The 70,303-nt window shown below is 40.9% G+C and overlaps 1 protein-coding gene across 1 annotated transcript; it reads left to right on the forward strand.

Annotated features, from left to right (window-relative positions):
* Positions 1-24,788: 24,788 nt before the first annotated feature.
* LOC111220191 (carbohydrate sulfotransferase 15-like) lies at positions 24,789-58,511 on the forward strand. The gene is made up of 8 exons (XM_022743194.1): positions 24,789-25,018; positions 43,737-44,327; positions 46,721-47,060; positions 50,911-51,054; positions 54,227-54,383; positions 55,474-55,630; positions 57,065-57,212; positions 57,985-58,511. Exons 2-8 carry the CDS (start codon positions 43,887-43,889, stop codon positions 58,182-58,184), a joined length of 1,587 nt encoding a protein of 528 aa, XP_022598915.1. The 5' UTR covers positions 24,789-25,018; positions 43,737-43,886; the 3' UTR covers positions 58,185-58,511.
* The last annotated feature ends 11,792 nt before the right edge of the window (positions 58,512-70,303 follow it).

Here is a 70,303-nt window from a genome sequence, read left to right on the forward strand (position 1 = left end):
AGTTGAATTTGCATATAAATCTGCTGCCAGAAACTATCCAGCTAAGGATATCACAGTTGTAAGCTCTTAAAACTGTTTTTCAAAGTTACTTCAGGAACATAAATTTCAATAGGTATCAAATTGTATTAGATTAAAAATACGAAGATACAACAGCTATTATGGTGGAAGGATGTTACACATTACAATACTTCCAACACAGTTCTGCATTTTTTTTTTTCCAACATCATGCTGAAACAATGCTAATTAGGACTTAGTGACTAATTCCCACAAAATCTGTTTTGTAAAGGCTTATTTTTCCCCAGCAGCTGTGAACACCTCTCCTCATAAACTTGCAGATTCATTCACACAACAAAATAAAAATGTTAATCACTAGATTTTAAAAGCATACAGCAGTTTTTGGAATTTACTCGCCCCATTTCACAACATTGGTATAACAATTTCATTGTGATTTATTGTTGAGAATATTATTGTGAATGTGCATGAAATCTGAATAGCGTGGATTTAAGAACAAGCTTACTATTGTGTCTCACAAAGCTCACTTTCAAGCTGGTACGCTGGATGTGAACACATGCCAAGAGCCGGGGAAAAAAAACACACAAGAGCAAAATGGCCCAACAGTGGATATCCTTCTTTCTTCTTTCTGCCTCTCCTCTTGTCCATCCATTAATAGTGAATTCATTGGTTGCCAAGTCTGGGCCCAGAGTCCAGATAGATGACGGGTAATGTTATCCACCTTGACATTTCCCCAGTTAAATGTAATCTCTGGAATTTAAGCTACATTTCTTCAGACACACTGGCTCTCCAGCAATCCGGTTTTTCTCCTCTTTTGTATTGATTTAATACAGAGTCAAGATTGGTAAATCCAGGGATAGAGGAGGGAAACGCACCATTACTGAAGCAAGGCTTTCTAGAACATGCTTTCACCGTGTTAGGCCGGGATTTCTGGTGACAGAACATAAATGGGCTGCATTTTCCCACCTCACCTCTACATAATATTTGAAATAGTGAGAGAGAAGCTGAATGATAGAGGAAGGATGGGGTCAGTGGTGGTGAGTGAACATCATTGTCCGCTATGATGAGTGGTACAAATGGACAGACAACAATGACTAGGGTTCTTGGCATTCACTCGTTTCACATCTGGCCTTGTAAACACGGAAGAGTTGTATCAGTCAAAGCGAAAGCCAATGTTTTTGTGAAGCTGTGAAGAAGAGAACTCCTGTTGGACTGATGCCTATCTCTTCTTTTTAACCCAAAATAACACGGGAATAGAAGAAATACTCTTTCCAAGTAGTACAAAGAACTTGTCAACGTCCTTGGAGGGAGAGAGAAAAGGGGAAAAGGCCTGCCCGACGCTCTCGTGTGCGCAGCCAGCCGGCCTAAGTCATTAGCGGCAACAATCCATCCCCTCGGTGTGTGCTGTGTGACCTGATATGTCGGGAGGCAGGGGGGGGGGGGGGGGGCGTGGAGGACCCCAGCTCTTTGTTAGGATGTGAAAGATGGACAATGCGACTACTGTGTGCTGAGAGCAGGAGCCATGCCGCTGCTAGTTCAATAAGACTGCCAAAGCTTGTCACAATTATGCCTCTCTTTTGTCATAGTATTTCTTTTTGTACAATTTTCCCCCGCCTCCCTCTTCTCCTTCGTTGCCTCACACAATCTCTTTGTCTTTTTTAAATCTCACCTTCCACAGTGATGATCTCTCCCAGCACCGCTTCTCCACCATGGACCTGATGTCCTGCGGTAATCCACTGGGGACGGTAAACAATTCAATCATCCCGCAGTAAATTGCTAATATTGTTTTTACATTGAAGGGCAAGACACTGCTCGGGAAGTTGGTGGTGTGATTCTTAATGTAAAACTGGTCAAGTCATTTCTCTAATAAAGTGTTAAATCTGAAATGTGGACTTCAGTCAGACTCAAAAATGAGACTTGAGACTTGAAAGCAAAAACATTCAAGTCTTTCAAGAGTTGGGCTTATCTCAATTGACTTCAAAACAACTTGGACTTGATTTGGACTAGACTTGGACTTGTTGTGAATGATTTGCCTTTTGACTTAGATCTGTCTCCATTGTTGAGGTTTGGCTTGGGTTTGTCTTGAAAGTTGAACTAATCTCAAAAGATTAAAGACTTGAGTGTTTAAAATGACTTGAGATTCAACTTGAACTTGTAAAATCTAACTTGACACTTGACTCGGACGTGTCTAAAATGGTAAGATGTGGCTTGGTATTGTCTCAAGAAGTGACATGGACCTCTCTTGAAAGATCTGATACTTGACTTGGACTCGTTTGGAACAACTTGAGACTTGACTTGTTTCAAATGTCTTGAGAGCCAACTTGGACTTTTCAGTCTCCAATGACTTGAGACCGGACTTAGTTACTTTGTCTCAAATGACTTGACACTACTTACAACTTGCTGTGACAGACCTGAGAGACTTGACTTGGACTTGTCTCACATGATTTAAGACTTTACGAAGACTTGTCTTAAATGACTTGAGGCTTGACTTGGACTTACCTTGAACATTAAAACTAACTCTGGGCCTCAGGATATGCAGGTTGTGTACATCTTGGTAGTAGTTGGCCTGTGGATTTTTTATAGTACTTCACACAGTCACAATTCTCTGCTAAGATCTACTGATAACTTGGACTTGTCTCAAATGATTTGAGACTTAATTTAGACTTTTCTTACTTTGATTTGCCCCAACAGATTTAGAAACAGCGCTGGGCCACGGTGTATTCAGGCTGCAGCCATCTTGATCGTGGCGTGCCTGTGGATTTATTTACTTCACACACAGCCGTGATTCTCTGAAGAGAGCTGCTAACAAGAGAAAAAAACGTGGAATAACATGTACAGTGTATAAAACAAGGTAGTGGTGCTTGTGCTTTCAGATGCGCTTGATGTGCTAATGAAAAAAAAAGGATGCATAAAATGCTTCACATAAATGTAGAAGCAGCCAGCTGTGGAATATGGCAGCCTTTAAAGTGGAGAGGGTATTTTTTATTGAACAAAGCCAGGACGAGCGCTGAGGAAAGCGGGCGGCGGCTTCGTTTTACTTCAAGAAACTTTTAGGAACAGCCCTTGAGCCTCATATTCAGCGCACTATAAAATGTGAATAGCTCTCGGAAAGAGGTACCGTGGGAAGGAAGATGAGAATTGATATGAGAAAGTCACGTGTGTGTATATGGGTGTGTGTTTGAGCAAGATGGAGACGGAGAGCGAGTCTAATGAAGGAAGTGAGATCAATGACTTGTATATCTCTCGCTTGCAATCTAAAAAAATAAGGCACATTTAATTGAGTTAGTGTAATGAAATGCTGTTGCAATATGCAGCATATTGATTTTATGCTTCTGTATTCAGCCGGAGTGGGTGTTTGTTCCACATAAAAAACAATAGTGAGAAAACAAAGACAAAACTGCCAGATCTCACAAAGACGGGGCAGATGTGAATGGAGTTGTTGTCTTTGTGAATCTGCTTTGTCATCGCTGAGCACCATTTGAATAAAGCTGCAGGAAAATAGATGGTTTGTCTGGTGAGAAAGATTAAAAGAACAAGAGTATGAATGAGGGGGTTTCATTTATATTATATACACTATTGACCATTGACTGATACAGCTGTGTCACGAGACATTTACTCAGTGTAACTTTTTTTTTTTTTTTTGCTCTGCCGTGCTAAAGGAAGTCGCGTTGCCTTCCAGACGCCTCAGGACATGAATACTTTATTTAGTTCGACCCCAAACACTGACATTATTTATAAAGGCAGCCATCATCAGCCGTGAAGTGAACCCTGTCTGCCTGCACCGAGCAGCTGACCTCCAACAGTCGTCTTTGTGTTTCAAAGTGAAGCTCTTTGTGGGTTAATACAGCACGGATTCAATCAACGCATTAGTATTCTTTTTTTTAATTTGTTACGGGGTTTCAATTTATTTAATTGCACCTCCTGTGGTGGTTAATGATTTGCAAGATGTACATTTTCCCATCATCCCCAGCTGTGTTAATAAGTCCCGTTTCTTTGTGCTATTTGTTTCCCTCAGCAGTTTGATGAAGATCTCACTTCCTCTTTCCAGACCGTCTTTGTAACGCCATTGTGTGGTTGATGGAGCTGCTAAAGAGACAGTGTCTGGCCAGAGTGATGAGACGAGACAAGGGCGATGACTTGCCGCAGTCAGACTCACCTGCAGCCACTGGCAAACTCAGAGTGTGTATGTGTGTGTGTGTGTGTGTGTGACTCATGTGTGTCTAGCTCAGTGTGATGGAAACCTCAGGTGCTCTCTTTCATCTTAATCCTCACAATTTCTGTGGAGAACAATTACAGTCCGTCAGCCATAGCCAAATAATTTACTTCAGTTGCAGTCAATAAGTGTTTGGACATTCACTCTTTTTGCGTTGAGTCATTGCTGGACTCTGGCACATTGGATTTTGAGTGAAAATATTAAAAACGAGTGCAAAATGTCACCTGCATATCCAAGGTGATTACATGCATAATGCGTGAGCGGTGTTAATGCTAACGCTGGCTATGTAGCAATAGCTAAACTTACAAATAGCTCCTTTAAGTTGGGGTTAAAATAAAGTGTTAGCAAAATAAGGAATGTGCTCATGTTAAAAACAACAAACATCTGCTGATTATCAGATATTTAAAACTCTCCATATTAAATTAGATCAATCAAATTTCAATTTGGTACAGGCTGAAAGAAAGTATCACTCATTTTTAGAAGATGTGATTAAAAGATGAAACTGAAGATCAGATCTCTGAGGTGAATTCCACAGCTGGTGTAATTGTTTTATTATAAATCTAATATGCAGGAGTACAAAGCCAAAAACAATGGAAAATGTGTGACCGTCCAAATTCTTATGGACTGCACTGTATGTGTAAAGTAGGTCAGCAGAAATGAAAAGTGGAGCTGGGGAGGATGGTTGGTGCGAAGTGATGAATAGAAGAGAGTTCAGCTCGGTATGAGTCATCATGGGTGGTGAGGTGGTAGGCAAACAACCTTCCTGTGTCAATAATGAAGGAGTGACTCTGTGAAGAGGGGAGCCATCGCGAGGCCAACTGCGAATTATCAAGTCACAGCAGCTCACAAATGAAACGGAAAATTTAAATACGCTATCACCTTTAGAGCGGTGGGAGCGACACTCTCAGAGGTAACGACGAATTCCAGTTAATTTCCACAACTTGAATGCAACACACACACACACATTCACACACACACAAACAGCACAAAAGCATCTGGCTCACACCTCCTTACTGACTTTAGGTCGTTAAGGTGCCACAGTAGCTTTCAGTGGAAACAGCCCACCGGGGTTGAATGCCTTTCCTAATGAGCCTCTGCACCACTGTCAGCACCACAGTACATGTTTGATGGCAAAACATTGTAATGCATTATTCTGTTCAAGTGAGAAAACAACAAGAAGTGTGGAGGGGAAAAAAAAAAAAAAAAAAAAAACCCAGGACACACTGTCAGGCCCTGCAAATCCAGAGCATGAATAAAACATGAGCAGGGGAACGGGGAGGTGTCTCTCCCTGGACTTTTTAGAAACTGTAGCAGGCAGTGGGTGATAATGCACAATGGGAGAGCTTTATGAACAGTTCATTTTCGCTCTGCAGGTATTCTGCTATACATGCAGACTCATGGCTACGTTCACACAGGAGTGTGGAGTCTTGACTCTCAATATGGAATAATGAGAGATTTTGTGACTGCCCTGCCTTTTGTGCATGTTATTATTAAATTTAATTTTCTTGCCATGAGTGATTGGAGCATACATGAGACCTCTATTTTCTGAGATTTCTATATTTATGTTTTTCTCTATGCTTTCCCCTCTGGTTTCAATAAGCACAGCTCCGCTTTTCAGTGTTAAACTGCTAATAAATAATACCTAAGGTGCCCCCCCACAACTTTAACTTTGAGTGTTGCTTATTTAGTTATGAATATTTAATGTTCTAGACAAATACGTATGTAAAACACGTTTTCCAGGGCTTTAAAATCTGACCTTGCGCTTGCATTTTCCATTTTCATTCCATGAAATATAAATCTGCTTCCACATTGTCTGTACGTGCATTATGACTTGATCGTGTCCAGACTGTGGAATTTTAGCAACTATCCTCATTCACAATAAGCAAAATCAGATTTTTGTGTGCAACCAGATGTGTGATTTAATCTCCTCTCCCCATAATGAATATCATCAGATGATGGGAACCACAATAACATGATGAAATATTAAAGTGTAACCGTAGCCCATGGGTACTTTCCTGACTGTCTAGCTCCGTGAAGGTGCCACGATTCTATCTGCAATTTTCCTCCAGCCCCGTGAAATCTGTGAGAAGTTTGCTTTTCCACTCAGCTCGCCTGCACCTTGGTGACAGGGCTAGCCAGAGTTTACATCCATGAGAGGCCCTGGGTTTTCATATTACAACATCAGAAATTCCTGCGGGCTTGTTGCACAGTGCTCTGACTGTTCAGAGCGCCTGCCAAGTCCATAGTAACAGACAAACCTATATTTAGCCGTGTTTATGGGCTGTTGGAAAGCGCTTAAAATAGTTTGGAGGGAGACACTTCTATAATGCTGCCCCACAGGGGTCCATCAGGCTTGTGAATATCAAAACCTGCATAAACACAGCTCTTATTGTGCCATGACTGAGTCTTGGCACTTGAACATGGACATGATTGTTTACCTATTTGTCTGTGGCAGTTGTGAAGAAGTCCAAATGCTAAATTGAAAAGTCTCTAAAACCTCATTGAATCATTTACTCCATACTGGTTGCCAAACAGGATTTTTCCTACTTTGCTGGTAGATACAGGAGCTTTTTAGTTCGTGGTTACAGGCTCAACATGAGCCAAAACACTGTGGACTTTTAATGCAGCCTTTGCACAGGTCCTCTTATCTAACAGGTTCAACTCTCCAAACGTGTCCAAAGAGAAGCCTGCAGCTTTTACAGGAAACAATGACTGACAGTCCTCAACATGAAAGGTTTAAACCCCTAGTCAGTTTGAGGCAAGAGGTTCACAAGCAGAGGAACATCAAAACTCCAGAGTCTCCAGTCTGAGGTGCACTCACATATACCAACACACACGCATACACACACACACACACACACACACACACACACACACACACACACACAGTTCAGATAGATGTCAACCACCTTTCTACATTTTAGATGAGACTTGCACAATCAAAGGCTCAAAGGGAATTACAACATCGCGGGTCGCACCTTCAACAACGTACATTTCTCCTGAAATTTTAACTCTCGCATTTGCAACACCTCGACAACTAACTCTCTGGGGCTTCTTTCAAAACTTGGCATCAGAACGAAACAACAACATGCTATTGTCCCCATCACTTTCCTGGGTGATCCTAAGTATATGTTTACTGCCTGTCGTGAAGGAATCCGTCTAATGAAGCATTACGTGCACTGTTGTGCAAACAAAACCTCATACGCAAAAGACAGTGGAGCTGGCGAGCAAGTGAGCGACGAACCCCAGATCAGACCGCAAAGACAATTGCTGTTTAAGCGCGGAGAGGAATGTGAAGATTGCTGGAAGCTGAGTTAATGATGTGGCATCAGCAGATAAACTGGTGGTTTGAGTCAATAACAGAAATTCCCACTATTGTAAACAGAGGAGCATATCAAGACTATATTTAGACTGAATTCCATAGAGCCTGTTTTGATTATGCCATCTCTTTGCTGATATTACGGATAGATATCACAGCCAGATTTTCCACTGGAGGACAGAAAAATGTAATCAATCCATCCATGTGCTGGCAATTTTCTTGACAATCCACTGCAGTCCACTGATCCACGCCTAAACAGAAAGTCTCTCTCAGTCTAAGCATGGAGTCTGTAGGAGTAGATCTTGGGCTGCAAAACACCCGCTTCATACACGCTGTACTAACCTTTAACCGGCTGCAAAATCCACAACTGGTAAACATCGAAAATTCAGCCTGAAAATTGTTTTTCCACCTGCAGAAAATCACAAGGAGCTGGAAATTCAGGCTCGTGCAGATATATTGGGAGCAGAAAGGTGGAATGGTTTTTTGGGACTGCAATGGGCTCAGAGTCTCATGTCGGTCCGGGCTCCGTGACCCTTGCGTGTGATGGTGTGAGGGGACTTTTCAGACAGCGCCTAATATCTAGCCAGCTGGAACCAGTTCCCAGAGTGTTCCTGGCTTGTTCACTGTGCTATTGACAGTGAAGCCAGCGCCCTGATTGCCTCCCTCCCTCCCTCCATCTACCTCTTTGGACCTGAATAGCTGCTCCCGTGAAGCAGCGAGATGCTGATTATGTTGAGCAACACGTGCTGGGAGAGCACCAATTACCCTGATGTGCCTTTTCATGTTTGCACATTGTTGAGCAGCACAACGGCTGGAGTCCCAGGTGTACACAGCAGCACACGAGAGGCAGCGCCAGTGACAGCAGAGGTGACTTTCTGTGAACGGATGACAAGGAAAGATGGAGGGCACAGTCATGGCGGGCGCAGGAAACATCATGAATATGAATATATGTAGAGTATATCCCAGTGAAATAGGTTTCAGCCAACTGCTATTAACCCTTCTCTGAGTCAGGGTAACAATGAAGTGGAAAAAAAACACCTTTATTTTCCCAATTATAACATAATTTTTAGCAATTAATGATAATTTTCATTATTGTTTAATTTATTCTAATCATGTTTGATTAATTGATTAATCGTTTAGTGTATAAGATGTGAAAAATGCCCATGACAGCCCAAGATGACATTGGCAGACTTGTAAGAGGCACATTAAAAAAAAAGAATTCTAAAAATGATCGCAGCTATGCCGGATATCTTGAATTTTAGTTCATAGCATAGGCTGGCTAATCCAAAAATGGGCAAAGAGGTGGCGTGTGCCGGTTTAATAACTGTGGCAAGCATACAGTCCCGTTAACACAGCTCAGTGTCTGGGCGTTTTGCTCAAAGGCTAACCCAAGGCTAATTCATTTGCTGGCTAACTAGCTAGTGAGTGGGCTACGCTAACAAAGACAGGGATGGAGAGTGCAGACAGATACTTTCTAATTAGTGCTAACATACAGCATGAGGCTTGGGTCAGGTTCGGATAGAAATGCTCTACAATCTCTAGCTCCAAAATGCTGGATCCTACATTTCCCACAATGCAACTCAGCAGTATTGTTTGTTAGATTTCCCATGTATGACAAGTAGACTGAACTTAATTTGTAAAAACTGAAGTAGTGCCCCTTTAATATACAACAAAATAGTTAAACTACAAAAAAAAAAAAAAACAACAACCTGCAGCTAATTTTCACCCCACCACCTTTCAATCACGGGGGTTAAAAATCTGGCCTAAAGAGCAAATTTCATCTTCGCACATTAGCATCAACCCCACATCCCAATCCCTCGCTCAACTTCCACAAATTGACTGAGATTTGAAGTGGCTGCAATAAATAGATGACCCGGTGTCAACTCTGTACCACCATCCTGACCTCTGAGGTACTCTGTGCTGTTAATAGTCTCATTGGCACAGAGCTGATGCAGCGTCTCACATTCCCCATAACAGCAGAAGAAAAAGAAGAGGATATATGCAAAGGGGAGCAAATAGCTACATTTAAATTCAGCTTTGGTAGGCTGTAATTTTTTTTTTTTTTGCAGCTGTATGCTAAGCTGCAGGATAACTGCATTCCATTTTGTGCATTAAATCCTTTAGTATCCATTTCAGAAAATCAGCAAACTGTAGTGCTTTTATACAGCTTTTTATAATGAATACATGAAAGTACAAGTAGCTACTGAATGCTGATGTTTACATTAGGACGAATGAAAAGTAGTCTGCCGCACGTTTATCCGTGTTAAAGTCCTTTAATACTACAAGATTAGGCTGACTCACAGAAAGCATTTGTGCAGTTACCGGGGTAATAATATTCTCATTTGGTAGATTCAACAAGCAGAGCACACATACAGTACTGTACGTTGTGATTTGTTATTGTCTGCACCAGGCACAGGTTCAATCAAATAGTTCAGGTGCTCAGTAGGTGAAGCAGGTCCACAGTGCCAGTTTTACTTTGGGTTATAAAGGCACTTATTTGCTTCTAGGCTTGTTTGGAAAAAAATATCAATTTAATTTTTCGAGGGTTGCTGGAGGTGGTAGCAGCCATAAAGCTTGGCGATGCTTCCCACAGGGATCCAGCCCATAATGCCTCTATCTAACCTCCCGGGCTGAAAAACAATCATGTGTGAGCTGAAGGTCTCTCTGTGCATCTGCCTCCAATAATAGCGCCCGTCGGCTAGAGGCGTGTGAGTGGCGGCCATGTTGGAGAGCTTTACAGGAGCACGCTTTGTCCAGGAAGGGGTCGAAAACAGTCGAGCAGCGCCGCAAGCTCAGGCAGAACTATAATACCAAACAAAAGAAGAAGACCACAACAATAATATTGCAGCAGAAGATGTACTGATGTATGTGTGGACGGGAGCAACACAGATAGAACCGATCAGTAACCATTAAAATGCTTCAAATTTAAGTGAATAAAACAAAAAAAGAAAAAGAAGAAATTAAATGTGAATCAGTGTTTGTTTCACAAAATACTTTTAAAGCAGCAGCGAATACACTGTGTCCTTGTCACTTGTTCTCACCATCACCACCAGTTACCATGTGTTGTACTGTTTTTCAAAAAGGCTACTGTACGTGATGAAGCCAAAGATTCATTTTCCACGATACAGTTCCTCCTAAAAAGTCGTTGCAGGTTTAAGGGAGTATTCAAAAAGGCACGACGACATTACATAATTAATCAGGATCAAGTAACTCCAGCACATCCAACCATTTCATCGCTGCGTTTTGTTTTAAATGGTTTGCACTTGTACGGCGCTTTTCTAGTCTTATTGACCACTCGAAGCAATGGTCAATGGAAGCCACATTCACCCATTCATACAGGGCTTTTCCCTACACATATAGCTCTTTTCAACCATACACACACTCTCACACACTGATGTATCACGACCCATATGTCTTGCCCAAGGTTGGACAAACTGAAGACAAACTGGAGGAGCTGGGAATTGAACCACCGACCTTTCGAATTGTGGACGACCTGTTCTATCTACATTTTCTGATAGCTGTGCGCCCACCGGTGTTTTTAAATCAGCTGATGTTGTGATAAAGAGGGGGCGGGTGACATGCAATAAAGTCTGAATTCAAACCAGGGAGTTTGCAGTCATGCACACCTCTGAGGCCTCTGCTCTTTTTTTTTTTTTTATTCCTTATTTTTTTGGGGGGCTTTCAGTTGGAGTGGTGGCCTGTGACAGTGAATGGCAGTGTGATCCGAATGCTTTGTCCACAAAAGAAGAAGCTGAGGCAGGCACCACAATGTCAAGGGGTATTTGAAAAATGTTCCTATAAGCCTTTATTGAATTTTCTTTTATCTTCTTTTTTTTTTTTGATATGGCCATTTTCCACCTCAGCCAAGAAAAAAAAAAAAAAAGTTTCTTTCAAATTTCTACAAAGGTTTTTTTTTTTCCGTTCACAAATTGAAAATATGTATTAAAGCAGGTGAATGGAAATGCACCTGCAGTCTTCTGCACTAGCCCTTTTAGAACAGGAGAGCATGCTGGCTGTGTCTTTGCTGTTTACCTACTGAATACAGATTGGAAAGTTTTGAGCATGATTGGGGCATGAATGCAGTAAGAATGTAATAAAATATTTCTCACCAGGTTACCTTTTGAGATTCGACGCTGAAACCTCTCGAATGAAAATATGGGAGTCGAGGAGAATCTTCTAGTGTTCATTAAAGGTGCGCCGCAACATCTGTTGAATGTGAAATAAGCGCTTGAGCTACTGACTGAGCCTCTCTGCTTCTTCAAGAAAAAGAAAAAAAAACAAAAAAAACAATGCTATGAGTAAATTTAGGCTGCACCATTAATCAAAGGAATTGGTTTGATTAAAGATTTCAGGCCGGGAGAATGAGGCTGATAGATGATCACTCTTTCAGGGTGCGAGAGCAGCAATCCCTTGTGTGATACTTAGCTATAAATGGAATAGACAAACACAAGGGATTAACCACAATTAAGGATGCATCCTCATGAATATTCATGAACGGAGGTTGCAAGTGTAACAGAATCTGGCTCTTTATCAGCCTTATGCAGATACCTACCTGAGGCTTTTTAGGGACTTCAGAAGCCTCTTTTGATCCTCTCTGGTATCTCCTTAGCCAGTTTATCTATCCTCAGACTTTGACTTTGACTTTGAGATTCCTGTGGCAGATTATTTTATATAAATCATGTCTGCACTCTTGAACCTACTTTAAGTGCTTGCACGCCCCAGGTAACGCATGTACAATCCTTACCAGACTTATTTACGTATTTACTTGTTTTAAAAGCGTGTAGCCTCATGGGAAATAACAGGTACCGGCAGGAAGAAGCTGATATCTGCCTCCATCTTATCTTGCACCAACATCCTGTGCATGTGTAACAGTTTTACCAAGCGCGCGGCGTCGGCACAGTTTCACTCAGAACATGATGAGAGGCAAAAAGTGTCCATATTTTCAAACGCTGTGCAGATGTTTTCCACCAGCAAGCCAGGCAGGAGGAGACAAACGTGCTAACTTTATTCATAAACAAGCAAGTCTGTCGATCCTGCAATTTGTCTCCTCCTCAAAGTGCTTCCTTAGTTGCATCCAACGACTTTGTTTTTTAGAAATTCACAAGTGCGTGAGGGTTGCCACTACAGCTGCAAAACACAACACTGACCTTTTCTAGGATGAATTTACCAGGAAACTCTGTGTGGATGTTCTGAGACACGCCAACGAAACTTGGCGACCTGAAAGGGCATCAGCGCCGACCAGAAAGCGCTTTCCAGTGGAATGTGGCCTTCATACTTTCCACATTAAAAGATACATGAGCACAGAGAATGTTCAAACTCACATCTTCTTATAATTGAATTTGCACTGACGGGCAGGAGAGCCTCTCACATGTCTGTACGCAGACATGTTTCCATTAACAAACCATAACAGGCCACAGTTGATCGATCACACCCCAAAAAGAGATGTGATGTAGGTGTCATACTGAGTGTAACTATACACCGTTGCTGCACCAACAGCTATACATTTATCTAAACAGACTTGTCTTGTACCAATACTCTCCACTGACCCCTGTTTTCTTCTGCAAAATGTAGCATACAACTCCTGTAGTCTGTGTATAATGTGACTTTCCGTGTCCCTGCTCGTCTTTTGAGACTGCACTTGCAGGTTCAGTAGTGTCCCCCGTCTACCTGTAAACAAAAAATGAATCATTTCCCAGCAGGAGCTATACGATAAGGATAAGAATCTCCGACAGATCAACTGCTAAGCATGCAGCGGAAATGAAATGTAAACCAGCTCTGCGTCATAAACAGCAGAGAACAAAGAGGGTGACGGCACTGAGGCGGGACACGTTACAGATGTGGTTTCAGTTCCGAGAGCGATTCATCAGATTTGATTCAAGCAGTATCAGCAGAAGAGTAATCTCCCCACTTAAAAAGCACTGAACCGCTGACAAACAGGCTTTTAATGTGCATGTATATGTAAACTGAGTCACTCTTGCATGGAAAATGTGGGGCAGTTTGGGCCCACTCTGTCTGTGTTGTGGGACACAGAGCTGAGCCCCACTTTGAACTTTATGCCCCAGTTTCTCACAGCGGGACACAGCAGGCATCTTCCCACTGTTTCCCCCATGAAAGCGGCTCGGACCGGCCATTATCCGCCAATAAAGCCTTTGGCTACGCTGTATGGTGGCCAAAGCCCTGGGGGATGAGATAAGTCGTGAGGGCGAATTTGGCTCTCAAAGCTGTAAATCTTTTTTACATGCCCTCCTCCCGGCTCATGTTGGAGACTGTTGCTGTCGGAGCTAATTGGTAGAGAGGACTCTCCAAGCTCACAGCTATGAAAGGGAAAATGAGCGTTGGAAGCCGATTGGCTTTGCCTGCACATAAGGGAGTCCGGAAAATGACAAAGAGTTGAAACAAGGGTGGAGACATTAAAGAGAAGGACTTATAACAGGGGTGTAGCAACATATTGCGACGCCAAAATGTGTTGATGTGCATTGTGCAGCAGAGAAATGGATCTGAATATTAAAGCAATAGTTCAATTTTTGGGAAATAGGCCTTTTCTCCTTTCTGAGACTGATCGAAACCATATTTCTGATCAAAGTAAGAGCTGAAAAATGAGTCCAGCAGCAGAATTTGTGTAAATAAAGCAATGTTTAAGATGAATACATTATTCAACTGCTGCCTGAAAATGGTGACAGGCTCATAGTCTTAGAATATGTAGCTGTCCTTTCCCCAGAAATGTAAAATCAGTCCGTGCAATGACATTGATTTTAACAGAAAAACTCCACATGAAAAACTACTGTGAAAAAAAAAGAAAAGAAAAGAAAAGCGAATGTTTGGCACAATGTAGAGCTCAGGAGGAAAACTACACTTTGTTTTTATTCCAACTTTGTCAGAAGTATCATGATAATTGTGTGTCATACCAAAATCTTAACACCCAAAAGTTAAGATAGAGAGATGATGGCAAAAAAATATGAATCAGAGCAGGAAGTGTGCAAGAACCCGTGTTTTGGAAACAGCAGCTTGGAGGGGAATAATGACCCTGGACATGTGCCCATGTCTGTTTCAGTCAGCAGACTGTGTGCTGCTGCTGTGAGCGCTGCTGCTACAACACCTGAATGAGTGTGAAACAGCAAGCTATCACAATAATGCTCAAGAGAGACGAGGTATGTGTGTGTGTGTGTGTGTGTGTGTGGTGTGTGGTGTGTGGTGAGTGTGTGTGCAGATTTGTGGTTGCCCATTGCTTGCCCTTACTTGAAATAAGCCAACACGTCAGAATGAAACAAGACAAGCTGTTTTTGATGATGAGGAGCCCAAGTAACCCTCTTTGGCAGCTTCTAATTTGAGCTGTTTTTAATTATCATCCCCAGGGGAGTCACATCTGTCTGAGAGGTCATTGTCTCAGACTTTACTTCAGGTGGGATTTTTCGTTTTGACCCAAACAAATGGGAACTAAACAGACATGGTGCATGAGGATTAGTCAATCAAAAATTAAAAAAAAAAAAAGAAAAAAGAAAAAAACTGCTCAAAATCTTCAACAGTTAAACTTTTAAGACAATAATTAAGAAGAAAAAAAGCAATTTTCCCATTTCCCCTGTTTTATATCAGTGGGAATTGAATATCTTTGGGGTTTTTAACTGTTGCTTGAACAAAAATAGCATTTGAAGACGTCACCTTGGTTTCTGGGCACTTGTTATAGGAATTTCCAACTATTTTCTGACATTTTAAAGACTGGATAATTATTCAATTAATTGTAAAATTGTCAGAAGAGGGATCATAAATGAAAATGATCATTACTCGCAGCCCAATCTTAACTCCTCAGTGTGGTCAGTAGTGTCCTGCCTGACCAGCATTTTCCATTCTACAGGTGAAAGTGAGCACAATATGTATTCCAGCCAGTTTTTTGTTATGAATACTCTGTGTCTACTTTCCATTTCCTTCCCCTCTTTTTTTTTTTTCTTAACTCTTGCCTGATCCTCCCATCCCTCCCTCCTGCTCGATATACTCTTTCAGTTGTGAATGAATGGGACTCAGTGTTAATGGAGGATGTGAAGTCACCCCCTTGGCAAGGGAACACAGGTTGGCACCTGGATGGAGCAGCTGTCTCGCTGTCTGTGACTGACAGATTGCAGCTTGGGAACCCGGACAGGCAGCCACACAGCCAGGCAGACAGCGTCCTGGATACAGGCCATTCAATTAATCTCCACCACCATCAGCCTCACAGCCATTTTGACTCAGCCGCTGCTCCGGTGCAGATTTACTCACCTGTGTTCCCACTCCAGACCAGTGGAGTGGAGCCCAGTTGGACAATATCCCCCTTTTTCCATTTCGACAACCGAGGAGAATCACAGACATGCTTCCAAATCGTTCAACAATTCAGCTTGAATGTTGAATTAAACACAGAACTGTTTGTCTCTTTAATGTAATAGATCGGCATTTGATCAGCTTCATAACTTAGGTCCAGCACGATGTATTTCTGCTGTAATTTGATCAGTTAATCTGTTGCACAGAGGTTGTTTTGGCTCTTGTGTGGATACGAACGGCTGTATTTTCTCGAATCCTTAACCTCAGGACTCTTTCTTCCATTCAGCTCAGAATCTAAAGTTACAGCGCACGTCTCCATGAATGAATTACTGTCTGTCAACCTGCTGATCCAAGTCACTTTTCATTTGTCTTGGCATTGACTCAAATACTGAATTTGGATGATGAAGTGTGTTTGGGTTTGAGCTCAATTTTAGAGAGCTGAAACGATGCATCGATAAGTAGAATGAAAATCCATCAACAGTTGTTTTTTTTTTTTTGAAATGGATGATTTAAGAAATTCATTAAGTATGCTAATGTAAGGCTAAACATTTGCATGGTTCAACCTCTCTAATGTGAGGATTTGCTTATCACTGCAAAGTGAGAATCTTTTTATTGCTACTGAAAACAAGCACTAAGCACAGCTCTAGAACGTTTTAATCAGCTCTTCTCTGCAATTATATTGTGATGCAAATAATCAGATATATTCAGTTTTGTTTAACAAGAGAAAATGTGTAAAAGTTTTGCACCAGTTGTTGAGCACTACTGTCCCTTTATGAACAACCTAAGCTTGTCCAATGTTATGCGCTGCTGTGCACAATGGAATCGGCACCTGCTCTCACTTTACTCATCATAGCTCTACTTTAGAGACATAATAGGCTCATAAGTACACACAGTAATGGAACTTATGTTCATGCTCAATCTGCATCTCACATTTCCTTGGAAAATTCATGGGCTTTATGACCTCATCCTCTTTGAAAATCTCTCGTGATCACAGAGCTAGAAAAAAAAAAAAAAAAAATCCAATTTAGGTTCCTCACGCACGCAGGCCGTGAGGTTTCAATGAAATGGCTGCTGTTAGTCACTCTGCTGGGCTATCTCTCCGTGCGCTGAACCCCAGGCATCCCGCAGTAATGTTAACCCGTCAGAACCATCTTAATTTCTCCATGGTCAAGTGTAGAGGCGAGCAGTTGTAAATTATGATGCAAGGTGCAAATCTTCTGCGTTATATACCAATTATCTACGTTTGATCTGTGGCCCGGAACAGCGATGAGGCCTTGAGGCTGTGAAATCAGCTTTAATCACACTTATTTGCATGGAAATGGATATTGATTGGCGGGAATGACCACACGGCTATGCCACGGCTGTGCCCACTGAAAAACATTTCTCATTCACTCCTTACTCTGTGCTCGCATTGAAATGAACAATCACAAGATGAAGACGTGATTTTGAAGCAAAAAAAAAAAAAAAAAACGCACAACAAAGTGTGAGGGTTTTCCGAGCATGAATTCCACCAGCAGGATATAGGGGTATGCAAAAGGTGGGAACATCAAAACCGGATACACTATCAAACTGTTTTCATATGAAGCAGAGGAAATGTGAACCCCCGCGGTGCACACCCTGAAACACTGAGCACAAGATTTGAAGTGAGCTGAATGAAAAATAACATGTGCATCCACGCTCTGGCACACAGCAATGTAGTGCAAAATTCACAACTCGGCATCACTTCAAAAAGCCTCTATGTGGTCTCCCTCACTTCAAACATAAACATCGCAAAAATATTCTCCTCGAGCCGCGACTGCGCCGTCTGAACCGGCAGCACCGGGTTGCTGTTGCCTGTCAAACAAGTAAAGAAATATGCTAAACCGGTGGCAGAGAACAATACCAGATTTGACTGACAGGTTTTCATTACTCTGTAATAATTACTTCATCGCGACCCTCTTAGAGTCTACAGTTTATTTATATGACCGTGCCATTTAAAAATCTCATTAAAGCCGAGCAAATTATATGTTCTTCTATTTACCTCCAGCCATCTTTCAGTTCATGTTTTGTGTCTCGGTTGCTATTTGAATTCCTTTGTCGCCTCATTAAAATCTTCAGTCCCAAACCAATGAGGGTTTTTTTTTCTTGGCATCATGTTTAAAATTTTCCTCAGGAACACATGGAGTGCTAGAGGAAGAATTTCTTATCCACTAATGCAGTGTTTATTTCCAATTATATGGAAATGTAAACATCTCCTGTGAAAGCATGTTTCTCTAATACATCCCAGCAATTACCTGCAGAATTGATATTGGCAAATATTATCATTGTATAAAAGGAAGAGCTCTGATGCTGATTATTATAGGATATGACAACAATGCATTTATATTTATATATGAAACTGTTAGCAGAAAATAAGTGTATTTGTAACCACAGAAACAGCCAAGGAGCATTGTATATGCAGCCAGAGCCTTTCAAAAAATATCTGGGCTGTGAAAGCCAGGAAAACGTGACATTATCAGTGCTAAGTTATACATTCAGTCAGCATCGCCCCATCCCTCCAGCTCTCGTACCAACTATCTGTGTTATCTGTACTTTGGAAACTCTAACGTGCCTTTTTCTTTCAGAGCAAAACCAGACAATTAAAGTCTTGAAAGAAGAGTGAACTCAAGGTTAAGACGCTGACAATTAGACTGCTTCTATTCAGTGAACTCCTGAAGCCTGTAAAGTACATCAGTCTGTATGGACACATGAATGAACAGGCCTCCAGTTTTCACCTTCAAAGCCTTTTCATCATTTCACTTTTAAGCAGAGACACACATTCAGAGTGAGGATCATTTTTGGCCCGATGTTTGTTTTTGAAAGTTGTGTGTGGGTGTGTATAAGACACTGAAAAATAAGGATGCTGTGGCTTTGGTCTTCAACTGATGATTACTTCCTTTAGTGATTAATCCAACAATTATTAGTTTGACTTATCGTTTACTTTATAAAATGTCATAATATATAAAGGTCACAATGTCCCAAATGACCAAAACCCTAAGATATTCAATAACAACATAGAAAAGCAGAAAATCCTCCCATTTTAGGAGCTAGAACCGACAAATATTTGGCTTTTTATTTTATTTTTCAAAATTGTTGTTGATCAATATTCTGCATCAATTGATCTGACGATTATTTTCTTGATTAATCAATTATACGTTAAAATGTTTATAAAATAGTGCGAAGAAAATGCCAAATAAAACTTCATGGCCCATAGGCTTTTCCAACCAACCTTAAGACATTCAATTTACTATCATATGACAAAGAAAGACAGCAAAACAAATCCCTGGAACCAGAGAATATTTAGCACTTTTGTTTCATAATAATGGCTGACTAATTTTCTTACAATCAAGTAATTGATTAATCCACTAATATTCCACGTTCTGTTACATTATATTGTGTTACATACCCTTAGGGAGAGTGTATATTTGTGTATGTCTGGAAACTGTATATGTACTGTTATTAGAAAATGGGTGTTGACCCTGCTTAGTAAACTGATGTATGGCATCCTGTCTAGCACTGCAGGATTAGGCTGTACTGGCTCTCTCCAGAGACAGGACCTCTTCGAAAAACAGAAATAACAACACAACTTTTCCACAAGCAGCAGCTACAAACAGAAAACAGGCCCACATAAATCAAACGCGCATTTCAAGGAGAAAGCAGTTCTGTTTCCCCTCCAATGACTATTGGAGCTCAGCTAAGTCGACATGTGATGTGGTTTATTGATTCTATTGAGTATTGCAACAGAAATATCAAATTTTTCCCATTCATCCACTGATGTGAAAAGAGCAGCCGCTAAACGCACACAGAGAGGTATTACGAAGATGATGGAGTGTGTCAGCTTCGATCGAAAGTCCCCGTTTGCTGAAGTGCTGAGGCAGCACTGTTCTCTGTGCAGTCAGGTACTGATGCCTCCCTCCGATTGTTGAGTCAAATATCTTAAAGCAGATTATAGCAGATTAACACACGCACTAATGTTTTCCCTTTTGATCCAGGCTAAGCACACATCAGCTTTAGTCATCTGAACTTAGAGGAACCCCTGTGCCCTAAGAAAAACATTAACTGATGGTGATAAATTTAGCCTGCTCTGTGTCAGACCATAGGGGGATTTTGCATTATTTATTCATATGATGTTGGTTCATATCAAACCCGACTTGAAAAAATGATGAGTTTATTTAAGAACTCTGTAATGTCGTGTCTCTTCCACCAGATCTGAGAATTTTATTCTTGTCAGATGAAAACTTCCAAATAGTTGGCTTCAGGGATTTTTGTACCAAGTTAACCTTTTAGGGTGGAGATAATTTAACAGCCCTCAGGTTTAAAACCACATAATGGATAAGGCTGCTGATATTCTATGTGCTTCTTACGGTCTACAAACCACAATGAACTGATCGTACCAACAAGTACTGTCTGCCAGAAAGTACATTTATATACTGCCAATTTGTTTTGAATGTAATCCAGTACAGCACCTGCTATGTTTTTGTACTGCATTCAAGCCGTATGAAGGTGGTGAGTGTGCACGGTGGGCATATAATGTGCACAGCTGAGTTAAGCCAACTAAAGTAGTTTTGTTAAAGAAGTACTATTGGACAGTTTAATAAAGGATCAAAACTGATGCAGCAGAACCAGAGCTTCCATGCATTCCTTCTTGGCAACCTCATTACCTACAATGTGACCTGACCACTGAGAGTTTGGTTAGAGATTCGAGTGTATTGTGCTAGTAGCTGCTAATGAATCCTCAAACTGCTCGGTTCAAAGCAGAGATGAGGAGCAGGCTACAGAGGTCTGGAGTTTTTTTCATTTTCAAACTTTTAGTCTCCAGCAAGCCCCAAGGAACGGTGTTGGGTTGTGAAGCACTGTTGGTGTAGTGGCCGCATGGGGTAACTACAGCTTCCACGTTCAACGTGTGATGCGTGTTGGCCAAAAAAAGTATTTTTTTTCCATTGTACAATCGTTGAAGATTGAGCAGCTGTAAAAACAACAAGTACATTTTTCTGAGCGTCACAAATGCAACAAAATTACTATGGTGCCTAAACAAAATCAATGAAAACGATAATCATGTTATAGCTGCTACTAGAAGGTATTATACAGCAAGAGTGAATTATTGTAGGGAAGCAAAATTCAATACGTTCGTCCACCTTCAGTAGGAGTTGATGGGGTTTAGCCTGAGTGCCAATGAAAGGATAGAGAAGTCAAAAAGTACTGGGAGAGTCAAAATGCAATGATAGTTTTGTCTTTTCCATGAGATTTATTGACAGTTAGAGAGACATAGAATGACGCTAGCATTATCCTTTAAATGCAAGTTAGATTCAACATCAAGATATTGTTTTAAGACTGTTTTAAGGCTGAAGCTGTTACATTAAGGTTTGCATTTGGTTAAGATGCTATGTCTAATTAGGGGCAGAGTCAAAGAAATTAAATATCCATAATTTGTGAGACTATTGTCTCTCATCATATAACTTTAGACTAGTAACAATAACATTCTATAATATATAGAACATATACCAACATATGTTGGACTTTCTGTAGCAGTCTACATTTTTCAAGATAAATCTTGTTAGCCATTTTTCAGCGGTAATTTTTTAAATGTTGTCAGTTAAGGTGAATGCGGACATTTTTTTTTATTTATTTCTGAAAATGCATTCCATCGTCTTTGTTCAGTCCTTATTTTGGTGTTGAATAGCTTGTACAAATATCATTAGGGTCAGACTATAATCACTGTTCAGCCTTGACACACACAACATGGAATGAAAGAGATCAGCAATGCCCAAGCTGGAAAGAACCACACGGCAGCAGCTGCCTCTGGGAGCTCAAACCAGACTTAACAAAACACATTTGCAAGGACATAAATAAAGACATTTCATCCCATTTCAATGGAAGCAGTGAATCATTTAGGCATGAGGTCAGCATTTACTCTTTCCTTAGAAATCCCCAACATGATTTTAATCAGACATCCTTTCCACCCCCTCTCACTAACAGGCCTGTGTAAAAGCTATTCTTTCTAATCTCATTCGACTGACCTGCTGGGTTCCTTGCAACATTTTAAACTCTTCCCATTATGCAGAAAACAAAAAAACCTCAAAGAAAGAACACAGTGGTGCTGTTCATAAAAATACTCCCTAACAGAGAAACTGTGGGGGGTCTTGTTCTTCTCAGAGACTCTTTGCTGTTTTTATTTCTAGTGATGTAAATTGGGATGGATACAGTTTCCTCCTTTCAATCCAGGTGAGATGGAGACTAAAATATCACAAATCCTGGGATGGATGTTAACCTCACAGACACAAATGAGTTATTACAGGGAATCAGCCTGACACTACAGAGTCATTTTAGACTCAACTACAAAATAAAAAGCTTTTCAATTTGATTCGTTTTAGCTCCAATTTCAAGGACATGCTAAACCTTGGACAACCTAACTTCAAAGACTATTTTGTGGTTCTTTGATCAAATTTGGAGGCTTAAAAATCCAGTAGTGTAGAGGGAAACTGCTACCCTATGAATTTGATTTGCCGGCCACCAATACTATGGAGTGATGACACTGATCTGACACTGCAAAATGTTTGTGCACTTTGATCTTTGGCATGCGTTTTTTGAGAAAGCAATGCTGGAACGTGTGTGACAAGACAAGCAATTGAACGCCAGAGTCGAACTGAATTACCTGAGGTTCTGGTCCAAATATCTGATAAGTTGGTTCTCTGGAATTGGCTTGAAGGTGAAAAAGGGAAAAAAAAAAAAAAAAAAAAAAAAAAAAAACTTACACAAGGGTCTCAGGGACAAGCACACACAGACTTTCGCCTTCCTAATGTGTGTGAATGAAACACACAAAACAAACTCGCGTATGCAATTTTCTGAGCTCAGAACACACAGAGATAGAACAAACAAGAACAGCGACTTTTTCGAATTTGTTTCCTCGTCAGTTATTTCCACTGGGCCTTGAAAGAGACGGAGGCTGAGACAGGCTGTTGCTTAGAGGCATGTCTGACTGCAGACACGGGGCATGCTGCAGGCGGGGTGACTCATATGCTCTGGATGACTTGCTGAAGAGACCACCAGCCATTACACAAATCACCTCATCACCATCATCATCAGCGTTGCCTCCATCAAAAGCAAACGGTCTTAGTAGTTGGCCGCAAAAAAAATTCATATTGTGAGAAGATGAAATTCTTGAAAATCTATAACCTCCCTCGGGCTATTTGTTTATTGCAATGAACCAGAGGGGATATAGTGGCAACAACGGATGATGGAGGCTAGCATGTGGAAAACAGCAACTTAATGAGAGCCATTCATTCATGATGATGATGACAACGACTGACTCGGCGACAGCAGTAACAGATTCGTGGTGCCATCACCGAAACATGGCATGAGACAAAATATTTCCCATCCACCTCTCGCAGACAGAATTGCGGCTTCACCACAGTCAAACTTTGATTGGTGTAGCTGCTGAGTGGATGTGTCAGGATGAATCATCTCCCACATCTCCAGTCCACATGCATCTATCTCCCCGCTGGACCTCATCAAGCAAGAGTTGAAGTGGGGGTGGGGGTGGGGGTTGATGTCTGTCTGTTGCTGAAACACCAATGGATAAACACACACATTCTCAAATGAATGTGAGATTATTGACCTGTGCTGTGCCAGGTAATTGCTGTGCATTCGGGTTTTATTTCTTTGTCTGGGAGGCAAGTGCCTTGGTATGGTCTAAAATCTGTAATATTGAGCTCCAGCAGTTTTACTGTAAGATACCAGCAGCTCACTGCAAAGTTAAAGCAGAGCAGAGAAACCCTAACAAACATATAGGCACAATATGGCCCCCTATAAATCCTTCTTTGCCAGTGAGCAGCAGCTGTCTAGCTGTCTCAGTGGTTTCTGTCCCTTCCCCCACTGTTACCCCCCTCCTCTAACCAACCCCTCTCTATACGCTGTGAGAAAAAAAGCTCCACAATAATCCAATGATGGTCCACTAGAGACTTGGGCAATAGAAGGTTTATGATGTTCTTGTATTTACTTAGTTCCTACAGAGATCTATATTGCCTCTGGTGCAGGAGTTGATGTTGAGATCAGTAAATACTGAGCTGAAAGGGTCAGTACACCCAAATTAGAAAAGACATATTTTCTTATATAAAGTAGGCATGGTGTTAGCTCTAGTTGATTTAAACGAGTTTTTTGTCCTCAAAGTACAATGGACATGATGAATGGAGCTTCTGTGGTGCTCATAGCCTTGACAAATGACATGAAAAGAGAGGTTGGCATTACTTTATGTTTTTCTTATGGTCAACAAATCTTATGAAAAGACCAAAACCAAAAAATGCGTTAGTCTGGCTCAGAATTCTTTCCGACCTCTCCAGTCTGTCTGGATCCCCTGGATGAATCCCATAAAAACAACCATCAATGTGTTCATCACTGAGTTACTTTCCTACCCTGACTGTGGCTCTCATCCAGCCCCCGAGCCCACTGCTTTCTACTGAGCATGTAAATCTTAATATCCTGTTTGATTGAAAATAAAGCTAAATAATCTGGTAAACAGCCATAAATGAAATTCCATTCATCTCCATTGTATTTAGGGTGGAGTCAGAAATCTGAAACGGATATCTAAAAACCTGAACAAATAAAACTAGAACTAAATGCTTGACTGGATACCATTAATATAAATATGTTTTTGTTTTGTTTTTTTGTTTTTTTTGGGGGGGGGGGGTGTTTGAGTGAACTGACCCATTAAATGCGTTTATTCCCATTACATTACACTATATAGCCTTTAGTTGATGTAGTTTTCCTGTTAGTATAGAGACTATAGAGGCTCACAGTGCTTGTTAGATGCTCCCTCCCCTTTTGCTCCCATTCACCCCTCACCCTTACCACTCCACCAGCAGAGAGAGAGGGGGGGGGGGGGGGGTGGCGAGAGAGAGAGAGAGAGAGAGAGAGAGAGAGAGACTGACTGACTCCCACCGTTCACATCGGGAAGACAGAGAGAAGCAGTAGCTGTCACTGCGCAGAGAGTCTACAACTTGTTCACATGTAACCATCGGCGGAGGAGAGAAAACTAATAATAGTAATTACACGGACTTACAAATGCCATTAATCCCGTGACCGGTGACCGGAATGGAAACATACGAGCCGGCTATGAGAAGTTGTTTGATCCGGGTGGTCGTGTGAGCGCTGCCGGTTCCAAGAAGAAACTCATGGTGTGTGTGTGTGTGTTTTTTTATTTGTATCATTATTATTTCACACAGTGTGATTTTCTCCACGCTGGTTGGCCGCGTGCATGTTTGATTTCTGTGAGTGCATTCATTTCATTTCCTGTTTTTTTGTGTTGATGTTGTTGTTGCGAAATGTTATTGCCTGCGCCTGTCTGCTCCGTGTGGCTTGAAGTTCATGTCCTCGGTTTTTCAGGCTGCATGGTTGGGTGTCTTTGGAGCGACTGGGTGCAGAAATGGAAAAGTTTTTTTTTTTGGGTGATTTGACTATGTGTGTGTGTGTGTGTGTGTGTGTGTGTGTGTGTGTGTGTGTGTGTGTGTGTGTGTGTGTGTGTGTGTGTGTGTGTGCGCGCCCTGTATAAAAGCGGGAGACGTCGCCAATATAACGGGTTCCTTTCAGCGGAGAGGCTCCCGCTGCCCGTAGAGAATGAATGGGTCACTATGTATTCTAATCTAACTCCAGAGTTGACTCAGTTTTCTTCGGTTTTTAAGTGGGAGAGCTGCTGCTGCTGCTGCCGCTGCTTGTAGAATGAACAGCACGTTGACTTGCAAGTCGTGGAGCTATAACGGGGAGATTAATAATCAAATCAATCAATATCGGAAAAATCCAATCAGTTCTTTAAGGGATTACATTTATTCTAAAATATCCAGAATCTGATATTTTTCGGGGCCTTTTCTTTGTGACTGTGCAGGAATATCTGGCTTCCATTCATGAGATGCGTTGTTAGGGCTCTCCAGCCGTGAGAGCCAAAACAAAAGGATTTCCTGCTGACCAATAGGAGCGCAGGAAGCCTCAGGAGGGATGGAGTGGTCCTCTCTTCTTTGTCCTACCTGAGACACACAGACTGCTGCCAGGCAAATAGGAGACTGACTGAGAATATTGGCCAAATAGATACAAGTGTCATTTTATTTTTTATTTTTCTCTTCTTTGGCTGAAATCCACACACACACACGCACGCACACACCTCATAGTTCCTATTCAGATATAATGAAGAGTAGTGTGTTCAGGATCTGTCGAGCCATTAAAGCACCTGCCACTTAAACTTCTCACAGTGCACTTCACACCACAACATCCTTCACCGACTCCCAGCACTTAACAAACCAGGGCCCAGGTGCATTTGAATGCATCTCAAGGCGTTACCATCTACATCTACGCTGTTGCAATATGGATTCATGCGAGAGCTGATAAGTTCTTTGTTAATTGTTGAGACATGCCCTCAGGCTGCATCCCATCACTTTAACGTCGCCCCCCCCCCTTCCCCTCTACACTTTCAAGTTGAATAAGTTAATGTGCAGAGTAATACAAGGGGTTTTTAATTACTGCACTTGAGCTTTTCAATTAAGCACATGGTTGCTGCTTGCCAGCACACTCGCCATAAGGGTTTCAAACAGAGAAGTGAACTTGATCTGGGGGAAAAAAGCGTGATGAAAATGCAGAAGTGGTTGGAATTTGTACCAGAGCAGCAGCGCTGGATTAGTTAATCGATTAGTGGAAGTCAATCAACAATGTAAATGTCTCCCATAAATGTACATATTCACTGTGTCCGGCTTCTCAAGAGCGAGGGTTTGCTGCTTTTCTCTGATGTAATTTAATATAAACTGAATATTTTGGGGGTTTTAACTGGATAAAAAATTTTGACGAAGCCACTAGCAGGTGCTTAAAGTTTAAGCGCATTTTTCATAGTGATACACATATAATGTTTACATGGACTTAGACATGTACTCGGTGTGTGCGTGCCATGTTACAGCGTGTAGCTATTTGCTCGCAAGTTGACACAGGGTGTGTGGGAAGCTGAGACGTAGGTGTCGTAAATGTGGTGGGGATCCTCTTGCACCGTACTATATTATTATGCAGCGAGTGGGATGGGATGATTGGAATGATTTAAATGCCACGACTGGGTGTAGTGTGCACGGCCTCTCGCACAGCAAGCCGTTGTGTTTGAGCTCATTTTTATCTCCCCCACCACGGATTTCTGTGGAGTGACTGAAGCACTTTGATGAATTACTCTGTCCGAGATAAGTTGAGCTATAATATTTCTGGCTGATTGTTGTTGATGTAGATGCAGCGCTATAACTTGGGTCTTTGTAGCAGCTTGATGAAGTATTCATTTAAAGGGACTTAAAGGAAAATAAACAATGAATCACACTGCCACACACTGTCAAATCTCCATGTGAAGCAGGGGCTTTGTGCAACACAAAAGAGAGCGGGCGAAAAGAGACAGAACTATGAATGAATCATGTTTTATGTCATAACTTCTTCTATCAGTTATGAAAAAGAAAGATGTTCCAAGTTTTTCAAAAAAGACTTTGATTACATGTAAATGTGATCACAGCAGGAAGTGCAGCTTTTAGGAGACAATTTCCATCATTGGTTTTCATTAGCGATTCCAGTGATAATGCTTTGCTCAGTAATAGACCAGCTGTAGACTCTTAATTATTGCAATACAGAAAAAGAGGGGGATGTCTTTGTTATTGAAATCTTTGTTGGAGAGTTCTCGAGGGAAGGGTATTCAGTTTAAATGCCCTTTTTAAAGCCACTTCATCATGAAAACTGGGGAGAATTTGGCAGCAAACACACACTGAACTGTTGCCCTTTTCAGATTCATGGATTTAAAGTCATTAGACACTGACAGTGATAAAATGTATCCTCAAGTTTGGGCAAGATGAACCCACAGACAGGATAAGTGGGAGTTCAAATGTAACAAATGTTTTTTTTGTTTTTTTTTTGGAGGGGAGGGAGCCTTCTGGGAATTAGCTGGCATTATTTGACCATCTTGTTCCCATGTTGTTACAGGATGTCTTTATGTAGTTTGCAAAACATGCACAGAGCATCTTGTGCAGCAGAGCAGCTTTTATTAGCAGAGACACTTGTGGTCCAAATGAAGACTTTCATGCGAGTTGTTCTGCATTTAATGTCACACAGATTTAACACATTGGTGCTCTTGTTTATTCACACACAAAAAAGGAGAATGCCGTCTTTATTGCCGTCCATAAATCTTAGGAAACGTGCTCATTTGCATCTAGATTCATATTCGGTCATGGCCCGGGCTGTGTTATGCTTCATCAAAATTAACTAGAAATCAGAAGCAATGATAAACATTGCGCTGCATGACCTGACTCGCTGCCAACTTCCTTTTGCTCCACATTTGCTTAATTTGTTTTTTTGTGGGAACACAAGCTTGTCTGGGACATTTTGCACCAGACAGGGCAACTAACTGTCCCAGAGCCTCAGTGTCCCCCCCCCCCCCCCCGCAAAAAAAAAACAAAACAAAAAAAACTCTGACCAGTCCTTTAGATATCCTGCGCTCCTTCATTTTCCCAGTGACTCACACATTCTGGCCTTGCTCTGATAACTCTGACACCTTTTTTTTTTTTTTTTTTTTCATTGTTTGGGTTACATCTCCTTTTTCAGCCTGAGAGCCTGAAGCAGCGCTCTGTGTTTCTCAAATGAAGCATTTGACCTCTCTTTTAGGGGTCCTTTATTTTAGTCACTGTTGCAGGAAGCTCAGTGTCAAATGTTCACCAGGGGCCACTGCGTGCAGCTCGACAGGGCTCCTCTGGGGCACAAGGCTCGCAGACTGTCCATATGGACCATCAGCCTATATGAACGCAGACAACATAAACACAAAACAAGGTCAGCTGAGAGTTTCAGAAAATGATGTCCTCTTTTGATTTTGTGGCTACCCTCAGAATGGGCCGCTCCCTTTCTTTTATCCACCACATGTTGGTCCTAAAACAAACAACACGCTTTCATAGATTGCACTTGATGGCATTGAGCAACCCTGTTAGTATTTGCGTGTTTTGAGAATTGACCTCACTGGGTCAGATCGTCACCATAGTCCCTCAATGCTTAAAGATTATTGGTTAGTACTGAAACAATTAGTCAAATTATCAACATGTATGTGAGGATTTGCTGTTATTCTCCATTTTATATCACTTTAAATTGCATCCTTTTAGGTTTTAGGGAAATTAATCGAAAAGTGTCAAAACCTCACACCGACTCAATCTCGCTCACGACGACTAATTGTTTTTTTTACTTTCTCCAATGCGTGTGTTCATGAACGGTCCCCTAACTACCTCGTGTTCAGTCACACATCTCCACCCCGTCCAACTAACGTTCACTCAAAGTGAAATTGGCGATATGGATGACACGAAAGCAAAAACTGAACCTCAGGCTACGTTCACGCTAAGACATTTTAGTTTTAAAACGCATCACTTTTGGAAAAGATGACGCAGACACCTTTATCAGTCATGATTATCAGACAGTGGTCACTATCCATGTTGCACTCACCAAAGGTAACGCCACCAATTTGCTTAATCCCTTGGAACACAATCACTACAATTTCCGAATATGAAGAGTTCATAGCTCAAAAAAGAAAAAGAAAAAAAGAGAGAGATAGATAAGCGCCAGAGTAATCGCTCATTAACGGTAATCGAGCTAAAAGTTAGAAACAATCATGACATTGATTTGAAGTCATTTTTAACTGTGAGACAAAACAAACAATTGAAGATGTCATATTGGACTCTGGGAACGTTTTTCATTATTTTTTTGACATTCCAAAGAATAGTTAATTTGGGGGGGGGGGGGACAAATTATAGAAAAATTAATAATTATTGGTTAGAGTGCTGTTATTTGAGGGTTATCATTGATGGTTAATGTGAAGACTTCCACATCGTGAACCAACTATAGTGGATATGTACATATCTCATCAGTATGCAGTTAGTGTGTTTACATCATCAATAACAAACCGGCCTGTCAGATGCTGTTTGGTTTTGTGTCTATTTAAATAGTAAAGTCTTTGGCTATTCAGTAGCCTATCCAGAAGATGTCAACTCTTTAAAGATGCCATCTTTGGCGTCACGCTTGTCATCAGTAACCCTTTGTTGTGTGAATGTTTCATAGACAGAGTGACATTTTTGTGAGCTTACATCCAAATGATGCCAGTTTTAGACTGAATGAACAGCACAGAAGGCAGTATCCAGCTGCGCTCAAGTGTAGGAGCCGGACGTTGAAAATAATGGTGCATGCAGGGTCCCAGTGATGGATCGATCCCTCAATGAAGTTATGTTATGTATCGCTGATGAAGGTAGTGGATCACAGCGGGCAGGATTTATGTGGCTGTGGAGGAGCAACCACTCCAGAAGATGCTGTCTGTCTGAAGCAGCGGTCTGACGCTATTCGTCATCGTGACTGATGAGCTTCCAGTGATTAAGCTAACATGCTGACAGGCATTAATCTGTTTTATCTCGTGAATGACTCGCATGGTTTTCTTCTTCAATGTTACTGGCTCTAGTAAACAACGGGAAGAATCATTTTAACAGCACGCAGTGCATTGAGAAACATGAGACATGAATTAAGTTACACATAAGAATCTGCGTGTAAATCCATACCACACAGGCTATATGAAGCATTTCTCAAGGACACTTTGCTCCAATAACATGAGATCCTGTGTGTAATAGGGCCATGATCCTAGGACTTTGCGATGCTGAGTTAGAATATAAATCTGGCATCCTGGAGATGCTGTGTGCATCTGCCAAGTTGGGGGTCACTGCTTGTATTAATGACGCATGGGAAACTAAACTGGCTTTTATTTCCCTCACCATCTGTACCCAGTTGTGCCATATAGATGGGAGTCTGGCGAGCGAGGACAGCCCCCTTATGCAGCTACTAGTTTGATTTATGGGACTGTGTGGTATGGGGATAATCTTATGCAGAGAAAATTGTATGTTTGCAAATTTGTTAATATCTCTATTTACTATGAGCTGCTTGGTTTAAGCCAGAGGTTTTCAAACAGCAAGGCATCCCTGCCCAGGGCGCTGAGGAAGAACTGCAATGTGTAGCAGGGGCGAAGGGAGAGATGTAAGGTAAAGAGATGCAGCGTGAGGTGAAAGGCAATTAAGGTACTTTAAAACCCTTAGCGCCCAATTTCGACAAATTTGCATCAACATTCATACTTCTGAGTCATATCTCAGTGAAATTTTAAAACATACAGACATGTTATGCATATTTTTAGATCCAGTAGGACTGGTTCTTTCTGAGTATCATTATCTCTGATGTCCATTGCAAATTAACTTCAATAAATCTGCTGAGAAAACAGAGATAAAAACAAGAAAAAAAAAGAAAAAGAAAACACATTTTCTTCAATATCAAAGTCATCTAGTGATAGTCGTCTGTACAGGAGCTCCTAATAGTTAATTCAGCAAACTTTAATGGTGCCAATTTGCCAAGATGTAAACAACTATCTTAATTTTGTCTGAAGGGGGCCCACAAGAAAACCCACTCAGGGATGAGTTTGGGAAAGATGGTTGGGCGTACAGAGCGTAATCCCGCCTCCTACCAACAGTCCACATTGGTGTCCTTCAACCATGACCACAATCGCTCTCTAACCATGAGTAGTTTTAGATGACGCTCCTACGGCTCAGTTTTGTAATGATAGTTTTGGAAGAGACTGAGAAACAACTGTTTTCATTGTTTTGACATGAAAACATGTTGGTAAATGAGGGGCATTTATGACCCAAATGATTTTTTTCTGAAAAGAAAGAAATAATTGAGCAGCACGTCGCCGGGTTCGACTCCCGACCGACCGGGCCATTTAATGCATGTCACTCCCTTCACTCTCTCTCCCCGGGTTCCCTGTCGTCTTCTCTGCTACTGTCAAATAAGGACACCAAATGAAAAAAAGGAAGGAAGGGAAGGAAGCCCTATTTGTAGTCAAATCTGGTACTAAAGTGAAAGCAGGCAGAAGAATTTGGTTATTCTGTATTACTGGAAAATTTACACACATGACTTTTAAAATCTATATTTACCCCACCACTGGGTCATGGATGCTTTCATGTGTTGTCATGGAATCCCTTAGTTAAGGCTTATTATTTTAGGTTAGGTTAGCAGAAAGACCCAGTATTAGTGGTTGTGTGTGTGTGTGTGTGTGTGTGTGTGTGTGTGTGTGTGTGTGACTCCAGTATCTGTCTTCCAGATGTCACTCTAATAGGTTTTAGCACAGACCTGCGGGGACCTCAACAATGTACAGCATTGCAGAGAGGGGTGTTCATTTTCCAATTACCTCCGGCAACTCTTTTTAGATGAGCGACTGTGAAACCTTTCAATACCACAGCCATTCCTCTGTACTGTACTGTCTGTGTTTTTTTTTTTTTTTGAATGACCTAAAAACCATTGAGATTGTTCATGATAATTTCACACAGCTGACCGCTTTTCTGTCTCATCACTGAACCGCAGTGAAGTTAGATTCCTATTTACACCATCTTCCAAGTAATGTCACTTGAATGTGTGGTTAAGGTTGTGATTAACAGTGCAAGCAGCAGCAGCAGCAGCAGCGGCCCTGGGGCTCATTTAACCCAAGAGCTCCGGTAAACAACAAACTCGCATGCACTTGCCACCTAGCCGTACGTCTGTCTGAGTTCAAAGGTCAACATCGAGTTCCGCTTACCAGACATCCTTGAAATGTCAAGCAGAAGCGTCAGACGCACCTGCGGGACTGTTTACATTTTTCAGGCTTTTTTTTTTTTTTTTTTTTTTGGCAGTGGAGAGACACACTCCAACCTGGCTGGGGTCACTAGGAATTTGTACAAATGTTATTTTCATCACTGCAGCTATCATTTTGTGGGATTATCCCTGCCAAGTTAATTTGGAGCTGGAGTTTTATATCTGTGCAGGCAGCCGCTGCCAGTATGAACCTTTTGGCGAACTACAGAATTTTTTACACACACTGCAAGACAGATGTGCTGCTGTAGTTAGAACACCTCTACCTCCACCTCCATTTATCAAGATGTGGCTAAGCAGGTAGAATTGTGATTAAACTGTTTTTTTGGGTTTTTTTTTTTTTTGTGCTATCTACTTCCAGAGCATACTGAACAGGACAGATGCATTATTCTGATTTATGCTAAACCTGACTCTCAAATTACAGTGCAAGTGATCCCTCTGTGAAAGAGCTGGAACATATTGGCAACCTTAAAAATGAAGATACTGTGCAATTAATAGTATTAAAAGGACACCTCTTTATTCTCACCCTTAATTTTCCTGCCTGTCTCTTAAGCCTGAAGAATATGTGCAAGCCTTCATTATTGTGGAGTCACATAATGTAGCAGGGAGAAGATAAAGCACAGCGTCTTATAAGTTGAAAATCCACAGGCCAAGTTAATATTATGGATCCACTGGGATGCCCTTGAGTAGCCTCCCTAAAACTGCCTGCATCAGGCCCGCTCTCCAGCGGCAGAGCAGTGAGCCAACCTGCTCGGTAATAGCAGAACGTTTTGTTAATTCACACGTTTTCTCTGCAGTCAAAGGCCAACACTCAATCCGTGCATATATCCCTTATCTGGCAGGAGGCTCGGCGCAGTTAAGAGATAAAGCTCTGAGTGTTAACTAGGTGTGAAATGCTACGGCAAAGGATTACTACACGTCTCCTGGAGAACCTCACGAAAGCGCGGAATTAGAGGCAAAACAGGAAGCTGTTCTGAAAACATCACAGCCCGGGGGTGCTTCTACTCCTCTCCATCACACATGCAGAAGTCACAGATGGAAAAGCAGAGTCTTTAATAATTTGACTGACTTTTTTCAGTTAGCTGAGTGGAGGCTGGACCTTGATGGGTGCCAACTGTATACAAGTTGTATCTGCAGAGAAAAAAAAAAAGTTTTTCTATATGTGTTACTTCAGGAATCCTCACAACTGCAGGATTTGAGAAAGACTAGTTTTTTTTTAGTCGCTACTCTGGTGTTCTTTCAGCTTTAAGTAAGCAAGTTTATTTGATGTAAGTTGAAAAACAGCAGCTCAACTGTAAAGAAAGTTTCTGTCAAGCCTCATTTGATTTAACAAATGAGCTCCTCTTAGTTTCCATATTTGGCCATCCAGTCCTTAGGGAGTTCAGATTATGAGTCAAGGGTACCATCACCATCTTCATCTGCCTACTGAGCAACTACCGGAGGTTATAAAACACATGTATCCACTGAGAACAATGAATTACAAGCAACACGACACATCCCAAGTGTCTCTTTCATTCTGTAGTGATAATTGAAAGACTAATAACACCTCTACGCATCACTCAGTCTTTGTGTTAACCTAAAGGAGTGGTGATATGTAGTACAGAACTTTATATAATCACACATTCGGCTGCTAACAAGCTGAAAAGTGTTTGCTAATTAGGCTTAAGTGTGATAGATGTAAAACAATTAAGTCATGATTGAATTAAATTCTCCAAGCTGGAGCCACTGAAGAATCAGTCACAACTGAGTATAATTTCAATTCTATGTCTTTAAAGCCTTTTCATATCCATTTAGTTACAACCACTAAAATTCTGAGGAGATTATGAGATGGCCAACAGGATAGATAAAGAGTTCTGCTTAACAAAATTAGTTTTTTTTTGTTTTTTTTCTCTCCAATTTTTGTGTTTGTCTTGTGGCTTACTGGGTAATTTCACCTCTTCTTGCAACTAAAAACTATCCAAATCAATCTGTGGTAGAACAGATTCCAGCCTGAAGGCACATGCAGTCTGAGATGAGAGGTTGCAAGTCGACATAACCTCATTTAAGGGGTCAGAGGTGAGGCTGCAGCTAAAGCTCATTTTTATTAAGGGTTAATCTATCAAGTATTGTCTCCATAAATATAAACATCAGCCTGCTAACATGCTAATGTATAATATTTGCAGGTATTTGTCCAGAAACCAAATTTAAAGTTGGACCTGGTGATGACACTAGATTTCATGGGAATCCATTTAGTAGCTGTCCAGATATTTCATCCAAAGCCACAAATGTCAATCTATGTCAGTTTGATTTACCGACTGGGAACCATAAATGTTTGTACAAAATTTCACGGCAATTCATCCAGTAATTCTTGATATATTTCAGCCTGGACCAAAGTGGTGGCCAGACAGACAAACTCTCCCATCCCTAGAGCTATGCTGCTAGCATGGCTAAAAATTACTTAAACGAATAATTAGTTACCAAAAATAGACAATTATTTTTCTGTCCAAGAGACTAATTGTTTCAGTTCTAGTCAGGAACCAAAAAGGCTGGGAACCGCTGCCTGACGTACCCAATATTTTCACCCAGTAATGTCTTACACTCATACGCTTGTTGAACATTTTTGGCCACTCAAACATTTTATGTTCACAGTTAATCCCTTCTGTTGGTAACATACATCCTGAGCACTCTGATATTTGTTTTGAATTTCACAACTTTACTGGCTCTCATGATAGTCCCATTGAGTGTTTACCAAAACATCTACTGTATTTATATGTTGCACAGATGTGCCATAAAGTCAGATTTTAGTAGCGGTTTACCGACTTGGAAGCGATTCCAGAGCATAGCAGCAGTGTTTACAGATGTGTCCAACAAATGTCAACGGCGTCAATGGGCAACAACACATGGATGGAAAAATACCCTACGACTACAATATTGTCTTCAATGTACACATAGTCTTAAAACTTTTTCTGTGTTATGGTTTTCCCCTAAATTTTCTGTGAGCCGATTTGGATCGTGGCCATTTCTGCTGCTCCGTGGGCTCAGAGGCATTCCACTGGAAACAGTTAACATTCCCATTGGATTAATTACCAACTGCTTTTCCCCCAGGTCTGTCTGCGTCTTGTCAAAATGGAAGATTAACAGTAGATTGAACTTTGGTCTACATGTAGAGAGCCTGCCTGTCACGTCTCGTAAAGAGAGCGAGGAGGCGAGCAGGAGCAGGTGTTGGTGTTAGACAAATGAAGACGTGTTTGTCTGAAGAAAGAAGGTCAGATTAGGTAAAGGGACGACTTGTAGCATCAGCAGTGGTTTTCAGTGTTGTCTCCAGCGTGTCTCTCTTATTCTTATTATTATTATTACTACACCAGTAAAAAAAAAAAAAAAAAGTAGCTATTTAAAAGGTTGACACTTGCCCTTTTATAGTTTCAGTCTTTATGGCAAGCCTTGTTTTTTTTTTTTTTTAATCAACCTTCCTGAAAAACAGATATGTTGCAGAGTTGCTAATATGCTTGATATAAATGTTAAAGGCTGCAATTGTGCAATTGCCACCCACATTATTGGCGATTTAGAACACGATGGACCTCAAGGGGATTGAGAAACCGACTGGCACATCTTCCGCAAATCCCCAAAACATCCGATCCTCCTACACAACACTGAGTGGTGTTTCACAACTTCTCATCCACTTTGCAGTTTCTTTTTTTCCCTGACAGATTACAATAAGTTTCCTCTGTCAGTCAGCATTCTGAAACTCTGTCTTTGTCATGTCTTATATTTCAACCTACATCCCAAACCCACTCCCAAAGAATGATTCATATTTCACTAACAAAGAACATCTAGAGACGGCAACATCCGCCGACATAAAACGCCAGACAAAAGATAAAATAGAGGAACTGAGTTAAAGTGACTGGAGGAACACTGTTAGAAAGATCTTACACCAAAAAAAAAAAAAAAAGTCTCCAACTGGAACAGGAAGAGCATAGAAATACACACAAGGATGATTTGAATTCATCGGGGTATAAATTTTCTAAAGTTAAATAATAAGTTACACACACATCACATTTAAGTTCACCCTGATAAATTATTCATTGCAAGCTGATCTGCGAACACAGCACTGTTTTGCATATGCACCTCAAATATGAAGCCATTTCATTCACACAAGATATGCTTGATTGTTTATTGTGTTAAAAGATGCAGCTCTTCAGAAAAAAAAAATTGCCATCGTTTATTCATAATTTCATGTAAAGTAGGCTCCTATTAAAGAGGAGATAGATGACCTCTCACCTTTCCTCATATCTCTGAATAAAATTTTTCGGTCCCAATTTAGCCTCATTGTGTGCGTTCTCTGCAGAGACCAGAACACACCATGCTCTTCACAACATATCCATTTACACAATCAATTATTTAAATGGCAGCCATTGTTTTTCTGCACTTTTTAATGACACCATCATAAGCACTTATCCACCTCAGAAAGAGCCCAGGCTGTGGGAGGCTGCCAGCGAAATTAAAATAATGAATAAAAGATAAGATAGAAGAAAGTGCTGAACTGGGAATCTGCCTAAGATCCCAGCTGAGCAGCAGTTATGAATCCAGGGCAGAGGTCACGTTTCTCACCCTCTCCTCTGCAGTGAGAGTGTCTGAGGGCTGTGTTGATAATTTGACCCGGCGGCTCCTTGATAGGGTCACGGTCAGTTCCTGGTCTCTCTGGTCCCCTTGGGGGGGGGGGCCTGCTGCCCGACTTCCTGGAGATTAGATTCTGATCTTTTGGTCAACAGTGTGTGTGATCTGGGGGAATGTGATGGATGTCTTCTCCCTGGGTAATATGATCCATGAATCCACTCTGGGTCACAGTGAATACTGATCTTCTATTTCTTGCTTGTGTTACATGGTTGTGATTTACATTATTGGATTGGGCTGCGGCCCCTGGGGGGGTTAGAGGAGGAAGTGACATATTTGACAGGTCGTATGGCTCCTGCTTGCTCTATTATCAGTGGGCTTTGTTGTACATTGTAGAGATGTAGCACAATGCAATCCTATTTCCAGATGTTTCTCTTGTACTCCCAAGCCACTGTAAGGATTAATTTCACGCTTCGGTAGCTTGCTTTAGATCTCGCTTCATTTACTCCCACCAATGATGCTTCATCTAATTGACTTCATTTATTTACATAGATACTCCATAGTTAACGTTCATAATTTGTTTATCATGTATTTATTATCAGTATTTACTTTGATGATTAAAATGGGATTTCAATAAGTCAATAACCTGGTTGAAAATCAGGTTAACACTCCAGCAAACACACCAACTTTTTCCAATGTACTCTGCTGTTGTGTAGTAAACTACCGGAGGAGTGTGCGGTGTGAAATCAGACCACTTTAAGAGTTTGTTTGGTTGTGCGCTAAACTGAAACGCTTGCTGCTTCTCTTGTTGCATTTCTGACAAAGTAGCTGCTTATAGAGTGTTTGCCGTAGTGTAAAAACCACACTTGCTGTTACCACGGTAACCACAGGTGTCAGCAAATAAATCAGGACTAAAAGGCTATAACTTTTAACTCCAGTTAAAAAAACTATATGCTCTTAAAGAATAAGTGAATAATTAAGGTAAGCTCTGGTTCCTGTAAGATCCCCAGGGAAATTTAAATAGCCTTGATACTGGAGGAGGCAGTGTCAGTGTGTTCAGTAGCTATACTTCTCTAGCCCTCTTCGACAAATCATGGGGTTGCTTCAGTGTCACATGTCGGGCTGAGTCTCACAGTTGTTATCACCCTTGCAGTGGCCTCATGCTGAACTTTAATTATTGTGAGTGGCCTGGTGGAAAAATATTTTTCTCCAGCTGACGCAGCGATGACACCCCCTTTGTTCTTCCCGCTGACTGCCTCTGCCCCAACAGTACTTCCTGTGTTGTTACTGGACTTCAACCACAATCCACTTCCCGGCTCCTGGAGATGTTCAGAGGTCAGGGGATGAGCAGATGGTTTCTCAGAAGTGAACATACAGTAAATATGTGTTTACAGCCCTTAAGCCAATTCTGTCTTTTACAGACAGCTCATCAGTCATTTGTGTTGGGAAAAAAAAAAAAAAAAAAAAAAAAAACATATTGTGAAACTGGCTGAGTCTGCAGGAAGTGCTGAGATTCTGCTAACAATCTGAACTGAGTCTTTTTTTTTTTCGCTTATTTGCTTTTGAGAATCCGTGAGTGGTCCTGAAGGGGAAATGGCTTGACAATGTTTTGTGGATGGGGCTTATTCCTTAATGACAAACCAATTCTTCAGTGTGGCAGTGGATGGTTGAAATCAGTTTGAGAGAGTAGGTCGAGAGCACTCCTGGGTAGCTGCACACAAAGACTCTGTGGACAGAATGTGCTGTTCTATTCTCAAGGTCTCCCAAGTCTCTTCATCGCAGGGTTTTCAGTCCACTCCCTCATTTCGTGCTCATGTTTTATATTCCCCCACTCCGTGAATGAAGCAAAAGTACCTGGCTTGTTTGCTTTGTCTCTTTCCTCCAGCTCTGTGGTTGTGAAGGAAAGCTAGCAGCAGATTGCTGTTTATGCTGTGCACCTTCCATGTGCTCATCTGTTTTTTTTTTTGTTTTTTTTTACTACTGTCACAGATAACAGAGTCTGCAGGTGAATTCTATTTCTGGCTGCATAGGGAGGCAACGATATTATATGACTTTACATGCACAGTGACTCAGAGATAATCACTTGTTTACATTGCATTCTTGTTTATCAGTCAGTACTACATTACCCCACTCTGTGCCTCATGCTTATACTGGATAGTGCACATCCAGAGAGTATGAATATGCTTCCTTTTTTTTTTTTTGTCCAATGACATCTTGATCTCCTTCTTCCATCACCCACACATCACTGATTTAACTCAGGATTATAATTGGTATCAAGTAGAGAAGTAGAGAGAATTTAACCATATTTCTATTGGCTCTTCATGGTAATATGGATAAGGATTGCTTGAGCTTATCGACTCGCCTCATATAGCATTCTACTGTGTCCCAGTCTCCAACACAACCTCTGATCTGCCTGTGGCACCTGTAGATAGGTGAAGCTTAAGCTTTCATGCAAGGTACACAGCACTGGATAATGAGAGATGCTCTGACGTTTAGGAAGACCTCCCTCCTCTGGTTCTCTGAGGGCAGACACATATACTGAGGCAAATTGTCTTACAGAGTGTCTTCAAGAGTTTCCAGCACTATTTTTCAAAGAGAAAACAAGCAGGAAACTGCGGACTTCCACTGTAAATGGGTTAGGGTTATGCCCAGTAGAAAAAAAAAGGTCTTTTAATCTTCTCCAACAGTCGAAGATGAAGACAACAACACAGGGAGGTCTGTGAGGATAACCAAGATATTTTAACTATTTTATGTGATATGGAGAAGCGTGTTCTCTGTAGCCTGAGAGAGAGTTGGCTCTTTTGCTTTGAATCAAAACAAAAAGGGGCATTTCAGGGGACCATCAGCAGGCAATGCAATTAATTTCCTCCATTTGAAATACCAAAGAGCCGAGGAAGTAGGACATTGTGCTCTCCACCGCACAGACTCCCTCTACAGCCAGGTATAATAATCATTCACCGATGTCGTTTGAGGAATGAATGATTAAAAGGGCTGTGGAGGGTTTTTGTCATTCCTATTTTGCGAGAGCGTTTATTATGGAATATGACCACAGTTGATGGACAGTATAGGAAAAACAGAACAATACTTCTACCCAGTGTCACCACTTGGCCCCTTTTTGTCGTCAATCAATCAATGCCAAAGAAAACACACTTTCATATTCACAGTGTGAGAAAAGCTGTAATGTAACCAGTTTGAAATTTGATTTACAACAGCAAATAGCTTAATATTGGTTAACAACAATGGATTGCAACTGGTGTTTCTATTAAGTACAACAAAAGATAATCTGTCCATCTACACTGCGGCTTTTCAGACAAATAAATCAATCACTCTGCACAGGCAGCCGTAAACACAAAGAAGAGAATTGTTAAGCGAAGAAGAAAAGGTACAGAAGAGAACAACAATTAGCTGCCAGTGTGTGAGGCTGGATTGCTTTTTTTCAGAGCAGAGATGGACAGCTAGGAGCGGAGTAGACAGCACACTTGAGAAAAAAAAAAAAAAAAAAAAAAAAAAAAAAAAAATCTGCTTGATGGCCTGTTTCACCGATTTATCTCTGAATGACAGGGTAAACAGTTTCCTCCTGTTAAAAAGGTTTTTCCTGGCCACTGTCACCAAGTGCTCGCCCGTGTGGGAATGTTGACTTGACTTTTAGCTAGCTCCATCAGTCTGCCTTCATGTTTGTTTAGCTCTGAAGATACATTTCATTGCGCAAGTTCCTGTTACGATCCCAAATCCCTGGAATCATCACACGGATATCAACACCAAGTGTGTGGTCCCGCATCTTGGCCGAATCGTCTGTTGAGCGCGATCTTATGATTTAACTATTCAAAATTGGTTAAAACTTATATCTGTGGTCTCCTACGTTTTTAAAAAAAATCGGTTAAAATCTGAAAATCTTCTAGTGTGCATCAAACCGAACTGTTAACCAAATACTCCTAAAAACATTTCAACATTTAGAGGATCTTAATCAAAAACAACTTTGACGAGCAGAACATAAAAACTCAGATATGGATATTCAATAAAATTCAGAATTGTCTAATGGTAATACAAATGCTTCTGCTAATATTAAAAGTAAAAAGACAAAAAGGACAATATGCCTGAGGAGGAGATACACTTGCCAAAGGGATTTTTATAACAACCTGGCAACACGAATGTTTAGCACTCACTGCTGATCTAAAACCATGTTGGATGTGTGGGAATGAATGTGGTAAACATCCTTCTTCAGAGAGGAAAATGTTCAGATCCACATGTCAGCTGAAACGGTGGATGATGCAACCTTGAGTCCTCTTTGTCCATTGCCCGGCAGCCATATTTCTGTTCGAGTTAAGCTATTTCATCATGTTTGATGGACAGGAGCAACGTATTTGCTTTATGAATAGAGCAGGCCTGTCAAGCTGCCAGTCGCCCACTGCTTCACTTAGCTGACTGATTGATTTAGATGCGAGTTCCCTTGAGAGTGACATTCTCTCGTCAATGACACAGTCTTTTTTTTTTAACACTATTTTTTCTCCCCATCTCTCTGCTCTCTTTTTACCTCCCTCCATCTTTAACCCTCATGCCCCCTTCTTCCTTCCTGTTGCGCTAAATAGCCTTGAGCACAAGCAGCACCCCATTGACTTCACTTGATGAAGGACGCAGACAGTCAATAAGTGCTAATGGCATGACGACTACAGATGAGCGCGTATGCTCATCAATAGCAAACAGTGGGCTTGTTACCAAAGTACAATCCTGAAAATGTCATTCTACTTTTAGCGCTTTGATTACACAGTGCAGTGCCCATCTCTGTGATGGAACGGGAAATCTGACCTGACCTTTGAGAAATACAGAATATTTAAATAATAAGATGTACATACTTTTTCTGGTGAACTTCATGCAAGAGAAGCACTGATACACCATCTACAATGTGTGGGCAAAACTTTAATTGAAGTAGCTATCGTAATTTAAAATCCATTACTCTCACTCTCATATTTCTTTTCTGTGAAGTGATAAAAATAATCCTGCTGCAGAAGATAGGTTCATTTTCTAGCTAAAAGCGAAAAACATATTAATCTGACTTTGGTTTCAGCTTTTTGCAGTGAATCCTTTATTCTTCAGCATTTTCTTTTTCTCAGACTGAAGTTGCAGTTGGACAAACTTCTTGAGGGCTAGAAATCTTTTCAGAGCAGGGGGCTCGTTTGTTTTCTCCACCTGTGTCCTGGAGAGGACGTTGCTGCGATGTTTTGCTGAGGGCCCTGCTGAGGGTAAATGATACCGCTTGAGCAGGTAGGCCGGCGCTCTCCAGCCGCCCCCTTATCAGCTCTGCATGAATACAGAGTTGTGCAAAGGGTGTGTGCGATGGGCGGTGTTGGTGTCGGTGGTGGGTGGGTGGGGTGTCAGACAATATCAGCAGCTGTGACGAGGAGCGATGACTCACTTCCATAGTGCCCTTATCTCATGATATATGCGAGCTGGAGCAGGTTGCGGGTATAACATACATCAACCTCACGGCTGTATGCATGTGCAGTTTCAAGTGTGACGGTGTGAAGCATTACCAGGGGCTTCAGCCAGATTCCCAAACATTGTACTCATCTTTTGAAAAGCACCCTAGACCCTCGGCTCTGTTGGCTTTTTGTCATTATGCTATATTGTATTTCACTGCCACCATGTTGGCTCAGCTCCAGACACAAAGAAAGCCTCAAGGATAAAACTAGACGTCGCTCCTGCAGGTGCATTATCATTAAAGATCCCCAATTCTTTCAACCTTTAGACATTGGCCCTTCTTTTATCTGTGGGCGACTGTTGATCCATGCGACTTCACAGTGAGGAATACCATTTTCTGATAATATAATCCCTTCTCCGGTCCAAACCGGGTATCTCTTATATTCGTGTCTCTCCCCAGGAGAGTATGACATGCAGCCTGGTAGTTACTAGGCTGAATGCATCCCTCGTCCTTATCGCTCCCTCCATATTGTGACTCCGACGCACGGGAGGATGGGAAGACGGACTGTGAGGTTGGGGAGGGTGGTGCTATGCTGTCCCATTAAAACAGGAAATGTAAGAGGAAGCCAGTGAAGTAATATAACCTTGCATAATGTCATTTTTTTTTCTCTTTTATTAGTCACAGGGAAAATTATTTCCCTGTGACTGAAATGTTTTGAAGTGAATTGCCATTTACAGGATGACTTGATACTTCCTTGTCAATATTCAGAGCAGATAAATTTCTCACTGTTTCTCTTTGCTGTCAATTTATTTTTCTTTGTCCAGCCTGAGGTTATATTACAACAACTGAATTTAACACAGCTGCATGATCATTCAACTGCTTTCACAAGTCAGCTTTGAGATTACTTAGAGACTAAGGGATGTGGTGACGTCCTTTTGAGGTATAAAATGTACAGTGAAACTAAAATGGAAAAAAAATGTAATCCTGGCCTTGGTGACAACCTGGTTCCCAAAAAAGCAGACACTAAATGCAAGTCAGCACTTAAACAGCGTGTGACTTCTTTGCCACAGTATTGCATCAATGGAAGTTCTGCAGCTACACAGTAAAGTGTAGGTGGTAACAAAGAATTATTTCAAATATATTTGGACATTGCTGCATCAGCCCAGACATGATGGGTCATCTCTCTTATTTCCTCTTTTCAGGAAAGTGTGAGTCGATAAGGTGGGCTGTTTTCCACAACCCATCATGGACATCAACTGTAGGCCCCATCTCAACACCTCCTATCTGGCTGGTTCCTGCTACATAACGCCTCCCTGTGTCTGAGCTGTGACACTTGGGACTCTGCCGACACCATGACACAGATGGACTACAAATACAGCCTGCTGGGCTCAGCAGCCGATGACTACCGCAAGAGGCCGTTGCTCCTGCAGGTGGACGACACGCCCATGAACCTGTTTGCAGTCCTGGAGGTGAAACGGGAACTACCGAGGCGCTGGAGCACCCTGGGCTGCTTTCGCAAAATCCGTCTCTACAGCTTCCTGTTCGGCCTGGCCGTCATGTTCCTCATCATGGCTTCGTACATTCTGACGGGAGACAAGAAGGGCCTCCTCCTAACCCCTTCCCCTTACCACTTTAGCAGCCTGGTCAGCCCGGGACCTTTTGCCTTTAACCTCTCCTCAGTCAAGGACTATGCACATATCAAACTTGTTGTCAAGTCCATCACATCCAAGGTGGAGTTTCGCAGCAGTCGACAGATCCCAGAGCTTAAGGCGCTGGTCAACAGTGAGCCACATGTGAGTAGCCAAAACATACTGTACATCCATCTTATTTCTCATTTAATGTATTCAAAGAAAATCTTGAGGATGCAAATTCTATCAAAAATGTAATTTTATCATCAGATTGATTGTGTAATGAATAGTGTAAATGTTAACTTTTTTTTTTTTTTTTTTTAAATCATAATACAAACCAGGCCCAGCATGATATTGATCTCTATTTTAATTGACAATCACAGATGTGTCTCACAGTGTAATTGAATGCTTAGTGAAAAGGTGATTCAAATCAGTATTCGTGTCTACATGCTGTCTACACAGGGTTCAATACAGCTACACTGGTGCAATTCCCCACCGGCTGCAGTTTCTAATTTAATTTATAAAGAGATAAACCTGCTCTGAAAACCTTGTATAACACTTCATATCACCACAGTTAATTGCATATATGTCTCTACCTAATTTTTTTTTCAGAGGGGATTTAAAGCTCAAAGTCATCCCACAGTCATCAAACACATGGGCCCCCGTGGCTTTCTAGCAGTGTCCGTCTCACCTCAAAGCCTGGTTCAATTAATTGTTAATCCTAATGATAATGGCTTGTGCCAGGGCTATTTGCAACACAACTAATTTCTTATTGAACAAGCTAATGAATAGTAGAGTGTGACCGTGGGACAATCAATACCACATCTGTGGATGGATCTGCCATTAATTTTCTTTCTTAAAGTAGCTGTGTCTCACAGGCAGCGAGAGAGTCATAGCAACATGGGGCTTTGTTGTGTTTGATCACCAAAAAACCACTTTGAAATGTGAGTAGAGAAGAGAGTCGGACATATATATTGCCTCACTTCTACACTTGAATATGAAGCAGCTTCACTCCCCCAGTGCAGGCTGCATGTATGTTCATTTACACGGCTATCAGAAAGCATTAGAGCAGATTAAGGCTGGGCAATATGTCTTCAAATCAATATCACGATTATTTCAAACTTTTACCTTGATCACGACTAATGAATGATTGCTTTGGCACTTATCGGTCTCCCTTGTTTTTTTTGAGCCATGCACCCTTTAATACTCAGCAATGTGATTGTGTTCCAAGCGATTAAACAAATTGGTGGTGTTACCTTTGGTCACTACCCACATTGCATTCACCGCCAGTAGTCATGACTGATAAGACCTGATCAGGAAGCAAGGTGGGTCTCTGATATCGTTCTCAAAACTCTGTTTCTACCCGCCCAGACTACAACTCAACGACAGAGTTTTCAAACTAAAATGGGGCCGGCAGCGTTTCCAAAAGTTTCTGTTTTGGGGGCTCAAAAACTCTGAAGTATTGTGGAAGCCAGGTGTTAATTGGTACATTTTAAAACCAAAAGCCTGAGGCTCAGTGTTGGCGCTTGTGTCATCCATATCTCCAATTTCAGTGAACATGGACGAACAATAGTTGGACACATTAGGGGCGTGTGACTGAACATGTGGTTGGATTTTTTTTTTAAGGGGACACTTGACAAATACGTGCATGAATGCACGTATTTGGCAAAGTATTAACCCAACTGACCGACATGAGCAAGATTAAGTCGGTGAATGTGGGTTGTGATACTTTTTCGGTTAATTGCCCAGCCCTTGGACGGATTTGCTTTTTATTCCATTTTCTTTTATTTTTTTGCATGTGTCTAGTACTTTGTACAAATGAAATAACTACACTATAAGAGTGAAGTGTTGCGGGTGTGTACATCCATACTGGTCAAATAATTAAGAACCTGTAGCCCTTTTAAGGGCAGTGCATAAGGACAGTGAGTCAACAGTGGAATGAAATAAGATTGAAGGCAAAAAAAAAAAAAAGATAAGAGAAAATTGCTGCAGTAAAAGGCCAAGCAGAGCATCAACAGGAAAGATACCAAGTGTCTGCTGATGTCTGTTCAATGCAGCCTTCAGACAGAAACTGAATGTAAAAGGATTTGATTTCAAATATCAAAAACATCTTATCATGTTCTGTGTATAAAAACCTGTTCCTACACTGTTAGTCTGATGTGGATGTAAACAATCTCAAATAAAAACTCAGAACTTTACCCCACAGTTCAGAGCTGACACAACGGTAAAAGTCAGTTTGTAAATGACTATCTATGCCTCTCTAGAGACTATATCCCCCAGTACAAACTTTTCATCAGCATGTACTTCTATCCCACACAGTCAGTGTTTGTCTACACCTGCCACAACAGTGGCCCACATACAAAAAAGTTTTTAAATTGTTCTTTAAACAGATCTCTTCCTTTACTTATCTGTGAAGTGTCTGGACTGTTTATCTTCTGTTGTGGAGCCTTAGCAATGATAATCTCAGGAGGCTTTGCCTGGAATATTTTTATCTTGTTGTTTGGGAAGTACGTTGACTCAGCACATCTTGACTCAGCTGCCTTTCTTTGCCTTTACAGATGTTTTCTGTTATCCCCCGCAAATTCCTGCCTAGCGTCAAGAACCCCTGCTGGTATGAGGAATACACTGGGAATATCACTTCGGACCCATACAGGACAAATTTGTACGCGCGCTATTCGAAGCGCTTCCGGACCGTGTTTCAGCACTTGAGGAACACTTTCCGAGAGCACTTGTTTCACCATGACGGGAAACTCTACCGCATGCGGTGCCTTCCTTATTTCTATATCATTGGCCAGCCAAAGTGCGGCACAACGGACCTGTATGACAGACTGAGGCTGCACCCGGATGTCAAGTTCACCACTTTCAAAGAGCCACACTGGTGGACCCGCAAGAGGTTTGGTGAGTAAAGAAAATTATAATCTGCGGTGATAGAGGCCTCCAGGCTGGTACACAATAATGAGACAGAGCCCAAGAGTATTGGAAGTGTGAAATGTGACTCTCTACAGTATATCATTTTGGCAGAGCCATACCTTAGGGAGCTTAAGAAAAGCACTCAGTGACAAACATTTCAAGGGGTCTCATCCCAAAAGGCAGGCCTGTCTGTTTCACGAGCATAATTAAATTTATCTCCTGTATTCTTACAATTATCATATTGTTCCGATGTGAGGATTGGGTTAACTGAATTCCATGATTTTTATTTATACATTTTAGTAGCTAATTGGATGGAAAGTGCTTAGGGTACTGACTGACAACGTCACATTGTAAAACAGATTTTTCTACATCAAATATATCACAAACTGTAACCACAATGTATTTCTTTTAATGTGAAACCTAGCTGGATATGAGCCCTGAATGTGATATGAATTAAGTATCTCTGATGCACGCCGTTTAATCTCCCAATGCAATTAACCGAGAAATGAATTTTCAAGACCCCATCTTGTGCTGCGCATGAGAATAAACTTAAGCTGTTTATTTTCTACCTGAGAGTTGTTAGCCGCAAATTTACAGCTCTAATGGTGTATTTACAATAGTTATTGCTACCTCCAGTCAACATTTTGAATTTTAGCCCCCCCAACCTGTGCTTTGCAGCTTTGGCATCATACAGTACATAGACGGTTGAGCTCATGCGGTGACGGCACTCATTAAGGGCTAAACCAGGACTATACACAGAAGGATCTAGACTAACTGCACTTCACCATCATCCATCACCTAGATTTATCTCTGTGGTTGAAAACTGCTCGCAACGAACACATGAAAAAAGTTAGTCTCCACACACGTTCTTAACCCGTATGTGGGTGGTTGGGTGCGCTGTTTCCTGTGCTTGCTTAGCACAAAGTAAGGTAACTTGCACAAAACATCTCCAAACCACAGATTTGCCTACGTCAGCTGCGAGCTGTTGCCTCATTTTACAGCTTCCTCTCTGCACATCATGGATTTTATACTCTCATTTAAACAGCTATAATTTATTTAATTAGACAGCAAATCATTTTATGAGGGAGCTGTGCATGTTTTACAAATTCTTAGAGCCATATTTTCATGCTTTTTCTCTCCATTCAGCTGGTTTACACTTTAGCATCATCTATTAAGGACTATTTTGTTTCAGTTCAGATTTTTTTTTTTTTTTTTTAAGACACATTCAACCTCCTACCACAATTCTGGCTCACACTGTTGGCTTTCATTTTCAGCCTTTGAACAGGTGGCAGTATGTCATCTACTCAAACAAAGAGATAAACCCTCAACCTGCGCGTTGAGAGGTAAGAGCCGCCTCACAGCAGACATCTGGTCGTACGGCGGTTCTGCCATCTAAATGTGTGGATGCCACATTGTGTGTTGCCTTCACCATGAGCATCTGTGATGTTAAAAGGAGCCGCCACACCACCACAGATGGGATTAAAAGCCAATGCGAGATCTGGGAGGGAGATTTTATTTGCACAGAATATCATGCAAATTTTCATTTAACCCACGTATGCTTTGTCTCATAGCTCCTTTAGTTTGATTTGTGGACTTTTCTATTGATGCTAGAAAAAAAAATTTAAAAAAAAGGATTTTGTATCTGTTCTCCCCTTAGATCTGAAAGATTTTTTCAAAATCAATTATAGTTGATAAGTATACAGAGTAGAAAGAACAGTTTTAAAGTAGGCTAAGATTCTAATTTTGTCTTAGTTTTTGCTCCCAAAAGAAAGAAAATCATCCCCAATACCTACATGGTTTTTTTTTTTGTTTTGTTTCTTTTATAACTGAAACAGCCATTAAGACTCATGAATAATGGAGAATCTTCAGCAGCTCAAGAGGCAGGCATCAGGAGTGTGAGTCAGTGTGTGTGTGTATCACTCGTGTGTGTCTGCATTTGTGAAGAAGTATTGGAAGAAGAAGAAAAAAAAAAAGAAAAAAGTGATGCAAAGAGCAGCAGTTTCAACTGTAGGGCACCGATCTGCCTCTCGTCTGATGGCTCTGTTCAAAGTCAGCTCATCTTATGAAATAAAGTCAGATTAGATAATGAGTTTATAGGGAGTTGAAAGATGCGTACATACAGTGTGCAGATAATCTCATAATTCTCCTTTAAGAACAGCAGCTGCAGTATCACATCAGCGCAGTATGAGGACTCAATTGTCATGGTGATTTCTCTGTGGATGAGCACTATTCTTCTGCTCAGCAATGACTGATACATACATTTTGTTTTGCCCAGAGCCATCTGTCTAAAAATTACTTAATGATTTCAATAATAATTTCACCCAGGGGTTTTTGGCATGATACTTATTGAAGGTATGACAAAGTATTGGCCAAATTTTATTTTATTTTTTTTGGAAATTTCATCCAAAATTCTTACTGCAAATATCAAAAGGAGGCTTAAACTGTTGCAGCCAAACCGATCCTTTTGAAGTTCATCCAGTTGCTGACGATGCCCCTAATCCCTCAGAGACTCACAAACCCTAATTGGTGGATTGATCAGTCAGCATGCAGTACTTATTTTAATGTGCCGCGTTCGGTTTTAGTTGATAATTATTTGAACCTCATAAAGCTGCGGGATGTGGATGCGTTGTTTGTCTTAATTCGTCTGCCTTGTGTTTGTGTTTTCTGCAGCCTTGTGATGTTGCAGAACAGGAAATGCAGTTCTATCCCAAGGACATAGGTCCCTCTCAGTTATTGCCCCCCCCCACCACATTTCCCATGCTTTCATCTTTGCTGTCACTTTCTTTCATTCTCTCTATCCCCTCTGGTGTTGCACTCAGGGCTATGCGCTGGTAATCAGCACTTTTCTCTTAAGACATCCGTTGAGAACACCGAATTCAAATGGTCTTGTTTTGTATTTATTTATTTCATTCCCCCTCGAGGCTTCACTCAGCCGATGCTGTGAAAAGGTGATTTGATGCTACCCGCGCTGCATAACTTTCTTTGAGGAACAGTTTGAATCTTAAACAGATGCGTCTGCCTCATACAGTACCCATCAAGAAACACAGACTATTTGAAAATTGTGTGACGCTTCATTCATATCAAAAAAGTGTGGAGATGGGAGGGGAAAAAAAACGCAAGAAAGAAGCCCTGAAGCGAGACACCCCAGCACAATCACACCTCATACAAGTGTGACCGTTCTGGATGAATAATGATGCAGGCTGGCTGTGAGGAGAGTTTACTAGAGTTTTCTAATCATGTTTTCCTTCTAACTAGAGAAAGGTATTTTACTGCGACACCATCAAAGCATCACTGAGAGTAACAGACGCCTGAGCTACCTCATTATCCTTATGCTGCATGGATATTCCTAAGTCCACTGAATCACCACAATTGCCTAGTAAATTGTAATTATACTGTAGACCACAGGAGCTCAGATGGAAAACACATTTGCTAGTCTTACATTTAAAGCATTAACTTGACATTGGCCCTTAATTGGAAACACTGAAAGCTGAGCAGAGACAGTATTCCCTGCTGAATTTTGGATTGGATCTGATTTTATTAGGTCACCCTGCAGTCAGGGCAACACAGAAAAGCTAACAACTGTCTTTAGTGTGATCACAGGAACACAGGAAGGGGAGAGGGCAGGCAGGAATAAAAACATGCTTGATGGATACACACCCATCTCAGTGCTGCAGATTCCCACCCAAACCATGTCTAATCTGAAGCAGCTGCATAAAGAAAAACATACTTTCTACAAAATATCACATGTGATAACTTGCCAGCAAAAGTAAATATGCAATGGAGATATAACTGCACCCTACAAAATGTATCCATGATCCCTTTCTTCTTCTCCCGCCAGGTATCATTCGTCTCAGTGAGGGCTTCCATGATCGATACCCAGTGGAAGACTACCTGGACTTGTTCGATCAGGCTGCTTACCAAATCCAAGGCAACCTCACAGCAAATGCCAGTGGAAGCCCCAGCCAGCCTAACATCATCATAGGTGAGCAGCAGTCAGTCAATCCACTTAAATTTAATAATAACTACAAATCATTTCGAAATCTATTGAATTCATCATAAATTGTGCCACATAACTAAAGTTTTTGAACTAATTCACTTCCCTGTTAGCATGTCATCTTTTCTGTCCATATGGATAAACTTAACATCCTAAATTACTGATGTTAAAAGAATAAAGAATGCAAAGGTCAAATCCACAGGAACTAAATATTTTGTTGGATATTTTATAAGCTTAAAAATTAATTTAGTTTTGAACCAGGAACTTCAGTATTTGGATCAAGTAGTAGTGAAAAATGGATTTAGTATGCTACTGCTGTGATCTCAACGTGTCAGATAAAGTACATGATTAATCAACATTTAGGTAAATATCGGCAGATTGAAAATACTAAAGACTAGGACTTCACCAGCCCTATGCAAATAGCCTAAAAACTGATCTTCATGAATGACCAATCAAAACGTGAGTCGATTTTTAATTCTATTTAAAATACCAACCCTAGTTTTAAGATTAACTTTTACCTAGACACAAAATATCAAACAGAGCTTTTCACACAGAGTAAAACAAAGCATCACTTGAAACTCAGCAAACCCTAAGAGAAAGCACATTCTGACGTGATCTTTCTATTCCCATGAAGCACCACTGATTATCTTAACAAGTGCGTGTTAGTGGGAAGCTAAAAGAACAAGATACAAATGATACCATGTAAAACACTCTCTACCATCTCGCTAATCAGATCTCCCAGTGGTTTTAGCTGCACAGACATTTCCTGTTCGGTGTACTTTCTGCCTTCCTGTTTTGTCAAAGTGTCACATCATGTCAGAGAGCAGCTTTTGCCCTCCTCCCTCTGCAGATTCATATTAGTTGCTCAGGTCATGTATCAGCGCCGCGATCTGTGTGGAACGTGGAATGACAGTACTCCATGGCCTCATCAGGCTGCAGCCAATAGCGTTTGGCTCAGAGGTGACCCGACACTTCCCCACAACTTCACTTGTAATCTTGCCTCCAATATTACAAAGCTGCTATTAAAGCAGCAGGTAGAGCGGCTGTAGCACAGTGCTGCTCTGTAGCAGCTACTCTCACTCCAGAGAGTGACTGTGATTTTTAAGAGAGCCAGTGACTCAGCCCTAAAGAGAGGTCTAACAGCTTAATAATATTGGACTTCCTTCTGCCTCACTTAGCCACTTCAATAAAGTGCCGTAGAAAAGAATTATTGTTTTTTTTTTTTTGTGTCAGGCTAGCAATAATATCCGCAGCAGGGTGGAGAAGTCTTACAAACCTCCTTCCTCTAGCTGCATATCCTACTTCCAGCCCCTCTGCTTCCATCTGTCTCTTTCTTTTCCCTTCATCCAAACACGATCTCAAAGAACTGCTCAGCTGCAAAGAAAAACTGATTTAAGTTTTCAACAATAGCCTTTTCACACTGGACTGAGTTGGTGCATTGAGCGCAGCTTAGCATGCCGCCCTGTTTTGTTTCCCTCTTTAAATAAATAATCCTTGTAAGGGGGGGGGGAGTGTGCCAAAGCCTCGCTCAGTATTCACACCATGCCCTGGGAGAGCCCAGCAAGGTGCAGGCCTGTGGCCAGGATCTTGGGCTTTTGACTCTCCTCAACCGCCGGCCAAGACCAAGCCGCTGTGAAACACCAGAGGCACGCCGGTCTGGCTCCTCCATTTGTTTGCCCTATTACGGCCTCTCCCCGTGGCGCAAAATAAGCCCTTTTAATGGACATGGAGACCTTTAAATAGACTTGATCACAGTGTGTATCATTTTAGGCATAACAGCATTAGCAGCGATCCTGTTTCACTCTCACCGTTGTCATGACAGAAAATAGGTCCTGGCTATCATCCCTTTCTCCGGGAAAAGGAGGCAGATAAGGCCCCTCGTTGTGTTCCCTCCAAATACATCACAGCTTCACTTCACAGATAAGAGGATAATGAAGGCACAGACAGCCTAATGAATCCTGGATATCATTTCTCAGCACAGCCTGATAAAGTTACGGCTCTCAAACTGTTGGAGAAAACGATGTCTTCTGACATGTTATGAGCACCAGTACGGTCACTGTGTGGATTGCAGTCATTCCACAATTTTGTTCACAGCTGGAGATGTAATTACTCTCACTTGTTTTGTTTGTGCACTTGCACAAGAATCTTTTTTATTGACTTGTTGCATGTGTGTAGGGAGCCTGCTGTGTCTGATAGTTACACCGTCGATTCAGAGGCAATTATGGAAATGACTGTTGAAACAAACTTACATACATTTATGACTTACTGCTGTGTGTTTTTCCAAAGAAACAAACTGGGGAATCTATCCATTTATATAGATTTTTTTTTATGATTGAAAATCAGACAAAACGTTCAATAATACAAATAAAGGTGAATATTAGATGAATAACTTAAGCAGTACAAACACTCAGCAGTTTAACCATTTATTATTTTCTTACATGCTTCAATCTTTTTGAATAAAAGAAAATGAAGTTTAAAATTGGTTTATATATTAGAGCTGCAAGAAACAACTATTATCATTATCAAACTGTAGATTATTTTCTTAAGGTGCTGTCTTGAGATTTTTTTATTTATTTTTTTTTTATTTGTCTGAACAACAGTCCAGAAAGATATTCAATTTATAATATAAAAGAGAAAAGCTGCAAACCGGAAGCATGAAATATTTGGCATTTCTGCTTGAAAAATTACTTGAAAAAGGATGAGTTGATTATCGACATTCTGGCAGGACAGAGAAGCAGCTACAGCAGCAGCAAACGTCTCAGCTCACTGCGCTGCAGAGCACAGAGGTTCATGAGATCCTTTGTTCCCGCTGCCATCAGACTATACAAGAACTCAGCCAAAGGATGTGGAGTAATTTATTATTGTTGTTTATTTATTATTAACTGTTATTATTATTATGAACAATGAGCTAATGGACACATGAACTTCCCCTAGGGGATAAATAAAGTATCTATCTATCAAAATAGTTGTAGTTTAAACTAAAATGCTGTTTTGAAAACATGTTTGGTTAAAATCTGTTAACAGTGAGCCTTCTGTATATTCAACAACACACACATCAAATGCAAAGCAAAAGAGGGAGAAAAACATGTGTCTGTGCATGTGCATTTTGTTTTGTCTGCGGCTGTGTTTTTATTTGAACCACTGTGGGTGTGTTTTGCAGGAGAAGCCAGCGCGTCCACCATGTGGGATAACAACGCCTGGGTGTATTTCTATGACAACACCACAGAGGGAGAGCCTCCCTTCCTTATCCAGGACTTTGTTCATGCCCTGCAGCCTGATGCCCGCTTCATCGTTATGCTCAGGGACCCAGTTGAAAGGTGGGAGTGATCCGTTTCACTGCCCTAAAAAAAAAAAAAAAAACCTGTAACGATACAGATCCAGCTCTGACACGCACACCGCCGCCTTTGTGCCTCCATCATGACTGTTTATAGTGCAGATACAGACAGATACCTTCCCTTGTTTATAGGCAACAAAAGACCTGTGGTCACAGAAGATGTGTTGCCTTTTACTCAGTCTGGTTGTCACATAAGTCTCATTATGACACCTTTATCAGACGCGTGGAGAGCTTACTGCTGACTGCCTGCGAGGCATTCTCTTTAAACTGGGGATTACTTTATGCTGTTAATGTTGATTTTTACTTAAGAGAATGTCTGAGCATGCTCTCTGTAATTGCCTTTGTCTGTCAAATCACAGCCTGTGCAACCTTTCCCTACAGCAGCTCTAAGGGAAATGAATTTTTATAACGTGGGACTTGTTTACAACCTAGGCATCTCTTCAGTGCAGACACCGTCTACCTTTATACGGTTCATGGGTTTGTGGCGTTCCTTTTATATACAGGCTAACATCAATAAGATAACACTTGCAAAATAGTTTGGCCTTTGGTTTATTACATGAGGCACCAGACACATTTACTGAATCATTAGAGCTGAGATTAGCAGTCGAGTGAAGAAAACTTCACCAAGATCTGAGTTTACTGTCAATACATAAGGCTCATTATTTTCAGGATAAAAATATATATATATATTTATACATATATCATGTTTGTTTTTTACTTTGAGTGACTCGAGTTGCATAATCAGCAGCTGACTTGTGCTTTCTCCCATTTTTTTTTTTCATCTTTACTTTGTACTACTGGAAACATTTTCTTAGCTGTCAACATTGCAGCCGCGTCTTGTTTAAAGTAGTGATCGCTGCTTGTGTTGCTGCACAAAAAACTTTTTTTTCATGAAAATATGGGTAAAAAATAAAATAGGTTTAAACCTGTCCGCTTCTTTTAAAAACCAGCATATGTCTAAGAACCAAAAACTCAATTAGCCTTACAGTCTGCACATCCAACAAAAGGTGAAATTTCATTGTCTGCCTCATGTTCAAATTTGTTTACAGAGCGTCTCTGTTGTTGTCTTGCAGGCTTTACTCTGACTACCTTTACTTTGGTATTGCCAATAAGTCTGCGGAGGATTTCCACGAGAAGGTGTCAGAATCGCTGCAGTTATTCGAGGGGTGCCTTACGGAGTACACAATGCGCTCCTGTGTGTACAACACTACTGTCAACAATGCCATGCCAGTGAGTCTACGCTCCCTCCTGCTTTAGTCTCGTAGCCCTGCTAAAAAAAACAAAAAAAAGAAAGGCATTTAGCGAACAGCCAATTAGCTGGTGGGAAGAAAGAAATATAAAAAGGAGTAAAAAAGACAGATGGAGTGAAATCCACACTTCATTAGCACATGCTAAAGCTTGCAGGACCGACTTCATGAAAGGGATTGGCGACTCTGTTGAATCACTGAGGAGTGCAGCGTCTACAGCCTCTCTTTGTACCAGAAAACCTAGTTTACCAGCATCCTCCTTACTCACAAAACAGACTTAGTCTTAGTGTCAGCCAGTGCAGGGCCCCAGTGTTGGGCCCCTGGCCAGCTTTTCCCACAGTGCCTTGAGGCAGACTGGCTGAGAGGGGGAGGAGGAGGAATCTGGCCCGTCCTCTTTTGGCTCCCCCTCCAAGCTGCCTTGTATTCCGAGGTCCTCCTCTCCAACTGCCACTGACAAGCTATATGGCCTTGTGGGAGCGTGCTTGCTCTCTGCCGCTGGCCTAATTGTCCATCCACTAATATCTCCTCAGAGTTATTAGACCATGTGAAAAGCATTACAGCTGTTCTTACAGCAGTCTGTCATGCCTGTGGCTCCTCGATAAAAGTTTTAGAGCTCAGATTAGAGTCCAGAGAGAAAAGATGAATAAACACCAGCATGAGAAGATGATTGACCTTCACTAAATTGATTTAACAAAGGAAGAGTTACTTGGCTTTCATTTGCTCTGAAAGTCCTTTTAGTTTTGCTAAAGGGGCAAAAGGACACAGATCATTTCTTTGCCAGTTACAAGGTGTTTTGTTTACGCCTACTCTTCAGCAATGAACTGTCACAAGGGAATCTAAAAATCCATTTCAACAGCAATTAAGCTACCTGCAAATCCTCTGGTTTTTGGGCAGCAACTCAGGATTATTTTTAATGAATTGTATTATTGGTCAATCTACAAAAATGTCAAATAATAGATGAATTTGCCCATAATAACCTCCCCAAGCTGACAAACAGTCCTATATTCATAATATATAAAACATTTGACAAACTAGAGCCAGCGAATGTTTTGCTTGAAAGTGTATGATTAAAGGATCACAATAACCGGGTGAAACATCATGTGGGGGTATTAAAGTGCATATCTGGTCCACTGGTAGGTAGTCATGCAGAATTTTGCTCATATCTATCAACTACTCACACCACATGACATCAGCACATGTTCTTATGCCCACATGGTAGCTAGCATTACCCAGCTGAATACATGGGGGTGAGATGAAAGAGAACGCTGGTGGAATTCCCTCCCTCCACCTCTCCTTCCCTCCCCCTGTTCATCTCCTTAAAGAAGTTTAACCATGCATGCACCTACCACCATGTCCCTCAGCATAGGGGGAAGTTTCTTGATTGCCTCTCATTGATTCTTTTGTTTCGTGTCCTCAGGTCAGATTGCAAGTCGGCCTGTACATTGTGTACTTAATGGACTGGCTGACCGTCTTCAGCAGGGAACAGATTCTGGTCCTGAGGTTGGAAGACCATGCCTCTAATAGGAAATACACAATGCACAAAGTCTTTGATTTCCTTAACCTGGGTGAGTGACCAACACATCCCAACACGTGACCTTGACTGTACTCATTCCCTGTGGGGACTGCGATTAACATACAACAACAGATCTGTAAAGAAAACTAGGAATATGTAATGTTAAATGCATACCACGGACAGTAGGGATTTATTGATCTAAAAGCTTGTGTATGAAAATCTATAGTGAGATAGACAGATTTGAGAAGTTGAAATCTCAGCTGCTTTGCATTGCATTTCTACTTTCAAATGAAAATAGAACCATGTCTTTTTTCTTCATTTGTGTTGACTAGTGCAAGTACTGCATTAGAAAATTCTGCTGATTCTTAAGTGTTAAGTTGTGTACAGCCTGCTAGCTTAGAAAAGAAAGTTACACTTCCTTCACATACAGTTCTGCACTTACTAACACTTTCCAAACTTTCAGTATCAAAAGGTGCCAGCCTTTCCTTTGGGTATACTTGAATTGATTGCTGTTAGTAACAGGCCAGTGTATATGTGCAAGAGTCAAATACAGTTTTTTTTTTTCCCCTGTCTGCCCCTTGGTTCTGTCTCACTGATTCATCCCACAGTTTAATTGCCCCAAAGCTCAGACTTAGCTCTTCAAAGGGCTGCCGAGGTGCGATCACCTCCCAAAGCATCAAATCTTCTGCTCAGAGCACTGCTGAGACATGGTGACATTTCAGTGTCCTTTGCTGTATTTTCTTCCATTTGTTTAGTGCTGTGGAAAAATCTGAAGTGACCAAGAAAGAAGGGATGTGAAAGAAGTGTTTGTATGTGTTTTACAGGGCCACTGACAAAGGAAATAGAGTCAGATATCACAAGAAGTCCAGCCTCAAACACCAGGAGGCCAGCTGACAAAAACCTGGGACCCATGCTGCCCATCACTAAAGAGATCCTGCGGGATTTTTACACGCCGTTCAACGAGAAATTGGCCAAAGTGCTCCGGAATGACTCCTTCCTGTGGGAGAATAACTCTAAACTCTGAACAATCCACCTCCCTTTTACTTCAGTTAAAAAAAAGAAGAAAAAAAACCACTGATGTGTCAGCCAGCCCCTTCATTTGAGTTTCATCTCTCTCAAGTGCCCATGTTAAAAATCAATGGTTTTTTATTTAAATTATTTTTTAAGTTATAAAAGCAGAGATGAATCAAAGATAGAAAATAGCACAAGAGAGTGTGGTGATTTTGTGTGTGTGTTTGAGTGAGAGAGAGTGAGTAAATACAAGAGAGAAAGAGTTGTTGGCAGGTCTTGATCGTTTTTCTTTTTGTGAACAGGTGTATAAAATTAAATAGTGAATTCAAAGATATGAAAACAGAGTCCTGTGTTCTAATTTGAAGCTTGGTTTGATTAATCAGATAGCCTGCCTCACAGAACTAAAGAAATAAGACCTCATGGTTTTCATTCTTTTTATCTGACACAACATATACCCAAGCAGACTTACACATAGTGAAAAACTGAACAGCACAGTCTGTGATCAGATCACAAGTGACCATTGAAACGCCACCACCCTCTACTGGGAAATACATGTAGTTGCAATTCTAAAGTTGCCTCAGTTGCTGCTGCAATAACTTAACAAATGCTAAAAATAAAAATATCAAAATGGGATAAATGCTTTCTTCAAATGCAAACTTCAGTCAGAGAAGTACTGCATAATCATATTAAAAACTGTTACTGTAGATTAAGGGAAAACTGATGGTTTTTTTTTTTTTTTTTTTTTTTTTACTGAAGTTGAGTGAGTCAGTTTTCTGACAGGGAACCATGTAATTACTTTGATATAGTCTTCATAATAATTTCCTCTCTTCTACTGAAAGTTTGTCACAGACACGGAATAATTAACAACTAGTAACAAGCTTAATTAAAAGGTTTGTCATTGGATTTGAGACTATTAAAGCTGGTAAATTAATTCAAAGACTACTGAACATCTTAGAGACTCAGCTTCACGCAAGGATGAGACATAAGTAAGTACAAACAGACAGCAACTCCATGTGTTTAAAAACACATGTCAAACACAACTGAACAATTTCTATTTAGGACACACAATACAGTGTGCTCTGCTGAAGTTGGAATATACCCATTCTCTACACCAGAGGGCAGACAATACTTAAGAATATACAGCTGCAACAATAGTAAAATAAGGACATTTTTCAAGCTTCAGCAACATCCAGATGATCTGGTGTGTTTTAAAAACAAAAAAGGTGCCTCAATTTTAAACAAGAAATGGGAGAGGAGAAAAAAAAAAAAACACCTGTTAGCAGTCTCTTTTCTGGCAGCCCCTAAGAACTTCTTTCCCAAACTACACATCAAGACAAACTGACCCAAATACCACCGATGAACCCTCTTTCATAATGAAGTGGAAACCTGCAATTACAGAGATTTATTGAACAGCATGAGCCATTCTTTGTGTTGCCATTTTCAAAAAGGGAATATAGCTCTTTCACTGTACGGTCTCAAAAATGCCAGCGGCTTTGACTACGTCCTCCTCACTGAAAGCAAGACAATCTGACTGGAGAAAAAAAGTGACTGCAAATTATTTGCATATTTTGTTTGGAGTTGGGACGGTCCATCTGGCTGGCTGAAGAGGTTCCGTTTTGATGAGAGGCTCCGACCAACTTCAATTTCCTCGGAATTCACAAATATTATCAAAGCTTCTTTCATCCAAGTCTTTGCTGTCTCAGAATACATTGACTGACAGGAAACTGGACAAATACTACTGCCGCAGAAAACTCCAGAGACTTTTTGAAAAAACACATTAAGCCAAAGATCCCATTATTTCCTATTTCTCTGCATTGCCTCTATGTTGAGTTTTAGCCTCAGTATGCCAAAAATATAACTTGTTGTCATGGCAAATGACAGTGTTTTTTCAGATGCTGGCGGTATTCTCGCCGTCTGTTGGACATTGAGTCAACCAGTTCACGTGGAACAGATTTGATATGGTAATACAGAGTTGATATTTGGCATCTAGGCTCTGACCTCATCATTTCCCACAAGGATAAACCAAGCTTATCATAGCAGCGACTGTGGAGTGATGATAATAAACGTCACGCCTAGGGAACTTAGTCTCAGAGCCTACAGGTGGATAATGTGGTAGAGGTGGAGCTTATGAAATGCTGCAGCAGTAGCATCATGTGTGTGCAGTGTACAGAGGTCTGTGCAGCATAGCAGGGTAAAGAGGACTTCAGACTATGAGGGATTAGAGCCTACAATCGGGGGAGCGCCTCAAATGTGCAGACTGGGCACCAGCCTCAGTGCCACTGTCACCCAACAAAAAAACCCCAATCAAACCACCTACTGAACTGAAATGAATATATCTAAATGCAGCAATCCATCTCATCTGCAGCAGATGATGACTCATTTATTCTTACATGGAAATTGACTTTAATTAAATGATAAAACAGCAGCTCAGCAGATTAAATTATGACATGACTAGTAAAGCAAATTGTCACATTTGCTTTGAGTTTAAGTACTTCTCTAATGCTTGGCTGTGTATGAAGTGTGTGTAGAAAATGTGAATATGACCACCAATGTGAGACAAAATGGTATGTTTAGTTTCCCATGGGGCCAATACAAAGGGGCAATAATTATATATATGGACTGTTCAAGACAGTAATTATGTTTACATCACTAATGCCAATACACATTATCATCTACTACAGTGAGCCAATAGAAACCAACAACCAAGTGATAAATGTGCAGCAAAACATCAACACACCAACATCAGTATTCATCACCATGAAAACAACAACACAACATTACAATGCATGTGCCAAACAGCAATCAAAACACCACAGGTTCAGCCAAAACAACTACCCTAATTAATTCATAATTAACAGCCTACAAATGAAAATACTTCACATGAGTATGACAGAAATTTAAAAGCAGGAATAAGCAGCTAGGAGAGGACAAACAGCCGGCAAGAAAATGCTAGAGATGGCAATAACACAACCAGCAGTGTTAGCAGCCTATCTTACTTTTGAGGCTAATGACGCACGAAAACACCAAATGAACACAGCAAAGAAATTCAAAACATTAAAGACTATGGTCGTGTTAGCATAAACTTACCTTGCTGAAGAGCAGAAGTGATTGCGTCATCTCTGCAACGGTAAATCCTTCCAAAATAAAGTGGAGTTTGGGTCCGAGAGCTAGCTAGTAGCTGGTGGAACCAATGCTTGAAAAGGTGAATCCAGACATGGCGGCGGCAGCAGCGGCAGCAGCAGCAGCAGCGAGAGGGCCAAAAACAATTAAATCTCCCACATATCCGCCCTGAAGAGACGTATCGGACTGTTTGCAGGCTAGCATGCTCACAAAATATTATATGAGCGTAGCTGATTTTTTTAGCTGTTTTTAGCAGAGTTCGCTAAAGAGCTGTGCAGCGACCTCGATGATTGACTTTCACAGAAGTACCGGAGCCCCGGTTTAAATAGACCGCTTCACTGAGAAAGGTACGTTCGATATATTTTGCTCGAAGTGGAGTTTGTCACGTGTGTGTGTAGCTGCAGTTGTCTGCCTGAATAAGCTACTAACACTTCAACATACAGTTTACTTTTATCAGGCTCAGTAAGATCCAGAAATGCCAGAGCTTTGATACAAAAAAATTAAACATACATATAACAGTAAACTGAGTGTTTTTTTTAAACCAATTATCTGCAAGTAAATGATCTCTATGGAAGCCCAGAGGCCATACCTTCAACTATTTTTTAATGTCATTATCTGGACATCACGAGTTAATTATTTCGTTATCTCGAGATAATGAAGCTCGTTTTCTTGTGATAACGGGTTAATTTATTTCATTATCCCGGGAAAACAAAAAGGCGATTTCTGGAGATAACAAGATAATTATCAGTTTTCTCCAGATCATGGGATAATTATGCAGAACTTGAAAATTAGTGTATGTTTCATTTGAACAAGATCACAGTTCTGTCACTGTTGGGAAGGAATCATAACTTAAAAGTAAGTAAAGGCATAAATGTGTAGTTTTGTTTGCTGTATTTTCATCTTGAATCAGTTACAGCTGTCAAGATGCCATCTATGATGGCACTCATGATCTTTGGTAAACATTAAGTAATAAAAAAAACAACCTTTTTATTTTCTCATGATAACAGATTATCTTGTTATGTTGAGACAACAAACGGTTTTTCTCAAGATAAGGAGATAAATTAATCCATTATCATGAGAAAACAAGCTTTGTTATCCTGGGATAACGAAATAATTAACCTGTAATCTTGAGATAACGGCATTATAAAAATAACTGCAAGTGCAGCCTTTATCAGTTCCCGGAATTTTTTAGTGAGTGGACAAAAACGAAATACCCTCGTTTTTGGACACTGTGCAGTTATGCAAGGATTATTGGCTTTTATCTGATCACTTCGCTCAAATCTTATTCTCCATGCAATAAAAAGTTTACAGTGCCCAGCTGTTTTAGGAGATTACTTTGCCTTTTTAAGAAGTGAAACGATATATTTGTGACCTGTTTTTAAAGACGTATGTCTTTAGTAGGAACCAACAAGCTTGTGTCTGAGTGCCACAGACGGGCAAGTTGGAAAGTTTTGAAAGTCTAAAAGATTGTTGGTTTTGGTATTTTCCTCCAATTTTTTGACCGAATGGAGTATATGAGATAAACCAACCTTATCCTTTAAGGGGCAGAAAAGCAGAAATTACTCATTTCAAGACCAAAAGGTTCCCCAGTGGTCCAGGTCAGAATCATCATGAGCCCATGAAAAGGTTTGAGGAGCTTTCAGAAGTTATATAATGACGTTATATAATGTATTTTAATACAGGTAGGAATAATATTGAATTCACACAACTCTAAGCTGCTGCCACCTCCTTTCCTTTCCTTGTTGCTGTGTGGCTCCTCTTTGTTTGAAAGAAGAGAAGACCTCATGTTTAGATGCCAGCAGCATGACGATGGAGTCCCTGAACCTGTATCAAGGAGTCAGGGCGTTTCAGGTCACATTTATGGGATTCACAACAGGATGTTGGACGTGGTCGAGAGGAACTTTCTCTCAAGGTCCATTTCTCCTCTGTCGGTTTGGATAAGCTCTGATGCAAGGGCTTTAGCATAGGGAGTTCTCTCTCCAATGTCTTTTCCCTCTTCATCAAGTCGGCTCAACTCCTCTGCTCTTCCTCCTCGTTGCACTTTAGCCCCCTGTCAAATTAATTTTTAATGAAATTCCATTGTGGCATGCGACTTCTTAATGAGAGGGACTCTTTTTTTTTTTTTACCGGTCTCTCAAGTTTAAGACCTTTGACCATCACAGTCAGGGTAGAATATGCTGTCCAGACCACCAACAAAGTGACAATTACTACAGCTCCAGCTCATAACTGTCTCATGATCCTTTCAAATGAGCTGACTCAAATTGAAAAATCCTCCTTTGAATAACAGCTCTGTGTCTCACTGTTGTCAGTGATTAATGGAGGGTTTCTTGAGATAACAAGAAAGAAGGATCCGAATAAACAAGTTTATGCAACAAACATTTGCAATCCATCATGCTGATTGAGTGCTCTGATAGTTTGCCAGTTATATTTGAAGAGGCTGTGTGAGGCCCAGTCTTGCCCACTGATGATGGAGCAAGCCAGGAATGTAGGAAACAAACAAATCTCTATACAAACTATAGTCTCTATTGGGTGAGATTCGTCACTAGTGTTATAGTGGTTATTCTCTATTACATTACACACAGTAATCCAAAAGTAAGCAGAGGATATTAAATGGAAAGGTCCTGCAAGTCCTATTCAGTTGTCTTTCCCAGCATTTGTGGGTTATTAAGGGTTCAGCCCAAAACATCTGTTTATGATATACAGTGCTATGCTGTTTTATCTCTTTTGGACACATATTGTAGACATAGAAATGGTCCCTGGCAAAGCTACTGATTACTGATTGCCCTGCTTAGCGAAGCTGAGACGCTATCGTGATGGCATGGTCAGACAGCTTGCAGTTATTTTTATGTTTTCAGGCAGTGAGTTTTTCCCTGTTCTTGTAAAGATTGTTGCCCAGGCTAATTTGTTTTTTGGTGTGCTATCTCTATAGAAATGTCTTAAATCTCAAGAACTCCTTTTGATCCATGTCGGTATTTTAATTATTTAACAGTTCTGTTTAAAGCTGGCAGCTCTCCATATGGCTGAATGAATCGATTCAGCTATTTTTACCAAATCCTTAACAAACGGAGGATGTGCTAAAACCAGATGTTTTCCTTTTGTTTTTTCTCTCCTCCCAGGCCTTTTGTGCCCTAGTAGTTTTGTCATTGTTCAGCAAGGTTCAGTGGATCCAGGGTCATTGCTCTGCATTAGCTCTCACCTCAGACTCCAGCCAAGCATTTCACAACAAGGACAGTACAGAATTGTAATGTGCTTACATCTGTGCCTGGGCGGACCATCCTCTCAAAGCAGCAAAAACTGCCAGATGTACTTCAGGGTGCCCGTAGAACGCGGGACCACTGCTTGACTGTGAATTTCCTGCACACAGCTGTGCTACCAAATCCGTGATGACACATTGGGGAAATCCTTGGTGTTTTAGAGATTGATAACCTTCTCATTTTGTCATCAGCGTGCCAGACTCATAGATAATGATTAGTACTTCCCCTGAGACAATACAGGAGAAGTAAAAAAGTACAGCATAAAAACAACTTGGCAGTAAGGAACGCACAACGGCTTAATATTGTATCAACCTTTATTACATTTTAATATGCAGATATACAAATGAATGGTTCAATCATGATTCACTTGACATTCAAATTACAAACTGTCACTGTTATTAGATGTGAACATCTGGCCTGTTTCAGTCACATCCAGCTGGAACCTGTCCCAGCCGCGGTGAATGTGGACAAAGAATTAGAAACACAGGTGTTCAGGAAGGGAGCATTTTTAGTGAGGAAACTGAGGGCGGTTTTGTTGAAAAGCTTTGGGATCCGGGCCATTGTATGGTCAAACTGACAGTGTTACTGGGTCTAAGTGTGTGATAAATAGAAGAAGAGCCTTTTCATCACTCAGGGGTCTCAAAACAGGAGACATTCTCAACAACCTCTCCAAACCACAAATTGTCCACAGTTGTACTGTGACAAATGTAATAGTTTCTGCAGGAATCATAAAATAATGTTATGACTTGACAAAGCCAATGCACAGGTAGGAAACCATAAAGGTAGTTTGCAGCAAGTGCAAAACACAGATGTCTCTTTTGGCCTGAATAAAAAGCTTACTGTGCACTTTGACAAGTCGTTATTCACATACCAGTGAAAACATTTGCTTTAAAAAAAATGTAACTTTTACAGATCTTTAAATGTGAAACCCTCATTTACTGATTTATTTGGCCATCGGGGGTTACTGACACAAGCGTTAACTGCAAGACTGACATATTATCACCTCTTATGTTGACGTGGCAAACTTGTAGCTTAATTACACATCCATTAGCAATAATTTGGAGTCGTGTTTTCTGGCCAGAAGAACCTAAGTCCAATATTCACTCTGATTTTTATCTCCGTTTTGCTCTTCGCCAACTCCGGAGGGAAGTTTCCGGCTCCTTGGCTGTTAAATGCTCCACTGTGTTCACCAGCTAGTTGCTAACTTTGTCTGTCTCCCGCTTGGTGCTGCGCAGGTAGTGTACAGTGGGGTTTTAGTCCCTTTTTAGTGAAAACAGCTGCAACTAGAAACAATGCTGACAAGAGCAGTGGGAGTGAATCAAAACAGTGTTACATAAAGACGGTTAAAAGATGCTGCAATGCTCCACAGAGCTGACAGGAACTGTACATTTTTGGGCCATCATTCTCTGTTGTCACTGATCTTGACGACCACTTCCACATACACATAGTCTTTTGATCCAATGTTAATATGAAATTGTTGGTTATAGCAGCTTTAATGTCTGTAATATTTGGGAGTAAGAGTTGAGTTCCAGTCCACTCAGGTCAGCCTGCTTCGTATTCATCTCCTCTTACACTACATCAAAGTATAAAATTCTTCTTCAAAATTACCATCTCGGACAAGCCATAGCGTAAAAATAATAGCCACAGGCTGGCGGCCTCTTTGGATATCCATGCTTTCATGAGTCCCACTTCATACAACTCAAACATCTTCTCTCTCTTATAATTCATTTTCTCTCCCTTTAGCAGAAACGACTCCAGGACTTTAATTGAACAAAACTTCAGTTTTGACACTGCTTTGACTCTGTATGTGGTCATTACAGAACCAGGAGGAAAGAGAAAACATCTCGCTGTGCTGTACTTGTCAGGATCACATATGAAATGTCTACAAAAACAAAAAAAAATCAAATGAAACCAGATCAACTGAACTCGTTTCAAATCCAATAAAAGAGTGACAAGTTTAATATCTGGTCTTAACCTTTTCTTCACAAAAAGTCTGCTGGAACCAACAAAGAAAACATCACCAGCTGTGATGTGATACAGTCCAGCTACCTTAATCACATTATAGCACTGGATCTGTTGACTATAACCAAACCAATCAAAAATGCCTTGTGTCTTTCACTTGACTGGAGAACAGATTGGCATTTCTGAATTCCATGCAGGGTACCACGAACACATAAGCTGACACAAACTTCAAGACTCAAAGCATACTGCTCTGCATGTGCGCCGCTCTCGCACATTGACAATCGCCATGTTTCACACAGTTTCCATGGACACAGGAGAACTAAGATCCAACACCAGGCTTTTAGCTCCCTCTCTAATCATACAGTGATCACAGCTACAAGTTTGGAATCGTATATGAAGCGAACCATGCAGAAATATTATGTGTGGGTTTTTTAAATTTTTTTATTTAATCTTTCAAAACGGAACTCTCTGTGTAACTACAGTGATTGTTTTTGGTGGATTATTATTAAATATAAGGATAAAATCTAGGGAGAACAGTGCAGCTGGCCCTGCTGTGTTTATTCCTTATCTATGTCACTCAAATTTACATAGCACCAACTTTAAATTCAAACACTGACAGCACCAATGTCATCCTCATGTGGACTTTCAGCACATGTTTGTCTTTCAGCGTGGGGCCAACAGAGATTAAGCTTGCAGATATTTGCAGTATATAAATGATGCCAGGAGTTGAGATTCATCCCTAATGAAATGCACATGCTGTAAAGTAGTAAATCCAAGGTTGTAATACACCATGTTTTGGATCCATAAATGTGTCATATTACATTTTGGTGGACAGCGAAATAAATAAATATATCAATAAGACACTGTGGGTTTGTCCCTGTCAACCACAAGCCGACCTGTTCGTCCTGAATGAAACTTTAAGATCAGAATTTATGACAAATATTGGCCGCAAGCCCGTCTGACACACTCAAGGTTGTATTTGATGGATGATCACAAACGGTGTTTGCATGCATACAATTTTTTTTTTTTTTTTGTGTTTATGCGCGTGTGTACAGACTGTGTACAGAAATTACACACATTAATCAGATTCTCCCCTCATGCAAACTTCCCATTTTTAAGCTACTCTAGGTTCATTACCAACTTTATGTTATGTTTAAAAAGCAGAGTCTAGTCAGTGCGCGATAGTCCCAATTATCACAAACTACATGTTGTTTGTCAGGGGAAAACTTGGCCTTGCCATGTCTTGCTGAACAGTACAATACCATTATATATTATTCTTCCCACCCTCAGATTCTGTATCTAAAGCCAGTCTCCCTTTCCATCAATTACAAGGTGCCAAAGCAGCAGCAGGGAGGTATTTGCCACTGAGCCTCTAACCTGTCACTCTGGGCACTGACGTCCAATTAATGAGAATTCAGCTGGGGATTTTCTCCCTATAAGAGATTATGGAGAGAGGCAGGAGCCATCACTCTCCTACCTTGGGTGTTCTTCACAAAGAAAGACAGCTATTGTCACAACATGCCTGCCTCAAGCTGCTCTGCTCCACCGCCTGATAAGCAGCTGTTTGATCCTCCTGCATCAGACCGTAGCAGGTGTTTTAATGCAGACATTCAGGCTGTTTCAGACTGTAAGTTTGAAAAAAGAAATTCATGCTTTAATAAATGCTGACCGTGTCTAAGTCACTTCTAAACTACTATTCATTCATTCTGTGTGGAGTCAGTTCAAGATCAATAGGGGCCATAAACAGGGTTTCTCTTTGCTGTTAGCGGGTTTGAGGTTTTATTTCGATTAGAAAAATTGCACATTAACAACAACAATAATAATTTGTTTATGGAGCATTTGTCAAATTCTTTTCAAAGAGCTGTACAAGCAAAAGACCTAACAACATCAAGAATATACCAAACCAAGAGAAGGAAACATCTTAAGTAAAAAAAAAAATCTATGCAAAAAGTTTTTCGTATCTGATTGGGAGAGTATTGATAATGGATGATAATTCAGATGCAAAGGTATAACTGGTGTGGCACTATTACAGACCACAAAACCCCAGGTAATGTACAATACTTTTCAGGGCCACAGCCAATGTTTTTGAAATTCTTGCTGTCTACAATAACTGTCAGCAGCCGAGAACAGTTTACAGTAGCCTATGGTTCATCTGGGCAACTAAAACACTTCATTAAGGAAAAGTCATGGTGGTAGCTTGGCCTCATGTCGCCAAGCTACATACAGTTCACTACTTCCTGAATTGCCACTGAACGTTGACATTGGGTATAAATCGTAACTTACATACGATATGAAATCACCCAATATAAACAAAAATCCAATGCTACACTGATCTTTACCTAACTTTCACTATGTGGGTTTTAGTTTCCTAAACTTTACTAAACATTAACCACAAAGCACGTTTACATCCACCTGTTTTTCTCTGCATTGGAGGAAATACGGGTCTAACAATAAAAGCAAACTATGACAAATTGCTCTGGAAAAAGGTTTCGCAAATTGATCAAATAAATCCCCCAGAAGCTTCTGCTCCACCGAGGAGGCGAAAACCATCGGATCTGTGTGGAGCGTTGAGGAGATGAAATATGAACACCATCTTCCACATAATGTTTTCACGTGCCTTTCTTTCGTTTGATGTTCGATTGACGGTCTTATAATTGTGTCTTCTCTTTGGCAATGGTTTAATGGCACCTGACTGGAGAATTAGCTCCACCACCTTTAAAACTATAGCCACCCAACTCCTAATATTTGGTTAATTAACTCACATTTTTTTTGCCAATTTTCAGCAAATCTGGTTGAATTTTGCACAGGTCAGACAACATATTAATATGAATGGTGCTTGTAAAGGTTACATGGGGTCGTGGCAGCCACAACGGCCGTTCCCAAAGAGATCCGATTCCTGATACGCCTTAAAGTTTATTTTCAGTCTTGAAATCCACTCTAAAATGCGTTGTCTGAACAGGAAGCGATTAATGCTCAGATGACTTTTTTGAGAAAAAAGAAGGTAATGGCTATATGTTGGCTACATTTTCCATATGTCAAACAACACCTCCTAAAAAATGAATTGCACCACAGAAAAAACAGCCAAATTTGTCACATGGACATCTTTAAATGGCAGCAGAATAGACAGGAAGAAGCTTACCATGCCATAAGGTAATCGCTCCCACAATGTAAGACCTGTCTGCAGAGGCATCACAGCTACAGTCTAGACATAGACACGACTCTCTGACAGTCGCAGTCGCTTTAAGGTGTGAAAGGAGGGAGGATATTTCATGTGGTAAACTCTTACAGTACTCTTGGCTGCCTTCCTCTCATCCCTCCTTCCGTTTCCTCCCTCCTCCTCCTCCTTCTTCTTCCCAGACAGTTAAGGATGAGTGTAGTCTAGATGGGGAGTGGGTGGGCGATCAGCGACTGCTTGCCAAGCTGGCAAAAGATTGTGCCAGCCGAGCGTGGAGTATTCCAGCCTCGAGCTGTCCACCCACTCCAGATCCTGTTCTTCTGTGACTAGCCTGCAGCCTTTAGCCGCCTCCTTTCACCCTTTCTTTAGACGCTCACTCTCAGACTCAGGTGTAAAGCCTGATTTCCATACAACTTTTTTTTTTTTTGTTTTAGACTTTTCTCTATTCAGTGTCCATCCACATTAGTTGTGTGTAATGAACCGATGCATTTAATTTGGGCAGCGTCCAGGCGGGGCACCAGGCTTGTTATGGGATTATTATCTTTGCCTTAGTTTGTCTCGCCTCAGGTTGATGAAATGTCAGAAGCTTTACTTATTAGTTGTGCGAATGCTCCGTGGAAT

Source organism: Seriola dumerili, unplaced genomic scaffold (genome assembly GCF_002260705.1).
Source record: "Seriola dumerili isolate Sdu_G_001 unplaced genomic scaffold, Sdu_1.0 BDQW01000068.1, whole genome shotgun sequence".
In the NCBI taxonomy this organism is placed as follows: Eukaryota; Metazoa; Chordata; class Actinopteri; order Carangiformes; family Carangidae; genus Seriola; species Seriola dumerili.

Excerpts from the sequence above, each read along its gene's own strand:
- LOC111220191 (XM_022743194.1), top strand. The coding sequence starts at position 43,887 with ATGACACAGATGGACTACAAATACAGCCTGCTGGGCTCAGCAGCCGAT. Across the intron at positions 51,055-54,226 it reads CCAGCCTAACATCATCATAG|GAGAAGCCAGCGCGTCCACC; the intron begins GTGAGCAGCAGT and ends TGTGTTTTGCAG. Across the intron at positions 55,631-57,064 it reads CTGTCAACAATGCCATGCCA|GTCAGATTGCAAGTCGGCCT; the intron begins GTGAGTCTACGC and ends TCGTGTCCTCAG.